The following is a 72089-nucleotide window of genomic DNA, read 5'->3' on the forward strand; positions in this document are numbered from 1 at the left end:
TATATCAGCTAAGAATTATCGCAACTACGATGTGTAAGTTGTCATTAAGTATCGCCAAGCTTTTCCCTTCAAATCACGTAAGCACACTTAAGTGCCCCGACAGAATTTTGTATGTGAAAGCGGCCCGCGCCATCGCCTGTAACACCGACCCGCAATAACTTTGAATGTGGCGCGTTTCCATCTGGCGCTTTCGTTTTTGGCCTTCGGCCTTAGTCACATAATTGCATTGTCTGCCATCGAGGGCAGAAATTACCAGGAACTGCGTCTTAGAATGGGTAATTTCAAACGAAAAGCTCACCAAAATACTTAAAAAGATGAAACTTGTGGTGAAATACTGATTAATAAATGGAAAGTGCTATAAAGTGACATGGATGGATTTGCTTACCCCAGTAGCCACCAGCGCAGCAGTGGAGCGAGAGAACGCAGTGAACATTTGGCTCCAATCCACGCTGTGAAGGTGGTTGGAAAGCAAAGCTGTGAACAACCACCACAACAATCCCACATGCGACGTCGCCTCAATTCACACACGTTGCTCTAGAAAGAGTGACACCACAGATTCTTCCAGCCGTTACCTGGGATTCGCTGGTGCGCCGTCCGAAAGCAGCATGGTCGGCTACGGTAGAACTCGATCGGCAGGCGTCGCCGCTGCAGCCCGGCCATGCATGGGTAGAAAATAGAGACGCGCGTGTTTGAAAGGCTGAGACAGCCGAACCTAGCCATCCTGATGTGATAGCTAGGGGCTACACCACCGCACGACACAAGCGCACACACCGAAACAATCCGGCATGTGAGCTTAGTGATTCCCATTTATACAGATTTAAACAAAATAGTTGCGTAAGTTTCCGAATTGGGAGAAACCTGACGGACCTTTTATAATCGCTATTTATCAGAACCAGTTGCTCCATTCGTCTCTTGTAATACCTGTTAAAACAACTGAATTGGTATTCGCAGTCCCATGCGTGATAAGCAGTGCGCCAAAGGTGGCGTTTTCTAGCGGCCAGATTTATGTATGTGGTCTCTACATTTTTTTCCCGCCCTGGAAACCAATGCATAACGTATCTATACCGCACGACCATTTAATTCCGTCGAGTCCGGGTTACGCAGGAGTTTCTGTCGAACACGTTAATCAAGCCGTGCGAAATAAGCGCGCAATGCACGCGAAGCTGCATCGAAACAGGCCCAAGCCACTAAACCAGATGACAAAGCCGGTGTAAAGGTCCCTCTGAGGCGCCTGCAGAGGTGGGCATGGGGAACGCTGGGTAATGTCGCCCTATCGCTGCGCCATTTACACTGTGCTGTGTGAGTGAAAAGCGCCCTGCGCCTCCCTAGCCGAGATGGGTTTCTTGTCCGGCACGCCACGAAAAAACCGTTGCCTGGTAGAGGAAGAAAGCTTTGCTTTACAAATGCTCGACGCCCTACTCGCGCCTTCTTTGAAGGCGCTGGCCTGGACCGGCTTCGTCAGCCCATTAATAAGCAAGTAGCATGAATTGCGTTTCTAAAGCACTTGAACTCCGCCTCGAATTATCATTACGTTGCGTGGGCGTCGCTAGAGCTCGTGTTTCCCTAGTTGCCCTTAATCTCGGGACTTCTGTAATAGCACCCGTGATTAGCAGTAAAGAGTAAGAGAGAAATACCAGGGCTCACTTAATGGGCTTGTTTCAAGCGGGAATGCGCGTATATATTACTGCCTCGCCGAAAACGCGGGTATGTTATCACGATGGAACGTTTGGTGTATGGGCGTGTCCATTCTGTTATAGTTGTGCAAGCAGTTTGTACGAACCTTCATAACTACAGCAGTGAGGAAGCTTTAGATCACTTGGCAGGTCGATGAGCCGGCGTCTTGATCGCACAGACACCGCAGACAATGGACGACTTTAAAAGCGATGTACGGGTCAAAAACTGCTCAGATTCGCGCCTAGCCTCACACGGAAGCTTTTTAGAGAAAGGCAAACTAACCCAGTTGATGATGTGGTTGAGTAAACTTGTACCTCGGTAGAATTAGAATAACAAGACAACGAAAAGTTAGACAAACATGCATCCGTGATAACACCATAGATCGCGATTATGGCTCCCTGATGGTGAATCTACTGCATACGTTACAGCCATCGCCCCAGAATCGTGTTGCATGGACATGTAGTGTATCGTAATTAAATATTAAGGCAATAAAATCACAGAAACAGCAATTGTTAGAGTGTCAAAGTGAGTTTTGCACTGATCTTTGTTCAGTGATGCGAATGGGGTACTTGCCAAGTCATAGTAAAAAGAGAGGAAAAAGACGCACAAAGAAAATGGCGATGATGATTGATATCTGAAATACTCGACCTTCTCTCAAGCAACTAATCCGGCATACCCTCACCGTCTACTAGGGCATGCCCTGGAACGGACATTCGAAGAGAACATCTGATTATAGTGTCATGTATCAAGGGCACCCCCTAAGAACGATGCATCAAACCCCCCCGAAAAGAACAAAGGAACGGGAATTTTGAAGTGCGCTCAAGGAGCGCGCCAATCAACAAGTGCCAGCGCCGACGCACCAATGAATCCTGGGAAAAGGTGGCAGTACACTGTTCGGCCAATCAGGGGAGGCCACGCAGGGGACAAGTGGCGAGATGGCCATGTAAGGACACAGCAGAGGCGAGAAGCCAATGAGAGTGCGCAACGGGAGAGCCCGGAGGATATAAAAGCGGGGCGCACGAAGACAGCGGGAGAGGCAAGAAACAGAAGACAACCAGGAGGCGGCCGGAGCACGTGCGCTTCAACGAGCGAGCCAGGGGGACGCGGCCAGGCCATCGACCACGCCATCTGAGCCTGGGCGGGAGCGGGCCGACTGCGCATCGGCAACGTCATCCTCGGTGCACCACGAACCTGTGTCTTCGTGGCCCCAGCGGCATCGATCGGGCACCAGCGGCCAGCGTCCACGCTCCGTCGACGTTCGTCTCGACGGCCCCGAAAGGCGACGTTCGTGCCAAGCCTACCTGAGACCTCCAGCGGCAGCGGCTACCAGGGGGTAGTCATCGAGGAAGCACGCCGCCGAAGGGACGCCGTGAGCGTCGAACGCCGGCATCAAGGATCTCCAGCGAGAGCGGCTACCAGGGGGTAGCCACAGAGGAAAGAAGAGAGGACGCGCGGAGCCCACGCCGTCCAGCGAGTGACCGCGCGCATCGAATGCCGGTACCGACGAAGCAAGAAGAGGACGGCTACCACCGAGCCGCGGCCACGCAAGGGTGCGACACGCCAGCGACGACGACCGGGGTAGGCCAGTTCAGTAGGGACGCAATTGTAAAGGACACAACTAGGGAGTTGTGGTTCGAGAGAAATTAACTAGAACTTGGTTAAGGAGTGTATTTAGAGGGTGCTTGGTGTAGGACGTTATTGTAGACACTTCTGAGGTTTGATTTGAATTGTATATTGAGCTGTTGAGTTAGGGGGTTGCATGTGAGTTGTATTTTGGGATTGTAGAGGTTTGAGTGATTATCGTTTGTGTGTAGTTTAAATACTGAGTGCTTTGCATGAGGGATTTTTTTTTTGTGTGTGCATTGAATGAGTGTTGTCAAACACGTCAACGGCTTCCCCGTGTCCATTGCTCCAAGCTGGTTAAGACCACCCCACCATCCGTTCCCGTGACATATAGCAGGCATATTCTTGCTGCACTCCAATGATTAACATCGATGGGTGCATAGTCCTGCCTACCAGTCCTTGCTAGACTTTATCCGCGGTGATAAACTAGATTCCTGAATACATCTGAAACTCGCTTCATATCCACTAAGCCTCCAGGGAATGAAATAAAGAAACCAAAGCAGCAGCATCCAAAATAAAACAATGCCTTAGCTGTAGGCATGCAGTCATGTACAGTTCAAAATACGAACCGCGGAACGCACGTTTGAAGATGCCGATGCCGTCTCCTGGCAGCGGCCGTGGAAGAGACACGGACATGCGCAGTGGAGATGTTGAGAGCGAGGTTGCGTGTCCCGCTGCAATCTGCTGCCTTCTGCTCGCTCACATGCTTGCCTTGGCGCCATGCTGCAAGAGCGCTGCGAGAGGCGCAAGTACTACCGCCAGCGCAGCTGACAGTCGTGGTCGTGCTGAGAGCAATGCAGCGCGTAACTGCTTGCAGCTTCGGACAGTGCTTATGCTGGAATGCGTGAATGCCTTCCCATGGCATACTGCTGAGTTCATCGTACCTCCTTGAAAAAAAGAAGCGCACATAAATAGAGACCAAAAGTTGTAGCGGACCTCTACGTTTGGGCTTCAGATGTAAGACGCCATAGCATTACCCCGTCGTCTAAGGGGAGCTTTGAACGACGCTGCGGCATTTGCCATTCAACCCGTCCGAGCGCTGATGTTTAACCTAACGAAACTAAGAATAATGGCTTTTGTGGAAGAAGGACCTTAACTGCGCAGGAGCGGCGATTGACGAAACCAGGTATCCCTTCTGTCGTTTGCGGAGCAGTGTCATTGTCGGGAAGCTTGCGGGCCCGCCTTCTCAACTCAACATTTGGTTTTAAGCAACTGCTGCCTATTACAGCTTAAGGCACGGGCTATTTTTGGGGTTCGCAGACGTACTTCGCGGATGACGAGGAGACTGTCTTCCATGATCGCTTCAAGAGTACGGCTGATACCAGACCATCAGCAATCGCTGAATGATCACAAAAACGGTGTCACATCAACAGTGGCTCATCAGCGCATGCACCAACGGTAGGAAAACGTACTGTGCAAACGCGAGGCTTCATGAACGACGCATCGTTTCTCTGTCATAACATCCACCGTAGCATCGGTGCCCTGCTTCCCACCCGCCAGTTAACCTTTGCATGTTGCTGCCTAAGCGGAAGTTTCCGCTTGCCAGTGGTGACGTATTTCCGTGGACGCCTGATCAGCACGGCTGATAGCGGATGGCTTGCGGGCAAGGCAAACACGGGAAATGAGACTAATAACGCTATCGCGTTAAAAAGCACGCTGCCTAACTGCTGACGAAACAAATTTTTTAGCGGTCATAATGCAGTTGCTCCAGAAATGAACAGTGAGCTGGCCGCCAAATACATGACTTTGCTTGATACAGTGATAGCTGTGTCACTTTGCGGATTGGGTATTTGTTGCAAACAAGAAATATAGCCCCCCAATTCAGCTCCAATGACATATGTTAACTGCAAGCATAGTGTAGGCTGCGGTACTTGTTGGCGGGATTATAATATTCACGAATTCCCGAAGTTTAAAAAGTTAGGTAGCTGAAAATGTTCGATAGGCCAGTTGAACTTTGCACAGTAATGTTGGCGTCCCGATTTTCTTGGGGTTTTTTTTCGCAGGCACCTTAGTGCTCATAAAATTCTAGTGGGCAACACTAACCATGGTTTTGAGCGTCCCCAGGGTGCCCATGGTTGCTCGTTACTGCATCATACATCAAAGCTATGTCAGCGGAGTGACGCCAGCGCAGACGGGGCTTGCATGGTTAGCTTGCACAGCAGTCGTGTGCACCGAGCACGCACTGGCCGCTGTTATGATCTCGCGCCGCATCGGTAGCAATTGTTTTAAGCGCTTTTCCGGCATGGCGATAAGGCAAGCATGCGAGCAAAGAGAAGGCAGCACATCGCAGTGGGACACGCGCCCTCGCTCTCGACATCTCACCTGCGTGTCTTTTCCACGGCCACTGCCAGTTGACGGCACCGGTATCTTCCGCTATGCGTTCCGGTGTTCGTATATCAATTGTCCATGCTTGTACAGTCGTCAGAAGGGTTAACACATAGTATTTCTTGTAATATATACTAGAGGGAAATCTGGCGCCATTGTCTAGGGGAGCCGCGCTTCGGCGAGCGTTCCATCATGTATCGGGCAGACACGTTCCACTTGTCATTGGCATGGCTCATGAACAGGCCGAAAAGTTGGCTCTGGCTGCAAGAAACGCAATAATTTTACTAGAAGCGGTTAGTGAAATTTGTTTTGTTATTATAAAATTGAACTTCTAAAGATATTAATTTGTCCGTGATTACGTAGAAGCTTCATGCAAAATGAACAAGGAAGGAATGTTTCCCTTTTTTTGTTAATTTTGGCTTCCAGACAAAAAAGAAGCCATATGGCTAGCTAAGCTAAGTAGGCGAGGAACGTCGTTAGCGGCAATGGTGCAGCCCACAGCGGCCCGCGACTGGAGCGACACATTTTCCTCTAGTATATATTAGTATAAAACAATATGAGTTAACATCACCAAAGAACCGGGCGCCAGCGTACTCACGCAACGACCGCTTTCCATAGCCGCGGACTCACATTCACTGTCTCCTATTCGGCGCTCAAAGGGGTTGAGCTTCCGCACCTCACTGCTCCAAGACATGCGGATAGCCCTTGCCTAGCCCATGACATCATCGTAAGCTGCCGCTTTGCTCACAAGCCGGCTCGTCGCGATTTGCTAATACTTTAAACGCAGAACATTGTAGGAATGGCTTGGGTGTCCTCGTAATTGTTACAATATTTTGGGAAACAAAATTCGATTTTTGTTATTAGCAGCACATTGCCAATTAAAAATATTAACTGGCTCCAACCGACGGGTATAACAAGAAATACCGGCGTAATGATCACTCTGGCGAGGGCCAGAAAGGAAAGAACGTGTCTCCAAATGGTGACCACTGCGTGCCGGGTTCAGCTACATCGGGTAGCCACCAGTGGGGGTGCGGAAAGACACGTCCACAAGACCGCCAATACGCAGCTTTTTGTCACAGCCTCAAGCAGATTGGTTTGATGGTCGGGGTCACGTGGGCCACTGCAGAGCGCCTAGTCGCCTATTTCTGTGTAACCACTACTTTGTCCCTAGCTTTTACATAATTCTACAAGCATGTTTAAAACACATAATAAAACTCTTAATTTTTTACAAGCAAACAAATTATACTTCGCTTTACAAAATAAGACTAATGCCATTTTAACACTTTTGTTTTACAAATTTAAATTGTCTTCATAAAAATTTTGTTTTAAGTTCATTTTATTATATGTAGGATGCTATGTCTTTGAAATGCAAAAAAAACTTCTTGAATACTGTTTTCATTGTTCACCGCTTACGCATCTCGTAGAATTATTCAAGTGTGGTGTGTGTAAAAATAACCCTGCTATCCTTAAGATGCGTGTATTACGACGGCTAATGGGAAATACAGTCAAACCCGTTTGTAGCGAACTGCAATATGCACTTCGATTAGTTCGATATATCCAATAGTTCGATATAGCCGAACCCGCCTATAACGAGCTGATGGTTACGAGTTCGCAATCAGCGGGAGCCCTACCCGCTACCCAACTCCACCTTCCCCCCATGCAGAAACGAACACAGTAAAGTAGCCATTACCACACCCAAAATAATCCATCTGTTGCAAGTAATAAAGCTACGTTCTGCCCCAATTGCCTACTTTCCAAAAAAAAACTGTGATTTTTGTTTTCACTTTCCTTTTGGCGGCTTCAACTAGCATAGCATTCTCTACACGAAACATTGTTTGCACTAGTTCGAGTCCGCGTCCTCCAAAATCCAAGAAGCATTGGCGGAACACATTGACTGCCGAAAGCGCTTCATTACAAGCGTCGGACGGCTTTCACTTGCGACATCATCGTGAACATTGGCGAGCACTTCCCACAGTTCACCAATGCTGCTGGTTTGGTCCGGACTCGCTGACGGCGCGGGTTCCATCGCGAGTCCCGCGCGTCGGAAACAGTTACGGAAAGTGTCTGGCGTCACGTCGCTCCGTGCGAGGCGCAATGTCTAGTCGCGGCTCTTGCTCCATGGTCTCGCGGCCAATCCACATCTCAATCGCCGCTTCGAGACCATGCATTTTGGCGGCTATTCTAGGCGCACAGAGTTCGATAGCTCCGATGTGAACTTCGTTATAAAGAATATGTTTCCCATGTGTTTCCGTAACTGAAATATTTTTGTTCGATATATAGCATAATTCGCTCTATCCGGTTCGTTATAGCCGGGTTTGACTGTAATTGTAGTATATTTTAAATCTATTACATGCTTCTCTAATTCTAGTTGGTTTGGGCCAACAGTAAAAATTGCAAGGACACCAAAAGATTTCATGTGATGCATTTATTAAGAAAACAGCCATTAAGAACTGAACATCCCAGGCGGCACAGAAAGTGTGCCCGAAGACCGGCCCGTCTATGGCCGCTTTCTGGCATGTCCAGGCAGCATCCAGGTTCTGGCAGCCACTGATCATGCGTTGAACGGCACACATTCGGCAGCCAGCGCTTCGGTATTTTTCTGTCCGCCCGTGTCCGGACGCACAACGGCAGCTAACCGGCTGCCAGATATTCAGTTCTCTTACGGCTGCCGATGTTGAGAAAGAGAACGGCCGAAGTACGGCCTTAGGGCATCCGTTTTTTCTTCGGGAAGCGGTAATCGGCTGAAGCACGGCAAGCGACCGGCCACAGAATATGCGTATTCTTGCGGCAGTTAATGTTCGAAAGGAGACCGGCCGGAGCGCGGCTGCCGTGCATTCGTTGCTTCAACGGTGAACCGCGCGTCCGGCGGTAGAATATGCGGCAACCAGTGTTATGAAGGATACCGGCCGACGTACGGCCCCAGAATATACGTTTTTCTTTCGGTTAGCTGTCCTCGGCCGAATTACGGCAAGCGAATGGCCACAGAATATTTGGCAACCGGTGTTTAAGAGGAGACCGGCCTACGTAAGGTATCTGGTTATACGCCATTTTTTCGCAAACGCCATACAGCCGAACAGCGGCACGCGCCTGGGCGCCGAGAATTCATGCACAGACAAAGGAGACCCACCGGTTTTTTCCTGGGGGGAGAAAAAGCCGTTAGTGAGCCGAACGACGGGGACGCGTTTTTCATCCGCTCCATGTTTCTACGTTTTAAATGAACGAAAATTGTTTTTCAAACAGTAATGATTGTTCTCGGTGAACGGGCAAGGTGCAAGGACTCACTGGACGTTAGTAGGGAACCTTTTAGGCCACCGAATTGTCATTTATTGCCACAAGAAGACTGTGCCACACCGACGGGTGAGCTAAGCCTCGCCAGTCATCGCCGCTACCACGCCTCTGCCGCCGGCTTCGTCGACGCATCAGCTCGAGGCTATTTGCCCCCTCAAGAAATGGAGAGCATTGGAGACATGGACCCGGCTGAGATGTCCGATCCTAGATGGAGATGGTTCACCAAAATAACTGGCCTTCAAGGGCGTCGAGCAAGCGGCCACCACGCAGGAGGTAAACCGCCACCATGTCAAGGACTCGCGCAAGGCGTCACCTTTACAGGAAAGTTAATAATTTGCTTTAAGCTAGCGGTCCCACTTTGCGATATGTAGAATGGCGCTTGGACATACTTATCCCCTTCTACTCCAGTTTTTGAATGATAGATATTACGAAAAAAGTTCAACCTGTGGTTTCGTCTGTGATCTTCCACGTCCTGCCATTTCAGTTTACTTTTACTTTCTCTCATGCTAAGTTGAGCATGCCAATTACCTAATACGAATCGCACTGACATATTCTGTATGTTTTCGGGCGTATCAACCAGCTCTTTGGTGTAGGGATCCACGAAAACACATGCGTACTCCAAGACTGAGCGCACATGAGTGAAATACGGTTGTTCTTTTCAGTTAGATAGAGGTTCACTGAAATTTCGTTTCAGAAAGCCAAAAACATATGCAGCCGTAAATTTTATGGTGTGAACCTGCCTATTTAACCTCAACTAATCCCTAAATAAACTCCTAGGTATTTATATTCCTCGGCCGTTGTCAGAGCAGCATAATTTACGATATACTTATTCAATTGGAATGAAGGTTTTCTTGTAAAGGTGCCGTTAACACACTGTTTAACACCCAAAAACTTTTCTGAATCAGCACACCAGGATATTATTAAATTCGAATAAAGCTGCAGGTATACAGAATCACGTTCATTCGCTATAGTCCGGTAAACAACACAGTACTTTTGAACAAAACTTTAGGGCCAATAGTAATAACAATGCAAAAACCGATTCATTCAGTTCATAGGATGAAACGTACTACGCAGAAGGTGATATGGAACACCATCTGTCACCCGGTTCCTTAAATTAGGGTGCACTGTCGGAAGATATGTGGAGTCGACTCCAGAGAGCCAACAAACCCCACCGAATCCACAGGGCACAGGTGACAAAGGGGGTGGCCGTCTGATGTGCGGCTTTCGCCGACCAGAGCGGCAAGAATGAGCAAGAGCCCTGAACTAAAAACAGCACAAAGACTTATATTTAGACAGGCAAGTTACAAACACAAGCCCGAGGTAACGGATCGATAATGACAGACAACTTAGATATAATGACAGACAACTTAGATGGAATTCAAATACAAGAAACAGTCCAATTAGACAAAATGATACAAACAGGAGCGCTAACAAATGAATGTTACGAAGCGTAACAGTTAACAAAAAAAGAAAACGAACAGTTCGATGCTTATGAGAGACAGAGTCCCAGCATATTCACCGACCGGGCCGGACGATGCACCGCTGTCGGAGGCGATTCGGCTACCTGGGAAGCGCGGCTTCGTTGTAGGCCAGGCCGTCCGGGACGATCACGTTGATTCGAGGCCCGGGAGTATATTGGAGTCCTCCAGGGTGCGGGTCGCCGATGGTGTGATGCACAAACTGACAGGTGCCGTTGTCAACCACGACGTCCAAACGTAGCTGGTTTGCTTAGGCACGGCTACTCTTTTTATAACCGTGCCGGCGCGGAGAGGGAGAGCACAACACACAACGCGCCCGCAGCCGTCAGCGAATAACTTCACTCTTCTCCTTTCTAGAATCATCGACGCTCTTTAGCACTGGCAAGGCCACCCGTGCCTCCTCGAGAGTGCTCGAAGCTTCGGTGTAAGTAGAGCGGCGGAGCTTTTTATTTTGGTATTTTCTTGCCGGTGAGCCGGCAAGTGATTGTGTTACCACCCCTTCGTTCGCGAAAGTTCGAGCCTTGTCTCGGGCGAATACAACCGAACTGAATGAATCGGACGACTGTAAGAAGAATTAGGCGCTGTACAATAAAAATGAAAAATTTATAAAGTACTTTTAGACGTCGTACGCTCGAGTTTGTGACACTGGCGATTATGTTTAAACAAATGAGTCATATCCCAAGAGTAGCTAAGCTCGCCTTCAAACATCGGAACTAAATTAACATCTAGGCTTCGTCAGTGACAAGGCTCTGTTGCTATCGCAAATTTAAAATAATTTTTTTTTCTAAATAGGCAGTCGTAAAATCCCATGAAGTAACATAGTGCATGGCATGAAGTTGATTCTACCAATGCACGAGCGAGTCTCTTCTACGTTTATCACCAACAACATAGTGCAACATTCCCAGGCAGCACAGGACTGTTCGGCCTAAAACAGGCCGGTGTACTTTGGCCGGTGATTTTCTGTCCGGCCGTTTTCCGGCAGCCATGTTCGGCCCATGTCCAAATGTGGGCCTTTTGGCCGTATACGGCCGTACTCCCATGGCTGTCACACGGCCAGTGTCCGTCGGGCAGTCGACCGGCTTACGGCCATACGGCCAGATTCCAGCCGTAGGGATCCGGCCATTCCAAAGCCACCCGTGTACGGCCGAAGTACGGCCGCCGGAGGACAGCCGAGATACGGTCGTCGGACTCCAGCCGGACTTAAGCTGCCGGAAATACGGCCGTGCTACGGGCATTGGAGTTCAGCCACAGTACGTTAACTGTACTGAGGCCGGTCACTGCATGTCGCGCAAGCAGATGACTCATTCGCGCAGTGCAGAAGCAGCACAAAGCCAGCATTTTGGGTCCAATGCAGCCACATCAAAGTGAGCTCGCGCGCAACCAGCAGCCGTTAAGCTTTCAGCGCAGTCTTGCTTAATTAGCAGCTTCAGTTGACAGCAAAATTCGTTTATTAAGCAGTGCTCACAAATTGTCGTTCCTTTAATTGCTGTGCCTCTTTTACTGCCGGCCACAGAAAATATTCAGTTCTTTGTAGAGCGTGAATAGATGTATTGTCCAGTTCCTGATATCCTCAGTGGGGCGGCTTACCTGTAATAAACGGGGAAAGAGGAGGTGGAGGGGGGGGGGTGGAGGGCGCATACTTTAGTGGGTTGAATTTCAGAGAGATAAATTGCGCCGCTTTTAGCCAATTTCTTTTAGGGCAATATTCCGGAACACTTTCATGCTATGAATACATTAACTATTTTATAACAGTTGCTTGACCAATTTTGATGTATATAAAATCGGTGTGAATGCCTTTACGAAGCGTTTTGGTTCTCAACAAAACACTCAGGAGCATTCAATATAACTCCTTCACAAAAAAGTATGTCCATTTTTTGCCCATTTTTTTTGCAAAGACATTTTCTACTCGATCAACTTTTCTGATGATCTTGCGCAGGGCTGATCCTAAGAAGGAGCGAACAGGTCCTTTCATTTTCAATCTATTTTAATGTTGTTTTCATGAGTTACGTCCAGACCACTTAATAGTACAAAATAACTTAATTTTCTTCTAATATCATACTACGTTCCAAAAATTCTAGACGCGTTGCGAATGACGCCCTGCTTTAGGCGGCTGCAGTTGTATCCCTCTGTGTTCACTCAAGGAAAGGCGTAAAATTAGAGTTACGTAACTTGTTTCAAACCAATAACATAACAATGGTAGCATTCATATAGGTAACCTTGCATACTGTAACAAATAGGGCAATAAATATTTTATTGGTCAAGGTTGAATGCGTAGGGTTCTCAACCTATCGGAGGCGGACTTGCGCCTCTGAAAGTTTATTTATTTATTTTTTTATTTTTATTTATTTATTGGTTAAGTCTCCTGCCACGCGCGTGGCACGAGCTGCGCCCCCTTGGCCACAGCTGCTGCCACGCAGAAGTGACGTCAAGCTAAAGTAATCACGTGACTTCCTGTGACGTCACAAAACAAACGTCATATACACGTCATTTGACCATGCAACTTTTTTGTGTTGACGACGACGGCAGCCGGGTGTTCGCGTCTTGTGTCCCGATGTTCTCCGCCCGTGGTTCGAATGGCAGGCCTGACGCATCGTTACGTCCTTATCTCCCTGTACAGCGGCTGCCTCGCGGTGCTTTTTTCTTGTTGGGATGTGTGCTTGTAATTGTTTAGATGGGGTATTTTTTGTGAACTTGCTGTTGCACGTCTTGGTAAGCCTAACGCATTGTTTTCTGCACGCTGCTTCGCACCGCTTTTTACATGCTTCTAGAACTGTACTGTTGTCGTTTAATATTTTGTAAGCTTCACGTTGTTTTGCAGTTCGCGTGCTATCGGCTTTACGCGCCTGCATTTGTTGTCTACTCGTGCCTCGCTTCTTCCATGCCAAGCCTTGTGTTCTGATTCTGGAGTGGTGGCTCAATTATAAAACGTAGGGATCAGTATTTTCCATCGCGTCGCGCCGTGGCGAGCGACGTAGTGTCAGCGTGTGCACAAATCGACTGTCGTCAGGTAGCGCACGGCATCATCGAACGCAATCCGATCTCGCATGTAGCTTCTGCGATTTTTCCCCCGGCGCAGTAGTACTGTCGCCGAGAAATGTATCCTGACTATTCCGCAGAAACGATCTGTGCAAGTGGCGTTGCAGTATCCGTCCAGGGAGCGCAGTTTCACTTCCGTGGGTGGAGCCCAACTGCCCGTCCAAAGATATATCTACTCAAGATACCACTGAAACCATTCGCTGATTGGCTGGCTTCTTGTGCAAGGAGGCTCAAGCTCCAACTGTGCAAGCATGGGAGAAGTGCAGCCGATAAGATCGCCGTGAGAGCCAAGTTTGGAACTTCTGCTACTAGTCCTTTAAAAGTCTGGTGTGCATAAGGTTAACAAGTGACAATTCAGTTATTGTTCATCTATGCTCAGATTTGTTGCTTAGAGTACCATTGTGCTTTCAACTTAGGAAATCTTAATGAAATGATAGGCAAGGCTTAAAATTATTGCTTGGCTTTTATTTCCCATAATCCCTTTCCTTCGCTCCAGTACCTTTCGCCTCCTCTAACCTGGTTAGGCAACAGAACTTCCTCCTGCATCTTCTTTGAGTATGTATTTTGATAGCCTCGTTCCTTCTTTACTCTTGTGTTTGGCTTGGTTGGAATTGAACATAACCAGCCACAATACTTTCATTCACTCTCAGCAGGATGGGCTAATGATGATGAGAGCTTATCTCGGAGGCTTGCAGTCTATGCACAAATTCCAAGTGGCTGTAACATCTATATGCCCATCCCAAGGAGTTCAACTTGACACTAATGCTTGTATTCGCAACGGGTGAAGCGTGCTTAAGCGTCTACTGTCAAAGCCTTTGGGGTAGTGAACAGGAAGAGTTTCCAATTGTGAGGGGACGTTTCACATTCTATTGCTTTTTAACTCCGCACTGTGTGAACTGTTTTGGAAAATTGCTCAAGTGAATTTACTTAGTGGTAAGGGGCATCATAAAATGTCCCACATTTCGTTCACAATGATGCAAGTCTCGTCAGAAGCCAGCTGCTAGAAAACACATTCACGGGTTGTGTGTTGTGTGCCCATTAGCTCTTTCTTTTTCTTCCACAAAACGGGCACTTATACAATCCTTTAAGCCAAGAGGCTTAAAAAATAGTTCATCCAGTACAACTTCGGGGTAATAGTTGGTGTCGAGCGTGGCATTGCCCACTCCCGAGAGTACTTCTTAATACCTTGTGCAAGAACTGGAGCCAAGGCCACGTGCGTGGATGTGAATGCCTGTTGGTGGTTGTGAAAGTTGCAGTACAGCTGGAAGGTGTATGGATCATGGGTGGCTTTAACAATAAAATGACTGCTGAACGTACTTTTGCTCTGGTATCAATGAGCAGCATGTGAGCATTGATAAGTGCTTCACTGTTGACATTTTTGTTACACAAAAGCAGGCCATGTTAAGGCCCCCTGGCTAATATTCATGAAAAACACTGGACCAAAAACTGCCAACACATGGAAACCATGTTGATCACGGCACCTTTCCTAGTACTTCAGTACCGTTAATCAGCGCTGCGTTTTTCCCCCCCAACTAGTAAACTATCCCAGCGTTGCACCTTAAGCCAGAAATCAAACACTTGCTTGTCAATGACAAGTGATCTGCCAAACTTCCGTGTCTATGCAAAAAGTGAGTAGCTCTACTTTCTGTGTACTGTTTGTGGTGTGAAGCTCCGTTTCTAAACAAAATGCCAGGGTTCTTCTGGAAGATGCACAGCATTAAAACCTCAACAAAAAAGGAATAAGCAAGCGATACTCTCTTGCACTACACTAGAGTCCTGCGGGAAAGCCAAACCAGCAAGTGATCTTTTTCTACGAAGCGCTGCAGACGAACCAAGAAAAAGATTCCTTTTTGCGGACACCAAAGCTACGCTGGAAAGCCAAAATGTGTGGTATCTGTTACTGAAGATTAGCTGCAAGACAAGCATGTTCACGCAAAGATTTATGAACCAGGCTGGTGGGGTAACAAAATGATTGAATGAGGTTACAACAAAATGTGTTATGAAAAATAATATAATACTGTTTGTTATAAATAGCAAATAAAGGTATAAAATGGTTTTGACACTAGTTAAGTGGCTTGTTGGAAATCATTGGCAAAACCTAAAGAACAACATTTCATACAGCTGCAAATGTGAAATAGCAAAGCGTGGTTGGGGCCTGAATTCAGCAGGCATGCTCCAGCTGAGAATGTATAATTGCAGAGCAAAATATTTATAAAGCCCTAGGGTAAAGGTGAGCTTAGTTGAGTTACCACCAAGGTATTTGGTAGAGAGAATAGTTACAAAAATAAAGAAGCAACATGGGAAGCTTTATTTTCCCTGATTTAAGTTTATCAGCACTGAGCTTCATGTTCTGCATGTCCCATTGAAGAATGTTACACCTGCATGCACTCGGCACATCACATTTCACAGTATAACACAGTTTACTTCGAACATAGGTCAATAAGAGAATATTGCATAAGCAGTTCATTTATACGTGAAATAGAAACAGCAGGGTTTTTAAAATGAAGCCCGTAAGTGTGCTGAATGAAACGGACCAATGATGAGTTTATGTTGTTACTAATAACAAATTTCAACGACCTTGTCTGAAACAAACCCTTTCTATGGAGGGACTGTGTGTAATCATAAGATTTTTTTAAAAAAAAGGTTGTAAATGCCCTGTAAATGTATGTAAAAAGGTATTTTAACGCCCTAGTCGTGGCCTGTGAGTCATCGGCGCTTTTTTCTGGTGTTTAGATGATCAAGGGCTGTTGTACGGGATCCACCTTCTCTTCTCACTTTGGTCACCATCTTTCTTAGTCACTGCATTCATGGGCTTGGTCAGGGAGCTATCAAGCGAGGACGACAGTCGGCACCAACTATCAGCCGAGTTCCTTCAAGCTGGGACAATTGCTGGAGAGGCTGAACAATGTTTTTCAAATCCCTAACTGAGAGCTTTCACTTTTTGTTTTGTTAAAGAACATTTAGGCAACCCTTCAAGAACTGTCCGAAATAACAAAAATGACTATTGTGCCCATGAAATAGTTAATCTACGCACAGTGAACGATGGCATAAAATCTATCAATGCGAACCTACCCTTTGAACCTGCTTAATATTTAGCAGAGACTCACTCCATTCATTAGCTGTTTTATGGCACTGTGGGTGGGCTACTGGTTTCCACCTATGGAGCGTGTGGGCCGCACTAGTTTCCAGTCGTCCTGTCAAATGTTTTTGGAGACTACCACTACCCTGCAGTGTACGAGACATGGATTCCTTGGGTTGGCCATGTGAAATTCTAGTGAATCATTACAAGCCACCAAAGAAAGTGAGCATTTGTTTATCGACCACTGTTTTGTGGCGACGAAAAGTTTCGTTCATTAATTAAAAAGACTAACAAATGACATCAATTTTATTGCAAACTTCAAACAAATAACTGGTATTCCATAAAATGTGTAAAGCAGCTTGAGCTCCATAGCCACTTTCCATCTATTTCTCCATGCCATCAGAGAATCTTGTTTGTGCGACTAACAGATACCGACCTATTCCACTGCAAAGACACATAACTGGGCGATTGTAGTGGGGTCTCTAGTTCCGTTTGATCATATCACTTGAGTGTTTACGTACAGTTAACATACTGATGACTGTGTTTATAGTGCATGCACATATAACATCAATGTAGTTTGAAATAGGGATCTTTTTCACCATTTCTTTTTGTTAAATTCGTCCCATGACAGCCTTGACGTTTGCCTATCAATTACATTTGCAGCATGCTCGCTGCTTATACCTGTTTACACAAACAATCCGTAGATGCTTTCACGTTCCAGTCACATCTTAAGATTCTCTTTGACGTTGCTTATTGAGCCTGTGCAGAACCCATAGGTTTTCATATGCTGGAGTGCATGTAGGTGTATTAGACATGATGGCCGGCCAAGCGTACACCCTTTCTGTTACCGTCTGTACAGCCTCTTCTCTGACCCTATTGTCTGGGTGTGTGTCCTGAATTAACTTCCTTTGCATGAGGGACTCAGTCAAGTCTGGCCAACATAGTGTACACCATGGTACACTGAGACGTGAAAGTTATACCAGTGAAGTGGCTATGAGATGAGGCGTCTAGCTAGTCTACCTTTTGAAGGTCGCAGGTCCTAAACTGTCGTAGAATCATGTATTCTACAACGAAATCTTTGGTTTCTACTAGGCAGTCTTTTTAAGCGCTGAGTATCACGCAATTATGATCCTCATGGCGCATGCTCACAAGACTTTTCTGCTCATAAAACGTATCGTGGGTGTAAAGCAAATTTTAAGCTACAATTTCGCCCACTAGAAAATAAGAACTTCCCGATTTTCGGAAGTTTTCCTTGCTAATTTTTCAGAAGAGGAGATGTACTGTAGTGGTACGTACGTGGTACATGTGTGGGGACACCAAAGATTACCTTTCCTATTCTTGGCGCAATTGTCTGTAATTGTAATGCGCACATGTGCCTAGTAAAAAACGGTTGCCGCCACTACCCTTCATCCTCGGCACTGTACATTCTGATTATCTTTTGGCGCTGCTAAGTTGTCTTCATTTCGAGAACACACACCGCGATTTCTGGTCGCCCATTTAAGCATTCTGGACTTGCCGTGGTGCAAACTGTTGATAGCAGATGCCGCCGCGCCGACATGCGTCGGAAGGTTAACAGAATACGCTCGGACGGTGTCTTTTCTTGCGTATAACGTAGCTTGTTCGAACGGGGCCAGTCGGCTGTGCAATGTCGTCTTACGTACGCTAAAACTGTACGCAGGTACCATCGGCGTACACCAAGCATAACCAAGCGGTCACAGGTCAACATTACTCGAGAGCGACTATTTTGCTGCGGTCTGGAAAGGCTGGCTGGGTCCCCACGCAATACATAATCACAAGCAACTTTCTCACGTTTTCAGATAGTGCTTCTAACAATATGAACTCCGGTTTATCTACGTTGTCGGCCCGAGAAAATCGGAGCTTCGTCACGCTTTCGGATACGTGACTCCATGTACGCGATACGGCAGCTGGCAGCAGCAGCAGCATCGCCGGCTGCTCCCGCAAGAACAAAAATTGTTTGTTTAGAAAAGTTTTAGCAGTTCAATGGTGCCTTATTTTGTACTGCAAATAAAAAAAAAATGTGTATTTAGGACTACACTACAAAAATAATGACAATTATTATAGTTATGACGACATTATGACGTCATGCGTGGCAGCAGCTGTTGCCAGGGGGGCGTGGCTGGTGCCACGCGCGTGGCAGGAGACGCTGCCTTATTTATTTATTTATTTATTTATTTACTTATTTTTATTCATTTATTTATTCATTGTTTTATTTATTTATTTATTTATTTATTTGATGCCTGCTTGCCTTTGCATGCATTATTTATTTATGTATTTATTCACTTATTTTTATTCATTTATTTATTCATTGTTTTATTTTTTATTTATTTATTTATTTGATGCCTGCTTGCCTTTGCATGCATTACAGAAGGGAGATACCTAACACTAAGCATTAAATATGAGACAAAATAACAAAATAATTCTACAAAGCGCGCTGAAAATCGTCAATATAAACAGTTAATGCAATCATACGTGGAAGATAATTACACTGCAGTATTGATGTAAAATAAAATGAATCGCGCAAGGCGTCACCTTTACAGGAAAGTTAATAATTTGCCTTAAGCTAGCGGTCCCACTTTGCGATATGTAGAATGGCGCTTGGACATACGCATCCCCTTCTACTCCAGTTTTCGAATGATCGATATTACGAAAAAAGTTCAACCTGTGGTTTCGTCTGTGATCTTCCACGTCCTGCCATTTCAGTTTACTTTTACTTTCTCTCATGCTAAGTTGAGCGTGCCAATTACCTAATACGAATCGCACTGACATATTCTGTATGTTTTCGAGCGTATCAACCAGCTCTTTGGTGTAGGGATCCACAAAAACACATGCGTACTCCAAGATTGAGCGCACATGAGTGAAATACAGTTGTTCTTTTCAGTTAGATGGAGGTTCACTGAAATTTCGTTTCAGAAAGCCAAAAACATATGCAGCCGTAACTTTTATGGTGTGAACCTGCCTCTTTAACCTCTAACCACTCCCTCAATAAACTCCTAGGTATTTATATTCCTCGGCTGTTGTCAGAGCAGCATAATTTACGATATACTTCTTCAATTGGAATGAAGGTTTTCTTGTAAAGGTGCCGCTAACACACTGTTTAACACCCAAAAACGTTTCTGAATCAGCACACCAGGATATTATTAAATTCAAATAAAGCTGCAGGTATACGGAATCACGTTCATTTGATATAGTCCGGTAAATTACACAGTACTTTTGAACAAAGCTATAAGGCCAATAGTAATAACAATGCAAAAACCGATTCATTCAGTTCATAGGATGAAATGTACTACGCAGAAGGTGATATGGAACACCATCTGTCACCCAGTTCCTTAAATTAGGGTGCACTGTCGGAAGATATGGGGAGTCGACTACAGAGAGCCAACAAACCCCACCGAATCCACAGGGCACAGGTGACAAAGGGGGTGGCCGTCTGATGTGCGGCTTTCGCCGACCAGAGCGGCAAGAATGAGCAAGAACCTGAACGAAAAACAGCACAAAGACTTATATTTAGACAGGCAAGTTACAAACACAAGCCCGAGGTAACGGATCGATAATGACAGACAAATTAGATATAATGACATACAACTTAGACGGAATTCAAATACAAGAAACAGTCCAATTAGACAAAATGATACAAACAGGAGCGCTAACAAATGAATATTACGAAGCGTAGCAGTTAACAAAAAAAAGAAAATGAAGAGTTCGATGCTTATGAGAGACAGAGTCCCAGCATATTCACCGACCGGGCCGGACGATGCACCGCTGTCGGAGGCGATTCGGCTACCTGGGAAGCGCGGCTTCGTTGTAGGCCAGGCCGTCCGGGACGATCACGTTGATTCGAGGCCCGGGAGTACGTTGGAGTCCTCCAGGGTGCGGGTCGCCGATGGTGTGATGCACAAACTTACAGGTGCCGTTGTCACATCACGACTGCCAAACGTAGCTGGTTTGCTTAGGCGTGGCTTCTCTTTTTATAACCGTGCCGGCGCGGAGATGGAGAGCACAACACACAACGCGCCCGCCGCCGTCAGCGAATAACTTCACTCTTCTCCCGTCTAGAATCATCGACGCTCTTTATCACTGGCAAGGCCACGCGCACCTCCTCGAAAGTACTGGAAGCTTCGACGAAACCGGAGCGGCGAAGGTTTTATTTTTGCTCGCCGGCGAGTGATCGTGTTACCGTCTCTTCGTTCGAGAAAGCTCCATATTGTCTCGGGGCGAATGGAACCGAACTGAATGAATCGAACGACTGCAAGAAGAATTAGGCGCTGTACAAATGAAATGAAAAATTTATAAGGTACTTTTAGACGTCGTACGCTCGAGTTTGTGACACCATCATTTGTTTTTTGCAGTCCAAGAATATACAGTCAACCACTTTAAGCTTATCTATTGCAAGAGCCAAATAGTGCGTGAACTCAACCACGGCCGCTCGATGAAACTAGTTTCCATCGAGCGGCCGTGACTCAACAATCTGCGTTGAACATGAAAATCCTGACAAAATCCATCTTTCCTAGGATGCTGGCGATTATGTTTAATCAAATCAGTCATATCCCAAGAGTAGCTGAGCTCACCTTCAAACATCGGAACTAAATTAACAGCTAGGCTTCGTCAGTGACAAGGCTCTGTTGTTATCGCAAATTTAAAGTAATTTTTTTTTCTAAATAGGCAGTCATAAAATCCCATCAAGTAACATAGTGCAGGGCATGAAGTTGATCCTACCAATGCACGAGCAAGTCTCTTCTACGTTTATCACGAACAACATAGTGCAATATTTCTTGTCGCAGTTTAATTGTAAGCAGAATAACTTGCGCTTTTGCTCGCACTTGCCTTTCTTTGGTGGGGAGTCCTTGACATGGTGGTGGTTTAGCTCCTGCGTGGTGGCCGCTTGCTCGGCGCCCTTGAAGGCCAGTTATTTTGGTGAACCATCTCCATCTCGGATCGGACATCTCTGCCGGGCCGATGTCTCCAATGCTCTCCATTTCTTGAGGGGGCGAATAGCCTCGAGCTGATGCGTCGACGAAGCCGGCGGCAGAGGCGTGGTAGCGGCGATGACTGGCGAGGCTTAGCTCACCCGTCGGTGTGGCACAGTCTTTTTGTGGCAATAAATGACATTTCGATGGCCTAAAAGGTTCCCTGCTAATGTCTAGTGAGCCCTTGCACCTTGCCCGTTCACCGAGAACACTCATTACTGTTTGACAAACGATTTTCGTTCATTTAAAACGTCGAAACACGGAGCGGATGAAAAACGCGTCCCCGTCGTTCGGCTGACTAATGGCTTTTTCTCCCCCCAGGAAAATACCGGTCGGTCTCCTTTGTCTGTGCATGAATTCTCGGCGCCCAGGCGCGTGCCGTTGTTCGGCTGTATGGCGTTTGCCGAAAATTAATGACGTATAACCAGATACCTTTCATGGGCCGGTCTCCTCTTGAACACCGGTTGCCAAATATTCTGTGGCCATTCGCTTGCCGTAATTCGGCCGAGGACAGCTAACCGAATGAAAAATGTATATTCTGGGGCCGCACGTCGGGTGGTATCCTTCATAACACTGGTTGCCGGATATTCTACCGCCGGACGCGCGGTTCACTGTTGAAACAACGAATGCAAGGCAGCCGCGCTCCGGCCGGTCTCCTTTCGAACACCAACTGCCGCAAGAATACGCATATTCTGTGGCCGGTCGCTTGCCGTGCTTCGGCCGATTACCGCTTCCCGAAGAAAAAACGGATGCCATAAGGCCGTACTTCGGCCGTTCTCTTTCTCAACATCGGCAGCCGTAAGAGAACTGAATATCTGGCAGCCGGTTAGCTGCCGTTGTGCGTCTGGACACGGGCGGACGGAAAAATACCGAAGCGCTGGTTGCCGAATGTTGGCCGTTCAACGCATGATCAGTGGCTGCCAGAACCTGGATGCTGGCCGGACATGCCAGAAAGCGGCCATAGACGGGCCGGTCTTCGGGCACACTCTCTGTGCCGCCTCGGATAGTGTCAAGCAAATGTCTTGCCTGTGACTAGTGGTACGTAGCCATTACTCTGTGCCTTTGAATGCGCCCATCTACGTCAAAAACAGCGTACGTTCAAGCTCGTGGCAAGGAAATGGTAATGGAGCTGAAAGTGAAACGCTGCTCGCAAACGCGACGCCGGACCACGCCGCCTTGTTTGCACAGCTCGGGCGCCATCGTTTAGGGACCTGTCATACAGCCAAAGTTTTGTAGCGTAAGCTACACTGGCCGAGGTTGAGCAGTTTCGCGTGTGCCGTGAAGGGCGGTTGTGCGAGAGCGCGAGGAACATTGAATTGGATTGGCTTGGCTTGGATTGGATTCGATTCTATGTGGATTGTATTGGATTAAAGTGGATTGTGTTGGATTGAGTTGCATCAAAGCCGCGGCAGACGCACTGGCGCCGGCGCGTGCCCAGGTGCGCGCCTCAATTGCGCAGTAGCCAAGTCCGACGCTGCACCGGAGCCAATTGATAGCTGTTTTGCGTGGCTCGTGAAGAACCATGCGGAGCATGCGTGAGGAGCAGTGAGTAGGCAGGACTAGATTAGACTAAATTGGACTGGACTAGACTGGACTGAACTGGATTGAACTGGATTGCTCAACATTAGCACACGCTACGTGTATCCTGGCATAGCAGAGCTAAGCCACTACTAACGTTTTCGTGGATGTCATGGGGTGGCAATACACACGTCAGGCTAAAACGTACTCAAATTCGCCCCGCCATGTAAAGGGGAGATTAAGCGTAGAATGTGAAAAGCTACTCGTCTAATTGGTACTTGTGCAGTTCCCTTGTTCTTACTTTTCATGCAATAAACCTCTTCCACGCTAACCTAATAAATATTTGAAAAATAAAATATTCCCATTACAATTTAAAATATTTACGTATTTCTTTCACCGGAACGTTTATGAGGCAACAGTAAAATTTACGAGGCAATCAATTTATTCCTTATGACACAGTGAATTGAAAACCAGTGCTTAGTGGTCAAACGTGTCTTTCGAATTTCACCACCGCCCCTTTTGCTTTGCTTGTTCTTTCTCTCCTCTTCGTTAGTGTTAATAAAATCCATGGACAATCAGTACTGTTAGGCCTATGTGTGCCTGCACATACACGGCTAAGAGTTACGTAGTCGTACATCTGTGCCTTACAATGCGCCCAGCCTGGTCAAACACATGTTCGTCAAGCTGCAGATCTCTTTCAGTGGCGTAGACTAATATTTTACGAGGTAGGAAGGAGGCGGTGGGGGTGGTGGGGTTCCTATAAGGGGCACCTGCACCAGTGAGGGCTTTGTGCGTTGTAACAGCTAACTGCGGGGTGTTCCCCAATGAGACGTCCCGCCAATACATGAAGCGCGAACTTCAGCGGTTTGACACAAAATGTAGGAATATTCAATAGGTGTTTTACTGTTGACATTTGTCATAAATATTGCATTACTGAACCACCAGCATACCAGTAGCGGCATATCAGTAGCGTTTGCATCGCCCAACTGTGGACATCCTCCCGCGCGGTCCCCACCACTGCTACTGCTGCTCGCAACAGCCGGGGTTGGCATCTTGCCCTCTAGCAGCGAATTGGGACTTGAAACCGTCCGCAGCTCACGAAAACAAAACAACACACACACACTCATACGCACTGACACCACTCACCTAATGCCGAACCGCTATGGCTCCCAGGGTAGCGCACGGAAAGCGAACACACGCGCGGGACGACGGAGCACTTAACAGCCAAGCATGGCGGTTTCAGCGTTTGCTTCATAGATGCCGCTACTGTCTGGTTCAAAACAGCCACTCCTGATCGCGTAAAGCATTCATGGTGCAAGCTGTGGTTCCGCAAAGTTAGGCTCCGCGCGACAGGGCGCATACGCTGCGTAGAGTTAGGCCAATTACGGGCACAACCTTCGACTAGTAGTTCGATTGGTAGTGCGGTCCTGTTCTTTTTCCGCCCTGTCAATTCACACTGGTCAGTAGCCGTAAGTCTAGTTCAGAAAGATCATATATTGTAGTGTTAACAGCGCAGTAATCGCCTCCTCCAAAGTTCATCGCGAGCGCGAGTCAGCGAGTCCCAGACGATGTGCATGCTCCACATTAGGCGTCCGCGCTTCCATAGACATGACTAATCAGTGAACATATTCAGCATGGGGGCATTGTAAATACGTATTTACTCCTGATATCGATTGTGATGTCAGTAGGCGGCATACTTGTAGCGTTTTCATCGCCTAACTGCAGAGTTCCACTCCGGCGACCACCACCACTGCTACTGCTGCTCGCAACATCTCCTGGGTTGGCATCTTCCACTATAGCAGCGAATTGGGACTTAAATCTGTCCGCAGGTGACTAAAACAAAATAACGCACAAACAAGGCAGACACACATAAGACACTCAACATAACATAGCACCGACAATGACACACACTGGAACCGCTGAGTTAACGCCAAACCACAGTGGTTCACAGCATAACGCCCGGACAGCGAACAGACGCGCGGGGAGGACGGATCACTTAAAGGGGCCCTGAAAGGCGTTTTGAGCACACTAAATAAACTAGCGCAATTGTTAGATTGGGTCGTCCACGCGCAGCGGAAAGCTCACACTTTTGTTAAAAAGTTTGTCGCTTGTTCTAACCCTTCTCTTCGTGTTTTTTGGACGCCGCCATCTTCACATGTCTACGTCATTGATTCCCAGATGTTCGTCATGAGCTGGACATCCTGCTATTGGGTGGCTTTTTCACGCACTTCCGGCAAAGAGATGAGTCGTCTGCTGAGCGTCGGCTCGCCGGCTGATCTGCCTGCAGAGTTCTTGGACATTTTGCGACAAACGAAACAAGTTTAAACAAACGCTTAACCGTTTGTATTGAATGCAACACGGCCATAACACGACATAGATATTCTCTTACCTGAGTACGTTCCATAAAGAAAGCGTTGAAGCCCCGTGGCACTTCTTTCGTGCAATCGCAGAGAACGCCCTGAGCCGAATGCCCGGGTTTAACGCATACATTTTATCCAACTTAAAAACAATCCAGAGATGCGTATCAAGCGAACACAACGTCACAACATGCGTTGCAAGTCTTAAACGCGATTGACATACGATCGGTTGCCTCCTCCTGCCCGTCGTAAATTCGGCACTATCCCCGCGCGCGGTTTGCGGGGACGAACAGCAAGTCATTTAACTCTGGCGCACAAGCCGCTATGGCTTTAGCCACTCACACTGCACATACCCCATGCGAGTTTGAGTCGTACGTCCCGCGAGAAAGATAATCCAGACCACGGGAAGCACTATCCACCCGCAGAAGGAAAACGTCACATTTCATCGCGAAACAAAGGTGTCCACAACACACACATCATCGCCTCCTGTAATGTCAAACGCATCTCGCATTTCCCAATGGGAGTGAGTGGTACGCCTGCAGTGCCCACATGTCGCGAGGTGTGGCCCCGAGCTGAACCGGGATCACGCAACCGTAACTGACTTCGAGAGCGGTTTATGCCTTGTTACCAAGGCAACCGATTTTTGAGACTGTCAAGGAAATGGTGCCTGCGCCAGCGCTAGAAAGCTCCGAGCCGCGGCGGAGCATCTTTTGCCAACGTTGCCCCTCTCCACCACGCGTCGCCCCAAGCTGAACTGGTCCCATGATTAAAGCGTTTTGTTTACGGGTTCTGTATAGGTTTAAAATGTATTTTTCACATGCCGCCGGCAGGAATTACCACCGCCGCAAAAAGAGACCTGGCACCAAAGGGTACGGCGCTGATACGGCGATTTTGGATAAACAGTGCGCGGTGCATCATAGGGAACGAGTGCACGATCCTGCCCGTGCGGCTGCGAGTTCGCCACCGATAGAAAGTGCAGCAACGTACACCGCGAAAAAGCAAGGCCAGGACACCACACACATGCAGCCAGATTTTTCGTTCGCTTTTCCAGCCTTGAGCGGAGTGAGCGATTCATGGTTTCAACAAAGCTTGCCCGTAGCAGACGGCAGTCTAAGGAGCGTAATAGCGGAAGTACGTCACCGCTGAGGAGCGCAGCTTCATGGGAGGGAGTGCTCGCGCGCCGTCAACAGCGAAGAGTAAGTACAAAAGAGGAGGAAACGCGGGGCGACGATAATGCGCTGTTTTGGATTTACAATTTCTCAGCTAATATTCATCGCTTTAACAAAATTTTTGCGGGAGGAGATTGCTAATACTTTGCTTTATCTGGTTACTTATACATCCATGCATCGGCGGAAGGTATTTCAGGACCCCTTTAACAGCCCAGCATAGCGGTTTAGGTGTTCGCTTCATAGACGGCGCTCTCAGAAAAGGCAAATGGCGGCGCCCACCTCTACAAAGGAAAATGGTGTATATACGCAGTGGGGAGAGTGCCGAGGGAACGATTTCGTTTTTGCACTGTTCTCTGAATGTGCCACAACTAAAGTAGCAGTATTTTGCTTTAGTTGGTGTCACTTTGAAGGATGGCCGTAGCCATGAAGTCTATTTTGTGTGTCGGATGTCTCACAGTGTTCGGCGACGGCAGTGCGCTCTTTGCTTTGTTTCCTGATGTCATTCATGTGCTGCCGGATTCGTTTCGGTATATTTTTAGTCTCGCCAACGTATGAGGAGGGGCACGGAATATTGTATGCGGGACCGAGTGTCCTGCTCTTTGTCGCACGGGCTTTAGGGAGGGTAAGGCGGTGGCGAAGCTAACACGAGGGTTTGTAGACTTGGAGGTTAACATTTGACCGATAGCGGCACGGGGTGCAAAAAAAGCTAGAAATTTGAGAATACTCATAACAAGGCACCTCCCAAATGCGTGCAGGTGCCGTACGTCCAAGGAACCGGCGAGGAGTTGGCCCGAGTATTCAAGAAACAAGGGGTACACGTCGTAGATATGCCTTCGTGCACTATAGGCCGCCTCCTTCCACGCCCTAAAGACCGGGCGACAAAGGACAAAACTCCCGGCGTAGTGTACAAAATTCCGTGCGCCGAGTGCCCGTCGTCATGCTTTGGCGATACTAAAAATGCACCGGAACAAATCATACAGTGTAAGAACGGCGTCCAGAAACAAAATCGTGAGCGCAGCACCGTCGCTGGCCACTGCGAGACACTCGACCACGAAACTGACGGCCATAAAACGGCCACCGTTGAAGCCGAAACCAATTAGAGAAAGAGCCTTCTTCTTCAGTCATGGCATATCCATCGACCGCCGCAAAACATTAACTGCTCCGTCGGAACTCTCCCTTCAGTGCACGATCATGAACTTCATTCCACAGCGAGAAGTGCCGGGTAAGACGACCGCTCAAAAGACTATAAGAGATTTATGCTGCGCGTCATCGGTAGCCAGTGAAGAAGAAACCGAGCTGCTTTCGCAACTTCATGTTTTTCATGGTTCTTTTGGTTGTTGCTGTTAGTTTATTTCCCAGACGAAGGCTTGTGCACGATATGCAACGCTTCATTTTTGTATATCCGGGCCACCGCCTCACTGGCTTCGGGAGCGCATGGAGCAGGTACGCGTTTCGTGGGACAGCTGCTGCGAGACTGCCTCCAGGCGCCATCGCCGGGGCGAAACACGCGGCAACAAAAGGCCTTGGTGAGTCTTCAAAAGCGCGAGGGGCTGCTTTCTGCTATTGACCCTCCCTCCCCCTCTTTGTACCTAGAGAGCCTACATAGCGAACACGAAGGGTCTTTATTGTGCCCCTTCGTGTAGTCAGGCGCCACCGTCCACTCCTAGAAAACATTCTATTAAAATGTACTAGAAAAGGGGAAGGGGGTTCCGCGGCCATGCGCTCCATGTGCAGGCGTGAAGTGCCGAGTGTACACTGGTTTCGGATGCATGCGGCTGCTCTGCGGTAGCTTGGGCTGTAGGCCCCGTAGGGTCGATCTTCTCGACTGCTTTGACTGCGTGCGGTGCGTCGGCTCGACATCACGGTTTGGAGCTGAGAAGTGTCTTTTTTAGGACAAATGCAATGGCGGTCGTCGACGTTAGCGTAATTGTTTTGCCCCCGGGTGCAAGACGGGATATAAGTGGAGGAAAGACGGGCAGCCATCGTTGTGTGCGTTGCGAAAAAATGCTGTAGCAGTGGGAAAAGAACTTGCCCAAAAAGGACAAAGTGTTAGACGAAAACCGTTGAGTATGCCAGTTATATTTTAATCCTCGCTTCCCGGATGTTGTAGCAGCTTTGTTTCCATTTTCACTTTGCTTCCACGTTCAGCAAACAAAGCCGTGCAGTAGCTGCTTGGTCGACGTTATGCTGCTAGCTAAATGGCAATTTTACTGCGGTGTTGGGAGTAGTCACCACTCTGATGAGCTAACAGCCCAAGATTCTGAAGTTTTAGGCTTTAACTAGGCTGCATTTATATGTCGAAAGCATGAATTAGTCTCAAGAACAACGCAGAAACAAAGCTCCTCATGCTAAAATAAGCCGGTGCTCCTAGTTTCTCCTGCGTCGTGTCTAGCCACTGTCTGGAAAATGATTTCGTAGAGTGGACTTGTAAATGAAAAGGTTGTGTTGTGTTTCATCATTAAGTGCACGTTGAACCCAGAATGCCTTGTTCGAAAAAAAAGCTTTCAGCGAAGCTTGCACTCACGCATAGGACTAAAAGGGACACCTAAGTGAGTTTGTCAAGCTCCTGTTTTTGCTTCCATTGTGTATACTGGCTCAAATTAACACACTTTTCATCGTTTACCGGTTGATAACTTGGTAAATATTTTATATATCCCAAAAGAAGAAAAACAACTATGCGCGGTCAGCGACGGCCGCGGCAACTAAAGGCTGCCACGTCGGGAGGAGGTGCACCATGATTGAACAATGGTCAAGAATAGCATTCAAACAAGTTTCAGTTTCGGTTCTGCAAAACAACATGCTTGACATCTGAAGTTGTCGTTGGATGGGAACTTTCGATATCTTAATAATCGCCATACCGCGCTTCTACCATGTTTTCGGCTATAAAATGCCTAAGATCGGCCTCCCAGTACGGCTTAGAATCGTACCAATCACTAGCCGAGGCCTACGCAGTGAATGAACGCACTCCAAGTCACCGCAGACGCTGAAATGCCATGCGCTTTTTCTGATATTTGGAGCTTGACTCACTCATGCCTGTATCGTAGAATGCGTGTTCGCACCAGGCAAAGGGTCGCCTGCTTTTGTCTCGTGTCCACTGCCCGCAAGCAGTCCATGCTTTTGCCAACACCAGGCCAACATGAACCCGCTAGCGCGTCAGTGTCAGTCTGCGCGCTTTCTGGAAACTCGCTTGTGGAGCACTGAACGTTACGGCACAAAAATGGTGAACTCAGTATAGAAAACATCTGCTGAAAACGAAAAAATCTACTTACAAAAAAGGAAAAGTATATCCCCGCGGGGATTCCAACTTGGGACTTGCTATATAACATACCCAGCGCTCCAGACCACTCGGCTATGGGGCTGTACTTTCGGCAGGGGAGATATGAGATATATAATGTATAACCAGTTTTAACTTTCATTTTGTATTCGCATCTTTAACCTGCGCATATTACTCGTACACACGGGCGTTTTTGCTTTCCACTCCACCAGAAAATTGGCCGCTGTGGCCGGGGAACCGAACCCTCTCTTGACCCACCTTGAAGCACTCTTTCCTAGAGAGCTTATAAGAACTCCGGCGAACTCAGTGTTTTTGTAGCGTCCACGCACGCTTCAGTTTCCTGAACTTCGTATTGCCACGGGCAACTGTTCACAAGGACACATTGGTTATTAAGAGGGACACGGCAACTCGTTTATGCCCCCGTCGGAACCAGTAAGTCCCACAATCTACTTCTTCGTATTCATATTCCTCTTCCCCAGGCCCTCTCTGTCTAACTAGTTCTCAGAACTAGGGCGATTGCACTTATCCTCAGGTTTCTGTATTCTTGATCCACAACACTTCCTCCTATTCCGGGGCGGGGTGAAAAAAAAAACCGAAGAGTAGACCTCTGGAATGGTGGGGCATATGGTCACAGCTCACAGCAAGGCTCACGGCAACTGCTTAGCACGTAGCGCAAAACATTTATGCGCTATGTCCCCATGCTCATTTCACCGTTCGCAGATGTCGGCTTGAGGGAATATTGCCAGCGGCCTCGAGAGGTTGATGTGCTTGATGTGGCCGCAAATGTAGCGCTTTCGGTCATTCCGGTCGCTGTTGGTGCCGTCCCGCTAGATGTGGCTCTGCTTGTGGCATATATAGCACGTCTTCTCTTGCTCCTTGCACTAGCGGGCGAAGGGCTCATCTTGCCGGAGCTGTAGCAGGACATCTCCTCCGGTCTTTCCTGGCACTCGTTGGAGATGTGGCCGGTCCTTAGCTTCCGTCCAGTTCCTTGCAAACTGGCCTATCTGGTTGTACTTGTAGCACTTCTCTCTGATGTGTCGCGTGTAGTAAATGTGGCCAGCACGGCCGCCCCTACCCTTTAACACGTCGCGTGAGCCCAGTGCTTCCTCTGCCGGTGCCACCTTGGAAACACTCGCGGGCAAAGTGTCCCAGCTTGTGGCACTGCTAGCACTCCATCGTCGTCGTGACCCACCGCCGCCTTTGCCTGCTGGTAACTCGCCTAAATGGGACTGAGAAAACCACTGGCTCAAAGAATCAGTGTTCAATCATGTTACCTTGTACTTCCGCTTCCACCCTAGTTCCTGCCATTGGCGGTAAACCTGTGCTAACGTCAGTGGCCGCTCCGATGTAATTTCGGTGCGTCCACGTTGCGGCAAACCTCAAGGAGACATGATCAAGAAGACCTTTCCACGTAACACCAATACACAGTAGTGGACGTGCAACGAAAGCAAGCATAAGTGCGAGCAGGATGGACGGACCAGCAGCTTTTGAATAAAGTAGGATTTCATCACGACGCATGAAGCTAGGCTTTGGCGAAAATGTTATTTCGACACCAGCTTGGTGACACCAGCCACATCCGACGATTACAAGCCGGGTCGGGCTTTCGGCTACCACAAACTCGACTCGGTGGAGTCTTCCTAGAACACTCACATACAGAAGCACGTATCCAATCGGTTGTATATCAGCTTCATTGAAGGCAAGCAACCGTGTGGCGTTTGCCGACTGGATTGAGTGAGGCACGTCAGCGATGACAGAACGGTCCAAAATGTTGACGGCGGCACCCGTGTCCACCAGAGCCTATAGTGATTTCCCCAGCCTGACCACGTGCACCCGCACGTAAGGAGCGTCGTGGGGAAACATCGTCCTGATTGTGGCGTTTGCCGGCACTCCCGCAGCCACAGTGGGCACTGAAAACACTACGGAGTTCACCTCGTGTGTAGCTGTTTCGCTGGCCTCAGACACTTCTGGTACATCCGATTCCGTACGCCCTGAAGTAACCTCTGGCGACAGGAGAGGGCCTGCGTAAGTTACGCGGGTTCCGGCCCTCGACGGCCCGCGCTCGCTTTTCCCAGTCGGCTAGACAGAAAGTCTGCTCGGCGGATACAATCACGCGCACAGTGACCAGGCGCACCCCGCAGGTAACCCCCCAGGCGAGGAGCACGCTGCCGAACCCTGCCATAAGGTAGCGGACAGTTGGAAGTCAAAGAGGTGGACTTAACTTGCTGTGCAGGTGGGGATTCTACAGCTGAAGCTCCGAGCGTCAATCCAACAGCCGCACGGACAGTCGTCGGGTGAGCGAGGTGCACAAAACGCCTTAACTTGGCATTTTCCAGGGCATCAACAATTGCTCCGGTGCCAATAATATCTTTTGTGACGTTCGGAGAACCCGCGAGTGCTTATGCTTTGGTCACTCTACACAATTCGCGAGGTGTTTTAAAGTCATACCTTGCTGTCGCACACGCTTCATTTCGGCAAAATGTAGCTGCTGGAAACAGACGTCACCAAAGGGGTCTTCCATGGCCGTAATTAAGCGGGGGTAGTCGAGTATCGTGTACGCCGGCAGGTATTGGCCGCGTGGGCCACCTCTGGAGAGGCCACCGCTACCATAGTTTTGACGTTAAGGCCCCTAAAAATACTAAGGTAGCGCCATTCTATGATCTCGCCGCCTTTCGCCCTCACCCGCGCTCCTTTCCTCCTCCGTGTTTTGCTATTTTATTTTTCTCCAGCCAGCGCCACCCGCCATTGGCTAACAGAAAAGTCGGGTGGTATTTTTCTTCTGCCTCCGCCGCCGGGTCGCCCGGCCGTTGCCTCACCGGCTGGGACATTGCGCAACGCCGCGGCTGCGGCCCCATTTCTGGCTGCCGAGCCACGCAGTATCAGTGCCGGCTTTATCGTAGGCGCCAGCTAATATTAGCTGCTCGTTCCGAACAAATGTCGCATCAGTGTACTTATGTTGCTTCTTTGTGCGGATGCGTTGTGCCTTAGGCAGCGCGAATATTGTCAGGGAGGGCAAAAGACTTCGTTATTCCGTCCGGGAAAGGCGGCGAAGAAGGAGAAAAGTTTGGTTGCATAGATTTCAACGGGCATACTTCAGGCCGACGCGGCCATCACTCCTTTGCGAGGTGAGTTTCTGAATGCTTAATCTTGCTCGGTTAAATTCTGCGCAAGCTTGAACGGTCACTTACGAAGGAATGTGTATTACCTCCGCGACTGTCGTCCACCCTTTGTTCTGAGTAGGCACTGCGCGCAGCCGCGAGTTCGTCCCGTCGTAAGCTCTGCTTTGGATAAGAGGCCGTGTATTTGTCCTGTACGCGCTTACCTCCCAGCATAATTATCAGCGGGCTGTTGGTTGAGTCGGTTGTCGTACGGTTTTCTTTCGTACGGTTTATGTTCAGTCGGTTGTCGTACGGTTTTCGTGACGCGAGAATTGTTCACCTGAATTCACACTTGTTTCGGCAGACGGCAGCTTGCGTCTGACCACGTAGCATGGGCATTCCGAGTGCGTGTAAGCGCTTTGTGACGTTAAGTCCTGTTTTGTGTGTTAGCGACCCGGAATATAATCCCGTTGTTATGACAATGGAGTGATTTGCTGCTTAATATGTGCTTGGTCGGTGCGGCACAAACTCGGTCTGTTACGAAAAAAAATGCTGGTAGGTAAAACAATTTAATACCAGCTAACCAAGTGACCGTGTAGTTGACGTACGTGTGATTCGCAGTTTCTGTTATCGCTTTGTTAAATTCGCGCACGTTTGAATGGGCACTTGAAATGCATATTTGCACTGCAACGGCTGTACGCCCTTTCTTCTGTCTATGCACAGAGGACCGTTAATTACATCTTACGTTTGCATTACACGTAATGCCGTGCATTTGCAAAGTGCACGCTTACTTCATCTTAGTAGTCAACGGCACAGCGTATCCAGTCACTGCGACTTGAACCAACACACTGGGCGACTAATTACTTTCAAGCTGACATATTTTTGTCCAGCAAAGCGCTTGTTAAACGGGTTTAGTGTAAGCGAGTTGAGCGTGGACGCGGCACTTACCAGATGCGAGAACACACATTTGACCATGCTAGGGTAGAATGGTCACTAACTCTATTCTGCAATGCATTATTGCCTATATTTGCGAAGTGTTTGTGGCGCATCTCAAACTCGGTGGTGACATTTTTTCCCTTCTCAATAGGATTATTTCACGGATCAATTTCAGCAACGGATATTCGAGAAGCTTGGCGTAAAAATCTAAACCCAAATACCATTCCAAGCATTTTTTCTCACAGGAAGCCACGTCAGCATAACAAGCCACCCGCACAACGTCATTACGGAAGTTTGTTCTAATAAAATATCTATTTGATGGCACCGATTCATGTTTGTGATATACCTAAATACGTTAATTCCCCCGGCAAGCCGGAGTGTGTGGGCCACTGCGGTCTAAAAACCTGACACGTGTCACTAGCACAACACGATGGGCCGTAACCCAGCCGGTGTTTGGCTGTTCGACGTGTTGTTTCCATGCCAGGGGGCCATAAATTAGGTACGCTGGGTGTAACGAAGGAAGGATGGAACGAGCTACTTAGTATAGATGGAATCCCAGTGGCCGGCCTCGTACAAACAAGTGTAGCGCCTGTCCACAACAACAACCGAATAACAAACCGCAAAGAAACCTTAAAAAAAAGAACATCATAAGATAAAAGTCAACTCAGGTGCCCCCCTCGGACTCGTCGTGTAAAACGTTGCATTGTGATTAAGCTCCCACGCTCGACACATTCCAACCACCAACTCATGTCTCTCGGGAGAAGACCTAGCTCCTTACCAGCCTGCATTGTCTCACGACAAAACATGGACCACGCTCCGATGGCCATCCCATAAAATGAGACGACAAGAGCAGGAAACAAAGTTTCTAACACCGAATACTCCTAGACCTTCTCGCCACATTTCTGCTTCAAAATGCCCTGGTTGCTGTCCCATGTTATGGCGACTTCAAGGATCACGACCCTTTCGTCATTCTCAAGAACTATGTCGGGCTTTAGTCGAACCCTAGAGGGGCTGGTGTACACCTTCTCTACGACCAACCCCCCAGAATTCTTTTCATGGCAAATACGCGCAACCTGCCGGGCCACAAAGTTGTGGCGTTCCTGACAAACCAGACCAAGGGATTCACGCTCTTGGTGAATGTGGAATGCCGTTTATGGTCGCTCGGCACATCGACGGCAAGCACGAGCTGCTGGATCGCTGGCATGACGTTTTTACAAAATACGTGTTGGAGCAAGGTTTGTACGAAGTCGCAGCACTTTGATTCTATCACCGTCACTAAGGAATTTACTCACGGGATAGAGCCAAGAGTTGGCATGTGGCTGTTGAACATGTGCAAAAAGGTCTTTGTTATTATAGTGGTTTTTCATGTCCTGGAACCGCTTCGCCGCACCTATTTTAAGGGCGGCGTCAACCTCCTTACTTTCAGATACCCCCTCAGAGACTTGGATAACCGAAGCGATCCTCTTATGGTTTTTAAGCAGAACTTCATCGAACAAGAAATTGACAGCAGGATCATTGAGACGCAGCAGCCGACAGAAAGATTTCAACTGGACTGCCTGAGCAGCCCTCGCGAGTTGCAACAAACCTAGACCACCGCTCTTGGAGTGTAACCACAAATGGTTATTCGGGAAGCTCATTGCTAAATGTAAGAGAATTTTCACACGAATACCTATGGACTTGCCAGGTCGGAAAGACTCATTCTCTACTTGGAGAATTGTTTTCACTTGATAATCATCGTGACATTGCTTCTCTTTCGAGTTACTTTCGGGTGCATTCCCGTGTTAGTGCAATGTACAAATATGCCAAACTACATCCCAGCCCAAAACGATTCTGTTAAGGCGCCTCCATTAATAACGGCTGTAAACGACCACGCCCGGTAAAAAAAAGTATTGCAGTATTAAATAACTGTAGTAATTAGTTACATGATTTGTACCTAGAGGGACTCGATTTCGGGTTCGTATGAGAAATAAGACGCCACGATTATGTAATTTTAGTTTATCCGATCGAGTGAACGCAGTCTTCTCTGCCGCCTATTCTCAGAATTACAAGCCTGCGTTTTCCACTCGGTTCGCACATGAACCTACGGTCGCAAGTGCAGTTTAGTGTATCTGGCGGCGAAGTCGGGGAAGCAGGGACTTTTCACGTCGCTGTACGTGCACACACGCACAACAGCATGCGTATGTACTTTTAACCTATTCACAGCAGCCTGTAACGACATGAAGGTGAAAGAAACCTTTCTACGAAAACGCGAAGCACTCTAAACTGCCAGGAATTAAGGTAGGATGTAGGTGGTTAGTAAAAGCGGGCGCAGAGTGAACGCCGCAAATGATTCACAACCATCGCAAGAAAGGCGAATGAAAGGACGCCAGCGCAGCGTTTGCACGACGGATTTCCGATTGAAGCGCTCTGTATACAGCCGCGAACCGTGCGCAAGCCCGCTGTGCAGTGATTGCACGATCGCAGTTACGCGAATGCAAGAATGGAAAAACCGTAACAGAGGAGTTTGCAATATCCACGCTCGATTTTTTCGCATTCACGAGCTATCCTGAGATGCCGCACACGTAAACAAAAACCGCGCTGTGCGTATACGCCACCGGCATACACACAAGGAGGTTGTATAAAACGTTTGGAGTGGGGGCCTCCCATAGCGGGTAACGCGGGGAGGTGACGCCGGGCGAACCGGTCGGCTGCCATATTGCCGAGGGCAGAAAAGGCGCTGAGCCGGCAGGTACGCTGATGTGCGGTCGTGTTTTTTTGGCTTTACAAGGGAGAAAACGATTGCTAACCTGGTTTATCGATTACAATATTTGAGGGCCGCCTGAAGTTTGCTTTACACGAAAGGTATTGATGTAACATATGGTTCAAGGATCGAGTTCGCGTGTGTATATCTTAACGGTGGTGAACAGAGTAGCGCTTGGCTAAAGACACAATACCTGCTTTTATTTCAATAATCATTTATTCTGTATATCTAACACTATAGGCCGCCCCCCATTAACAATAATATTACCTCATGTTGCACGCCATGGCGAGAGCTGCCGCGTTATAAGGTTACTATTGGCCGTGATTTCACGCTGAAAGTGCGAGACACGTGACAGCGCGAGTATTTGATGCCTGTTTCCTTTAGCGGCATTGCTGGGATTAATGAATGCTTTTTTATTAATAATTAATGAGTAATAACTGAGATCTCACACCCAAACAAGCTCTGTACACAGATTTAAGTGGTTCGAATGGTTTTTAGGTAGCACTCCAAGGAATCATATGCATCAGGATATCGCAATGTGAATATGTATTTCACATGCACGTTTTCTCGTTTAAACAACATGCACGCTTTTGCCCTTGCCGGGGAAGACCAAAATAATCACGAGCTTTTGATTGTTTGATTGATTGACCGACCGACCGACCGACCGACCGACCAACCGACCGACCGACCGACCGACCGACCGACCGACCGATTGATTGATTGATTGATTGATTGATTGATTGATTGATTGATTGATTGATTGATTGATTGATTTATTGATTGATTGTCTGGTTTAACGCGCCGACGCAACGAAACGATGAGGCACGCCGTAGTGGAGGCCTCCGGTTTTGTTTTGAGCACCTGGGGATCTTTTTTACACAGGCGTTTTCGCTTTTTGCCTTCATCAGAAAAGCGGCCGCTGCGGCAGAGAATCTAACTCGCGTTCTAGAGGTGAGCACCACTATGCCATAGCCACTAAGCCACCGCGGCATGTCTATTTCTAGCTGTTCAATCGTATTTTGCAAAATGGATTAGGCACACACTGAAGCTCATTTAAAGAAAGTTTTTTTTCCGCGTGAACTTTACAGAAAGCATGATCATCACACGTAAAGCCTCCCAAATTGTTAATAATATAGCGGTAGCGACGACCGATCGGCATGTCAGCGCCTTATCACGGTGTTCACCGGCAAAATAGGCGAGGGTACGCGCACGCGTATGGGACTATCTGTTGTGGCAGCGTCGCCTACTCCGCTGTTCTTCTCAGGGCAACACAACCCCTTTTTTTCATATCTTGGGAGGCCGTTTCGCTATCCCCATAGGTAGCTAAGCAACGTGGGGCACGAAGTCATTCCAATCCAGTGGCAGGGGGTGTGCCACTCTGAAGGAAACAGCCAAGCAGACGACACTCATACAGCAGAGGGCCTTATGCGCGTGCGCGTACTCTCACCTATTTCGCTGCTGAACACCGTGATAAGGCGCTGACACGCCACTCGGTTGATTGATTGATTGTCGGGTTTAACGCGCCGACACAACGCAGGCGATGAGGCGCGCCGTAGTGGAGGGCTCCGGTTTAATTTTGACCACCTGGGGATCTTTAACGTGCTCCGAAATCTCGAACACACGGGCGTTTTTGCTTTTCGCCTCCATCAGAAAAGCGGCCGCCGCGGCCGGGAATCGAACCCGCGACCTTGTGCTCAGCCACGCCAATCGGTCGTCGCTCCCTATATATTATTAACAATTTGGGATGCTGTACATGTCTCAGTCGCATTGACTTTATTTTTAAAATCCAGAGGGTTGCTTAATTGGATGCACCACTACATTAACCGCGCACGTTCGCACGATAGTAGCGTGCTATTGATAAGAAAACTACGCGCAGGAGGTCACGCAATCACATTCACAACTCCGTTGACCACGCACGTTCGAACGCGAGCACGTGCTATTGATAAGAAAATCACGCGGACGAAGAAGGTGGTAGAGCAGAGACGGATGCAAATGAAATATATTAAACAAGAGTGACTTGATTTTTGACGGTAACTGTCTCAGCAATACTCTGCATTTAAATTAGTGCTGGAAAAACAATTTGCGCCCCCCATATTTACAAACGTGATTTCGCTCAGTTAAGCGACTACAGGACCACCACGACTACGAGGGAAAACATCCGCATATCTGCGTAAACAAGCGCGTACGATATGCTCAGTAAGCGGACGGCAGGTGCTACGGCAAATTTTCCCTTTACATCACGCACAAACGGCAGGTAAGTGTGCACTTATAACGTTCTAATACTAGTAATACCATCGAGACCAAAAACAAAGACCTTACTACTTACAGATGAAAGGTGATCCTCGACACCTTCGTCGCGCAATTAGCGCAGGCGATCGCGACGCACGGGCAGACCATTTCTTCTTTTTACACCTTTGGAGCATCCATCCGCGAGCGACAATCGAACGAACACGACTTCTGCTCTTTGGCAAGAGAGAACTCCAAAAACGACACATAGGGCAGAAAAAAATGTCATTCTGTCTTCTGATAAATTTTAGTTGTTTGAGCCCAAGAATGCAAATAATTAGCAGATGTATGCGCCCAACGGCGCACGCACAAAAGACGTGCGAAGCGCTTAACTAGAAACACGAAGAGTGGAGCATAACCAAAACCACATGCGTCGAAATGAAAGCGCGCAAGAAACGCTTGGTGCGCTTGAAGCTAGCCGCATGAGAGAATCAACTTGCTAAACAAATCAAAACAAAATAGAACGGAAGCAAAAATATAACGTAACCCGCCGCAAAACCCAACAGCCAACAAAAACGGCGGCACCACCGCGGAGTTAAAGTGACCGCGGCGGCACGGGTGAGGGGATAGAAAAAAGAGGAGGGCAGCGGAGAAGCAGGGAGCAGTTGACGCTACTTTAGTAATTCTAGGGACCTTATTCGACGTCACTTGTAGGATCCCCGCTCCAGCGTGCTGCGTAGTTGGGCTTGCAGCGCGTGACACTTCGATTAGGACGCGCCTTCTGAGTGTATTTTCCTAATAATTTTCGGCGTTTGAAGCTCATTATCGGTGCGTCAAGCGTAGTTTGACGTCATGGGGACTTTATAATTGTGTCAACCGTGGTAGGTTGCCTGCACACGACTTTAGCGTGGTGGTTTATGCGGGCGTATACGACCGAACCCGGTTTAGGCGTAAGGTGCGGCTCCTTTCCCCGATAAACATTGTAGGCTACGACGATCGCCGAACTAAATTTCTGGATTTCGCTTGTGGTTCGCAAGAAATGGCTGAAGCACGAAATAATGAAGCGTTTACTGCTCGCAGAAACGCTCCGCATGCACGGCCACCGTGCCAGCCCGCCGGCGGCTCGAACCGACGCAGGTAGCGGCAGCAACACCTTGTTGAACCACACTGATCGCCGAAAAGGAGTTCCAGATTCGCGAAGGTGGATGTTAGTGTGGTGATAAATTGTGCTAGGTAGTGTCATGAGCTGTTACTTTCAAACCGATGCTCAAATATCTGCCGCAATCTACGCCGACCGGCCGCTGACGTCGGTCCCGGCCTCACCGGCCCGTTCACTCACGGTGCGGCGAGCGGCCGAAGGATGGCGATATGCGGCCGAAAATCGGCCGAGGCCGTGATGGGTATCTCGATCGATTAAATGGCAGTCACTGCGGATACAGACGTTCACTTGCGAGAAAGGTGATGATAGTGTGGTGAAAAGTGGTGTTAGGGACTGTCATTCGCGACTGTAATGATAGCGGCGAATAAATGTGGGCACGGCAGCACTGCGAAAGCAATGTCGCCTAATCTCCGGCTTCTGTTGCTCGAACAGGTTTTCTTCGTCTGCGCATCCCTACAAGCAGGTGCATCCAGCACATGCGTGGCCGTACCAGCTGCTGACGTCGCTGTTATCGACCACGGGCACATCGTCGACGCTACCCTCGAGCGCGGCCACCCTGGAACGTGCATCGAGCGGTTCTTCGTGGAACCTATCAACGTAGGCCCCCTGCCAGCAGCATTCAGTGGGCAGGGCAGCACTGCGAAAGCAATGTCGCCGACTCTCGGGCTTCTGTTGCTCGAACAGGTCACTTTCTTCTCAGAATACTGTTACAAAACTGACAACAGAGCTGTTTTGCTGCCGTGCCCAAGTGTACTGTTCTCTTGATTTTCCTCTTTGTGCCTGTTATTGTCTCGGGACGTTCAACTCAACCCAGGTCCTGATGTGAAAGCCCTCCTAAAAAACTGTCTGAAGGTCAGAAAGCAATTCAAGCAGATCTCAGCGGTCTAGGAGAAAGAATGACTAAAATGGAAGACGCCCTTCTAACAATCGAAGATCAGGGTAAAAAAATAGGCCAGCTAACGAACATTGTTACGAAAGCTAACGTGACACTATCAAGACAAGATGAACGGCTAATTAGCTTAGAGGACAGGAGACGGCGGAATAATCTTTTTGGCAGAAACCATAGGCAGAGGCAGGAGAGGCAGAAACCATAGAAGACCTGGAACAAGCGGTACTGCAGGATATTTTCGTTCAAAAACTTTGTATAGAAATAAAAACGGTTGAAAGGTTCAGCAGAATAGGCCAAACAGGGGGTAGTTCCCCACGTCCGGTCATTATTAAGTTGCACGACTCCTGAGAAACGTTAACAGTTTAAAAAATAACAAAAAGCTTTAAGGAAGCAGTATATCAGTGGGAGACGAATTTTGCAAGGAAATTCTAGCGAAGCGTAAGCTATTATTGGAATCCGGAAAAGAAGAAAGACAGGCAGGAAAACGCATGCATCTGATTAACGATACGTTGGTAATCGACAAAAATGTGTATCCCTGTGGCTACGACCAGGATTGTCTAGTTAAGCTTTAGCACACAAAGGAAAAACCGTGTCCCTCTGACGACGATGACTGATTCCATTCCCAGTCAAATGCATGCTGCCTTCGCTTAATTAATTTAAATACTCATAGCCTTCTCAATAAAATCAGTGATCTGGAACATATATTAGCAAGCTATAACGCACACACAAGTACCGTTACAGAGACCTGGCTGCGACCGGAAATAGCGGATAGCGAAAATGTACCACCCGGCTACCAAATATTTGGGAAAGACCGAGATTCACGAGGGGGCGGTTTGTCAATCTTACCTGCATAACATATTGAAGCTATTGTTATGGAAAGAATACCCCACATTGAAAGTGTATGGCTAGAAATAAAATTACCAAAAACTTCCCAAGTTTTGGGAGCCGTTTACCGGCCTCCAGGCGCCCGTAGTTGATATCTGGAGAGTTTGCAGCAATACCGTGACGGTATTGCTAACCGCAATCGCAGACTGGTTATTGCGGGAGATTTCAATCTTCGCGGAATTAATTGGACCACAATCTTATAAAATCGAAGGAAGCAATAGACTGCCAACTCCTTTTAGACATGGCATTCAGCCATGACACAACGCAGGTCGTCAATGACAGTACACGTGCAAGAGGGTATCCGCCTTCCATACTGGAGCTGGTTGCACATACAACGTTGCAATTGAATATGGGTTATCATACGACAAGAATTGATTGTGCCTTGCTTCGCAAAAACGAAAGCTGCAGACATGTGCGCAAGTTCAACAAGGCCGACGACACGAGTATAATTGATTACTTGTCGTTTTCTTTAGACTCGTTTATTGAGGAAAGTGACATCAAGAGGATGTGGATAACGTGTAAAGAAATTGTCACGCTAGGTATCAACAAATTTGTGTCCTTGCAAAAAAGACACAAAATAAACACAATCCTTGGATGAATGGGAAGATATTTTTTCTGAGGCGCGCCATTAACCGCCAGAGGCAAAAAGCAAACGAAGATCAATCCAAGAACGCAATTTATCAATGCTTCTGCTGGCTGAACTGAACGAAGCAAAAACGAAGTATTGCAAAGAAATATTGTCGACATTTATGAAATCTTCCCCCCATCGTTTTTGGCGTCACTTGTCTCAGAAGGAAGACCACTCAAAACGCATGCATTCTATCGTTCTCAGTGATGAATTGGTGACCGACTGCTCTTCTATATCTTGCCTACATAGCAGATTTTTCCAATCAGTTTTTACTGCTTGTCCCAATGAAAGTAATGCACCCACGCCGCTTCCTTCTCAGTTATTAGTTATGCCTGACATTCAGATTACTTATGAAGGCATCGTGTCTTTGTTACTGAAAATGAACGTAAAAAACGTCGATCAGACAAGATGGCATACCAAATGATTTTCTGCGAAGGAATGCGGAATGGGTTGCCCGCTATTTACACATGATATACAGGGTGAACAAACTTTGGTCGACATATTTTTAAAAAGTAGCCAGTTATACTTACGCCAAGACGACCTCTGCAGTGAGGTTATGCGGCCAGGGGACACATAATAATGAGGCAAATATTGACTTTGGAGGCTTAATTAACTGAAATTGAATAATTACCCTTTTAGTGGCTACAGTAACCAGGCTTGTTTGTATTGGAAAGTTAGACGCAATCATTATTCTACGCAGTTTCACTTGACAGAATATTCTAGCGCATCCGTAGTCCGAGATATCAAATTGCAAAGTTTAATTGCCATTTGAATGATTCCGCATGCAAGACACTCTGCACCAGCGCAAAGCTCCTCCCTTCTGTGACGTGAATGCTGTGTACGGTGTTTAGTTCTACAAAGGGGTGGAGGCACAGGGAAAAGTTATAAATGGCACCCATTCAATCTTGCCTGGCGTTGTCGCAATCTGCAGTACTAGGAACCGCTATCGAAACAAAGAACAAAAGGGAGGAGCTACGCGCCCGTCTTGACTTCTAGCATGCGTAATCAAGCGAACGGAAATTAAACTGCTCCGTTTGATATCTCGGACTACGGATGCGCCAGAATGATTCTGCCAATTGGAACTGCGTAGAAACACAAGTGCGTCTAACTTTCCAATAAAAACATGCCTGGTTACTGCGGCCTCTAAAAATTTCTTATTCAATTTTAGTTAATTAGGTCACCTACATCAATTATTACCTCCTAATAACGTGTCCCCTTAGATCCAAAACATCGCTGTAGAGGTGGTTTGCGCGTAAATTGAAGGGCCTATTTTAAAAAAAACGTGTCGACTTTACTTCGATCACCCTGTATAATGCCTCAATTGAACAAAAGCGTGTCCCAGACGACTGGCTTGTGGCGAACGTTGTACCAACGCATAAGTGTGGAGACCAAGAAAAGGTGGAAAATTACCATTTAATTTCCCTTACCTGTGTAAGCTGCAAGCTGTTTGAGTATATTATATCCAAAGCAATGTTTGCGTATCTTGAGGGCAAAGAAATATCTTTTTATAATCAGCAAGCTTTCGGCGAAATGTTTCCACTGTAATCCAATTATTTGAAACAGTCGACGACTTCACGCGTGCCTCCAATAATATTGTTCAGGTTGACGCAATATGCCTCGACTTCTCCAAACCCTTTTACAAGGTTCCTCACAGGTAGTTAATAAGTTAGCACACCTAGGCATAAATTATAACATAATACAGTGGATAGGTGCGTACCTGACAAAAATACCACAATATGTGGGAAAAACGGCTCCAAATCTGTGTCACTAAATGATACCTCAGGGGTAGCGCAACGTTCAGTTTTAGTGCCGATACTATTGGTAACTTACATCAATGACATTTCTTGCGCCAGAGATAGAAGTGCTACGTGCGTCTTTTTGCAGATGACTGCCAATTCTATAACAAAATACACACTGAATCTGCGCAAAAAACACATAATGACATTCCTGATGCTGCCAGTAATTGGTGCACCGAAGCTAAAATGGAAATAAATCAAACTAAAACAGTTGCTTTGCGCGTCACAGACAAAAGTAAGCGTGCCTTCCATTCCAATTATACCCAATGCTCTACCCGCCTGTCGACGATCAACGAAATATAATATTTATGTGTACAATATCCCGTAATCTAAATTGGAGGAGACAATTGGAAAACATTTCTACGTTCGCGGACCGGAAACTATGATACTTGCAAAGAAAATTAGGACTTGCTTCTACTGCCGTTAGGCTAGCTGCATATCTTACGTATATTTGGCCAACATTACAATATGCCAGCATTGTATAGGATTCCTCCGAAATCGGCCTCATGAATATGTTTAAAAGAGTACAAAGGCGAGCTACCAGGTTTATTCTCTCAAAGTATAGGTCGAAAGAGTCAGTAACAGAAATGTTACGCTCTCTTCAACTGCCCACTTTAGCCGAACGTCGGAAATTGGCAAGGATGAAGTTCTTATTTTTATTGTTAAAAAAATAGACTAAACATAAACACAACAAAACACTTAACGCCAAGCCGCGGAAGAAACCTGAGAGGTATAAACAATTACACACACGAAGTGCCGCAACCGCATGTCTGTGTATTTGCGAATTTGTTATTTTCCAAAAACAATTCGTCAGTGGAATGCTTTGCCATTACCACTGGTTCATTGTGATTCACTGGAAAAATTTGAGGAAGGGCTAAAAGATTTTTTTCTGTAAGCATGATCGACTATTTTGATTTAGTGTCATTTCTTTATATGCTTACTACGACTGCCTAGCTTTTTGTATAGCATCAATGTCGGTGTTTCCAATGTAAGATGCATGTAACATCCCCAGGTTGATGTGTTGGTGTTTAAATCGCTGTATGATTTAGATGTACTGATGTTTGACATTCTCAGTATGTCCCACCCCTGTAACAGCCGAAAGGCTAGCAGTACTGGGAAAATAAATAGATAAGATTAAAAAAATATCTGCCGCGAGGCTAAGCCTAAAGTTCCCAACATCGTACTCCGCTCAACCGAAACCGGCGGCCAGCCAGCTATTGGAATCACCCTCATCTAAAACTGGCCGCAAGCAAGCGTGTTGGTGTGGGTTTCCCTAACTTCTTGGGGCTCCGCAACGCTTGGTTCCTGTATAATAAAATTTCACATTATCCCACGACGTGCTTCGCCTCGTACACAGCCGCGCATTCTGTAATCAGTCGTGAGTTTTCGAACTTGATGCTAGAGAACGCCACAGGCTCATTGTAAACAGACAAAAGCCCGTGTTACAATGATAACTTTCCATGGCGAGGCCTCAGTTAAAAATAAAAATAGGCACGTCTAAACCCGCACAAAGACGTTGAAAACTCGAGTTAATACCATTCCTACGTTTCCGACAAGTTGTCACGAAAAGTAAGAATATCAGCAGTAGAGAGTACTAATTATCGTTAATCACATCACGATATAAATATAAAAAAAACATTGCATTGAAAATAGGCAGTGTTTACGCCAAGTTCTCACGTAGTCATTCATTTACCAGGCAATGCACGCAGTAGACTATAGAGAGATCACCACTGAACGGCACATTTCCGTCGCTCCTACAAGGTCTTTTTTTTTGCTCACACAGTCTCGTACACGTCACGTCAAAAATATTTCATAATGAATTAACAGCGTACTTTTCTCAGCACCCATTGGGTTGTCGTTGGCGTTAGCTGGCTCTGTACGAGCTATCGGTGGCAGTGGTAACAACTACCTTGCCGCGGGGGTTTCGCCAGAAACAAGCGAGCCGTTGATTGCATGCCCGGATTATCCGGTCTGTAGAAAAGTTTTTTCTGTACTTTGCAGAAAAGCCGCGAAGAAGGAGCACACGCCAGCTACAAGAAAGAACCTTCGGGCGCATAAGAGAAGGAAATGTGTTCTAGCGGACGATTACATAACCCGACGTCCTACCAGTGACGTCACTCGTTGGTGGCGACACGGTATGTCCTGGAGGCCAATCCCAATACATCAGCGGCAGAAGGGCGTAGCTGTGCCACCAGAACACTAGCCTGGTCAATCAAAGACCAATCACTGGCCACAGGAACCGACTCAAACTGAATACGGAGGCTGCCCACGAGGTAGAACCATGAAAAATGGCTGGACGAAGTTAAAAACACTGGTGCTGGGTGGCCAATGGCGGCACAACAAAAGTGCAACGTACAACGGGCGCAGTCAGGTCCGGGGCAACCGGCCGAAACGACGATTCCACAACCGCCATACGATTGGACAGGTCAGCTATTCGACCGTTGGCGTCCGCTAACCAGGCAGTCATCTTCTTAATAATTGAGCTCATCTTTTCATCCATTACGCAGTTATGGCGGTCCAGGCGGTCGACGAGACTGCCAAAGAGCGCTTCTAACTGGATGGAATACGCTTGATTTCTCGCAGCGGAATCAGAGACAACGTTGGGGCTCCCTGTTGGTTGAATATGAGGCTCCCGCAGGTCCAAACCTGTCGCGTGGGCCCCGTCGTAGACACGCTGAATGTATTGGGCGGCAACCAGAATTCTGTGTGGGAGACCACTTAAGGAAAGCGAAGCCCATGGGTCACTCGCCGATCCACCTCCTTGTGGCAAGAACACGCAGTTGTCTTGGTTTGTAGTCCCGCGGCTCTGTCTTTTAGGGGACTCCTCGATGCTGGATGCAGTCGGGGCAAGAAGGGACGGCATTATGGCGAGGGATCGAGCTTTACTTCGGGTCAGCACGTACATCCCACCACTGCCACCAAAAAAAAAAGGTTTTTCACACCCCGGACAGGGGGAGGGGGCGAAAGTGTTGTGAATCAAGAATAGAGAAACCTGAGGACAACGACAATCCCGCTAGGGCTGCGAGATTGTTAGACAAAGATGGCTGGGGAAGAGGATGATGAAGACGAAGAAGGAGGTGGCGGGACTGACTGGTTGGAACGAGTGAATAAACCTGTTACTGTGCTCGTGTTAACCGGTGCGTCCTTGTAAATAGTTGCAGTATTATGTTTATTGCAAGGCAGTTGACGTGATCACTGTTTCTTCCGCATTGTTTGACCATTTTGGTTGAGTGAAGTAAGGAAGCATCGTTCGTGGGAAGAAAGGGGGTGGCCCGGATCAATATGGTTCCGGTAAGATACGTCCGCAGGACAGCCGCTACACAACTCCTTTCGAGAATCATAACCAGATTGGTTTCACGCAGGGGGCCACGTGAGCCAGTACAGCAGCGCTGACTACTATTTACATTTAAGTTAAAGTCAATAGTTAGTGCAATCATTGTTTAGATATTTTTAGAACAAAAAATTTTTTAATTTTTTAAGCAATCATTTTAAACTTTATTTTAAAATAACAGAATGAGGCCGCTTTACTTGTAATTTTACCGTTTTAAATTATACAAAAAGTTTTTGCAGTAAAAACACATTTTAAATGTACAAGTTTCTAAGGCTTTGAATTAAGACAGTGCCTCCTATAAACTTAATATAATTTTTAATGCTGCACCCCCCAAAATTCCTCAATCTGTACGTCACCAGTTAGTGTTGTCTCTCGTGTTTTATGATATGGGTTGCGCTTGTTATCATTAAGAGGAGTGTATGTGTGTGGCCACGGTTGACATTTTACATGTAACTCCCATCCTACGTGCTGTTGAGTCAAGGCGTTGCGGGAACGGATAAATGAAGCTCTCCGTGGTGCAAACACAAGAAGAGGGTTTATTTGCGTGGCACGCAGGACGGCCGTTCCACGATAGATCGCGCGAGGGGTGAGCCTCGTTCTGCAAGAAGCCAGCTTTGAGTGCGAGCTACGCCCTCAACGTCTCCGACGTATCTAGCTGCATTCTTCGTCTTCTTCATGCATCGGAGAAGCAGGGCGATTCCACAGGGGTATGAGCCAAGAGTAAAAATTACGAGGACACCAAAGGATTCTTTGTGATGCAGTTAGTTAAAAAGTAGTAGTTAAGAACTGAACGTGTCTCTCATTCCTCCGATAGCGGGATTAAAAACCATTGACAATCAGCAATATTGCTAATCTTGTGTCTATTTTGTAACTAGCACTACGTTGCAATTACTCGCAGCCTTTCGATGCACACATCAGGGCCCAAGACAGCGTACGTTTAAGCTCCGGGCGCGGAGAATAGTGTTGGCTTTGAAAGTGAAATACTGGTGCTAACCCCAGGCTAACAGATGCCACCGCCTTTGCAAAGCCCGGGTGCCACCGTTTAAGGACCTGTCATACAACCTAAAATTTGAGCGGATGTCACATGATGGTGCTACTAACGTCAGGCTACCACATACCCGAATTTGCCCCGCAATGTAGAGGGAAGATCAGGCAGGGAATTTGAAATTATACTTGCCTCGTTGGTACTTATACAATTCGCCTGTTCTAAATGCTCACTCACGCGCTAAACTAATAAAATATTCGCAAAAAAAATATTCCCAATAGAATTGTAACATTTACAAATTTCTTTTTTCCGAATGAACATCAGGCAACAGTAAAAGGTTCGAGGACCTCAAGTCATTCCTTATGATGCCGTGCATTAAAAAGCAGTGCTTAGTGGTCGAACATGTCCTTCAAATTTCACCATTGTCATTTTCTCTTTGCTTAATGTCTCTCTCTTCTACGTTATTGTAGTGAAAGCCATTGACAACCGGCACTGTTATGCCTACGTCTGAGCTTATACATTGCTCAGAGTTACGTAGTCTTGTATCTGTGCCTTTCAATGCGGCCACCATAGTAAAGCAAATGCCCGTCAAGCTGCGGGAATTTGCTATGTTAGAGCAAAACACCCAACGCTGGACTCAACGCCAGTCTGTTACGTAATTCCGCGTTTACGCTGGTCGGGTGCAGAAATTGGAGACGTGCCATGCAATCGCAAGATATATGCGCCATGATTTCGCTTTTATCGCGAGGCTACAACACAGCCCACTTCGCATCAATATGTAAAAGCGAAAGTTACAGCAGGAGCTTGAAGTGCTTCTCGCCCGATTGGTGCTTATACGATTCACCTGTTCAACCGCTCATGCAATGCTGCTCTTGAACACGCCTTTCTAAGTCGGAAGCGTGTGCTCATTTGGAACGTCAACATTTAGGCAGGTAGAGTAACCGCACTCTGTTGATATAGAGGGGATGCATGCACAACTCGTATTCAGCTAACCCACAGATCGATCGGCGTTAGAGAAAACAGAGCAGACAAAAAGGCGACACAAGGTAAAACATCGCAGGGCGACGTTCTGCTGGCCATTCGAACTTAGTTCAGAAAACCGCAATGGGTACTTCAGATCACCTAGATAGCACAAACTGATTGACACATACAAAAATAACAAAGTACACAGGTATCATTATTAAATATCATAATGTAAACGTTACCTCGCATCGTGCCCGCACAATAAATTATAGAGCACAGTTTGTTTCCCACTACAATACACAATTGGAATCTACTCGCGTGGTCAACGCACACTCTTCCCTTTAATAGGTTCGCGTCCGAACTATCTTCCTTGTCTAACACTCTTTCAGAAGTGCTCTTGTTTTCTTTTTCGGAACAAACAGAATCTGATAAACTCCTGCTATAACCTGCTCGGGCTGCACTGTGTACAAGTAGCTAAATAAATGTATATATAATTAAAGAAAGCAAGAAAAAATAAACAAATAAAAAGGCGCATGATGATGCAGGAGTGCTCATTCAGCGCCTTGCAGATCCCTTCCGGCTGATTTTAGAAGCTTCTACAAAATCCCCCTGCGTCTTGCCCCCGTGCTGCAGATCCAGGTTGACCCGGCTATTTAACCTTTACAGAGGGCAACGGCATGGGTGTCGGGAAGTTTTGCCCATAAACGTAGCGTCGTTGATTGGCTTACTTTGGGGCTTTACGCGGCGAGGCTTCGCCTGAGCAATAAGGCGGGTCGTAGCGGAGGGTCCTGTAATAATTTTTGAGCACCTGTGGATCTTTCAAGCACGCCGAAGTGTCGACACCTTAGTGATTTCACTTTTCGCCTCAATCACCAAAGAAATATCGTGCACTCGTAAACGTGGGTTGAAGCACCGACCGGTGCGCGCTATCCTAGGATTGCGGGTACCAAGGGGTTCTTGGTTTGCCGGCCCACCCCCTTTCTTCCCAAGAACAAATGCTTCCTTGCTTCACTCAACCAAAATACAGGAGGACTGCGTGCGTGCACGCTCGGCAGTCTTGTAGAAAATAATTTTCACCAAGTGAGTGTGCGTAATTTCTGACCTGGGCCCGTCCAAATAAGCTAACCACACGATTCGCAGTATCAAGAAACTCACGACCAAATGCCGACACACTGGACCGCAGCAACAAATATTATTGGTCTCATTAATGAAGAGATTCAAGAGTAAAGGAACGAGCTAGTTGGTATGATTGCATAATTGGAACATCGCTAACACGAGGAAGACAAAGAAAGAAGCGCCTCATTTGAAAAACAGCGTCTGTATCGTCCTCCTCGCATTGTTCCCGTCGTGTGAGCGCTCCACGAATCAATATATTTGGGCAACAAGGAGGCCTACTGAATTACTCGCGAGAATTATTTTTATAACCCTCCGCACTACTGCGCCCATTTGTTCGCATTCAGATGCGGAGGCTGTCACGAACGCAAGAGGCTCGCAAAAACGATTCCGCTTTGACAAAAACGGTACGGAACGCCGAATTTTTCCAAAGGGCAGTAAGACCTTCACCCGTGGCCACCCCATCCCCGCGGTGAATCAGCACATTGGAGAGAGCAAAACTAAGGCTAAGGACATCAGAGGGGGCTTTGCCATTATATAAGGGCACTATAATGGTTTTAGGGGTGCACCTACACAGCACTCTAGTAAACATAGAATCGGGGTATTGTGCTCTCCGAGGCACTTCCTGCGGTATGGTTCAGTGCCCTGTGTCCACACATTCGGCTGCCTTTGGGTTCGCAGCCCCACCTCACAAAACACCAGTGCTCGACGCTTCGCTCGTCTTCATCCGAAAAGCAGTCATTAAGGACTGGTTTTAATTGCCCTTTTTCACAGTAATATTCACACTTGTTTCCACCCATGGCATTTGTGACCTTTGACCGAGGCGAAGTTCTATAGCAAGAAAGCATGTTTTTTGCTCAATAAACTCGTGTTCATTCCATTCCATCGTTTCCCAAATTAGATCTCCCATCAAAATAACACCAAACGATAATAAAATAGAAAACATTTTCGATCCAGAAGGAGGACCGAAAGATGCTCAGCGAGCAGCTGTTCTGCTGTATTTTTAAATCGCCAACACTTCCCATGGGATTTCATTACAAAACTCCAAGTGCTGCTGAAGTACGGACACCACCCCCGCTGTGATATCCCATGTACATAACGCGGCTGACTTTCACCTCCTATTTCGACGAACAGCTTTATTTGATCCGGCGTATAAAAAATGCACTCAAGCAGAGATTAGCATTGAGGAGAGCGGAGCTGTAGTCGGGTAGTATGAACCGCGGTTCTGTCTCAATAAGATAATCTCTCTGACTATTTTTCTTTCTGCCTCTCTGCGTTCATTCCAGTTGGGCTTAGCTGTTTCTCGCGCCTCCCTAAATATGCACGGCCGAGTCGAACTCCCATAAAAATGTACACAAACGTTGCAACGCTGAGACAAAACGCTGCAATCACACAGGGGTAACAGGCGTTACCGATACCTGCTTGGTTATCTGCACACAGAAAAAAACTACGCGAAGGTTCAGTCGCCACCAAGCTTCCGTGCGCCATGGGCCCACCGCCGGCATACAATGCATTTGTTTGCGCCTTCCCAGCCGTATACGATGCACACCACCCCAGGTTGCCAATTTATTAACCCTCACGGTAGCCCTATTTTAACAAAGGCAAAAAAGCGGAAAAGCTTGTCGCTGTTAAATTATAACAGCAGCATGGTTTCGAGGTGTTACTTACCTTAGAACTGGGGCTACAGAGTCAGTTTGTTGAAGTGGTTAATAGATTTCCATGTAACTAATATACACACGGTATTTTAGATATACCTTCCGTAATCCCGAATTTGAGCAAAGGCACATGACTGGCTGAAGTACTGACTAAAACGGGGTATCAGCCATGCAGAATAATTATGCATGTCCATGAATATGTGGGTTGGACAGCGCACTCGGAATAACCACTAGATAAAAAGATTTTCTCTCATTTTGCAGCAGCGGCCGAAATCGACACCAGTCTTCACGCGTGTCATTGAAAACCCAGGTCCCCCTCCGTTGCTGCCTGGTGTGTTTCGGCTGGTATCATCCGCTGTCACTTTGGTTTTGCATAGCACGTGCATCCCCCGGGCCTTGACGTGGCCTACATGGTGGTGACGTCTGCATTTCGTGGACTGCTCTCGCAACTCGCAAGGGGGAAGCCTGTTTGGGCCTGCACTCCGACGTCCATTGCCACGGAATCTCGGATTGGTGGAATGAACAGCGCGCCAAATTTAAAATTGCAGCTGCAACCTGCCGGAATCTCATCTGTCAGTAGCGGCTGCAATCGACGCCCATCTTCACACATGACATTTTGAACCCAGGTTGGTTTACACGCTCTTCCTTAGTGTACTGTGCGTTTGCTATTTGCCGCTGCAGCAAAAAGTGCCAAAGTGAGAGTGACAATGAAACAATACATCTCTTTATGTGATTTTCAGGTGACTTGGAAAAATTCTTGAAAGATGTTAGCAGGAGATTCGCGAGATGTGTAATGCACTCGAGAATAAACTGCGTAAAGAATACAAAAAAACTGAAGTCCTCAATCAGCTTCTTCAGTCCACAGTTTGATGCACTGGTGAAGCGTTATACCGAAATAGAAAAGGAAAACGCTTCCCTTTTGATTGAGTTTCAACTGTTGAGAGAGCCAGCAACCAGCTCTGAGCAATGCATAACTAATCTTGAAAAATATTCCCGCAATAAGAGCATAGAAATAAAACATATACCCTTCTCCGAAAATGAAAGCCTCCCACAGCTTCTCAAGCAGCTCGGCGATGTCATCACATTGAAATAACTGAACAGGACATTGATGCCGGTCACCGCGTGCCTAGGAGCGATAAGGGCGGTCTTAACGTTGTGGTGTAGTTTCGTTCCCCGCGAAACGCGACCTGGTTATCGCAAAACAAGAAAACAGCGTCTTAGCACCACAGATGTTGGGCACGTTATTCATTCCCCGGTGTTCGTTGTTCGAAAAGGGCAGTTTGGTAGTCGTTTTCACAATGAGCCCAGTATGTGAGCTCGCGTGCCTCTTGCATAGTGCGTCGTTCGCTTTCAGACAACTAGAAGCGGGCTTTCAGGAGACATTGTTAACTTACTGCGTTACGGTTCGCGATATCTGACCGAAGCGCTTGGTATTCTGCTTCCATAAACCTGTATATTCTCCTTGTGTGTCGGCACGGATGATATACTTTTATTTGATACTTCTGCTATTGGGATAGCCCAGAGGATGTCTCCAACTTTCAGTTATTTGTTCATGTATGTTGGAGGGTCATGTAGTCACAATGATTGTCAGAGTAGTCAACTACGACAATTGGGTCCTCATGCTTTCGTACATCCCGGAGTCAGTGTATACTGTGTCTCATGATATTGAAACTTTCCCCGAATTAACTTGAGCCTGCCATGCCGCCCTTTTTTTGTTACGATTGTATACATATTTTCGGTAAAGGAGAGTTTCGATGCGTGGTCGCTGGATCGGTGCCATATCTATCATGACGAGCAGTGGTTTTATTTAAAGGGGAGGGGGTGAATGTATTTTCTTTTCCGTTTGGGGTGCCTGTTCCTTTTCAAAGTGGGCATCATGGCCCTCCAAATTTGTTTTTACATCCGCTTCCTTTGTGCTAGGAGAGTGCATTGTTTTCCCGGTTTCTTTAAATGCGTTAGAAGGCATAGGTTGACGACCCATACATCGTCGTTATCACCAATTCCTCCATTTTGACGACTGCAGCTTGAATACCTCTCCTATCGACCTTCACCCGCTGTTGTCCTGTCTCTTCTTCAGCACATTCTTTGCTCTGAATACTGTTATTTCATCTCTCCATCGAGTGAATGGCCGTCCCCTACCTCTAGACCCGTCTATGATTTGTCATTTTGTTACCCTGGTTGTCCACCTTTTGTTAGTTCGTCTCAAGATCAAAATTGCGAGGTTGGGAACTGACTTATATGCAGTCCTAATGATGGAGGTTTCTTCACTTTTTTCGCTTCGGGCAAAATTGTCGTACGGCGGGCTCTGCAATGTTCTGGTCATGATTAGTTTGTTGTTCTTTTGTGTTTGGACGTTTTGCTTGTGGAAATATTCGAATAAAGATTTTCTGTTTTTGCCGATTGTGAATCGGGAACTACCCGCTTGTCTAGAACCCTACCGGCGATACTTACGTGGCTGTTGTATGGGAGGATATTTGTACGTATTTTAGGGTGATTTTTACCTTGGCGGCGTGGCGCCACTGTTTACCACACCAAGCTTCCAGCGGAGAGAAATCAGTGAAAACATTAGAAAAGTGTGTTGAAAACATGTGATTAGACCGTATATGGCGGCCTTTATTTTAGCTATTTTTCGCTGATAATCTACGCTTACCTTGATTTCTGAGAGACCGGCGTTAATCCTTTGTGCTTTGTTTTGTTAGGTCACCCCCTCTGGGTATCGGCACAAGTCCGCTTGAAAACGCAGCACGGTGGTTCAGTGGATTTAGTTAGCAGATTTCTCTTTCTTTGAGATACGAGTGACCCCTTTTTGTGGACAGTTTGCCAAGTGCGGCTGTCTCACGCGTTACCGGAATTTGTTGTATCAAGTGTGTAAATGCAGGGGAGGATTCTGGGCTTTTTTAAAGAGGTTGTAATGTAGGTATGCTTTCTATCAACTCGTTTTTCTATGCAGTAGTTGAGTGCAGTGTCGCCGAAAAAAATGTACAAGGATGTGTGTGATAGTCTGTTTTCTGTACCGCGCTGCAGAGGACTGTACAGTGAAGGGTCCCGATAGAACGAACTTAAGAGAGTGAAAAAGATGCCTGTGTCATCGGGGGTAAAGTCCTTTTCCTTAACCCTTCATTCATGGACACTAACAGTGACAACATGGTTAAAAGAAAAGGGAATGGAGACACCATGGGGTACAGACTGCCCATTTTTGCAAACAATCAGAGAACATACCACACGTTTTCATACACTGTTGGACGGCGGTACACTTTTGGGATGTGATGCAAAGAACACTACAAAAAGACTTTCCGCTTAATTCACATGGTATCTGGTATCTATGCACACACAATAAAGAAGGGGTCCCTTCCGCCTTAGTGATGCTTTTCGGCCTCCGTAGCATCTGGCGTGCGCGCATGGCCTGGCTCCATGGCGACGCGGACGCTCGCCCGCGCGGCAGTTACTGCGAGAAAGCCTTACACAATTTGTTGATGGTCAAAGAACGCTACAGCCAGTTCCTGCGTGGTTGCATTTTGTTGAAACACTGACTGATATTAAGTAAGGAACCAATGACAAAGCGAAGTCGGAGTCATGTCTGGTTACTTTTTGTGTGTGACGGGTTTGTTGAACGTGGTGTGTTGAATGACTTGTGTTATATTGAAGACCGGCAATAAAAAAAACGGTGGCTCAGTGGGTAAGGCGTTGCTGGGCCCAAGGCCGCTGGTTCAGTTCCCCGCCGCGGACGTCAGTTTTTCTAATGGAAGCAGAAAACAAAACGCCAGTGTGTGGAGATTTCGGCGCACAATAAAGATCTAAAAGTAATCAAAATTCTTCCGGTGGCTTCCACAATGACATGCTTCGTAGCAGTAGGCAGGTAGCCATGCCTCGTAACCCTTAGCGTAGAAGCATGAATAACGGGAAGTTTATATATTTGATCTTCTGGTGGAAACTCGCTTGGGTGAGAAGTTGCGGGCACGGCTGAAGAACGTGTCTGCCGGGCATGTTACCACCAACTGGGCATAGAACAAACTTCACCGCGCAGGCGCGGCCCATGTAAAAACGCGTCTTTTCTTTCTTATCCGACGTTTTTCAAACTTCATTGCCGTTGCGCTACATTACGGGTTTAGCGGATCCCTCTATTCTGGCTGCCTCAGCCGTAGCTTCCGGATGGAAGCTGTGGGGTATTTCTGAGGACGCCTGGCGAGCACGGCTGGTAGCGGACGGCTAGCAGCCACGGGGGAATCGAACAATGAGCCTAATAAAGCTATCGCGTAATAAGTACAAAGTAGTGCTAACTGGTTAACAGGCGCGCGGATCACTGCACGCGTTTGGGACTTGCACAACGTACTTCCGGGAAACGATTTAACTAGAATCACACCTGCGATGAGAGCGAACAGAGATGCGACTCAGTGTAGGCCAATAATATAACGTCATGCGCTCCCGGCTTGGAGCTGCCCAACCTGCGTGAGTTACGGCATTCGTTTACTTTAGCATCACGTACGTCGGCCTGCGTGCGGGGCGGCCCCGCAGATCCTAATTTAAGTGACTGCTTCAAGCGCGAAGTAAAAAAATGTTCTGAGCTAGATGAAATGAAGGCTTCATTTCAAGCATGTATGCTGACAATACTAGCACCTAACAGATATTTTTTAAAACCTTGTAGATGGATAAAATAGGCAGGTACATGTCCGATCAGAACACACGGGGGAGCGCGCCCACAGAAATTAGACCGCAAGCTTGCAATAAGATTCCATCACAATGAAAAGGCAAGTAGATGCTGAACTGGAAGGCCGTTTCGTTTCGAGTGACGTGCTTTGGGCAACCTAACTGGTAGGCGTCACTTTTTTTCAAATCCGGAGGTTCCAAGTCCATAGGGCCATGCGAGGCGCTTCTTCTGCTTCTAGCGGGAAGCTGTAAAAGTATGCAGTGCTGTACAGTTAAACGTGGATGTAACCAACCTGTGTGTAACGAATTCCTGGATTTAACCAATTTTTTTCAATTCCCAACTGCCAATCACATTGAAAACCATGTGTTTGCCACTTTATGTAATGAAGGCGTCGCAATGGTTAATCTGGCTGTAACGAATTCCCAACGCTCAAGAGCCATTGTTTTTTGCACATTTTGTGAAAAATCGGCTGGAGAAATGCATTAATTTCGCTAATTTCCCGCGAAATTAGCGCTAACGTCCCAGCGTTCCCACATATGATTGCGGTATAGGTTAGGTGCTAGGCCTGCTTGACCGCGTGTATTAGCGCGTCTCCACAGCTTTCAGTGGTGTCGGTCCGTCGGGGATCATATATTTTCAGAAAACGTAAATCTTTGTCTCTTCAAGACAAAACGTTAATTTTAACAATTCCAATTGAACCTAGATAAACAATTTTTAAATCCTCTCTCCGCGAGCGAGAAAGAAGAAGGTCACCGCCCGGTGCCGCATCCGAGCGAGCACCCTTTCACCAATTTTGAGTGCGAAAATGTGTCCTTTCAACACAAGTTTCGCCCTTGAACCGAGTTAGGTCATCGAAAAGTGTCAAAAGCAAAAGAGATAGTTGAGTTACGTTTGTGAATACGGGGCTATATAATGTTGCTTCTTGATATTGCCGTGTAGTGACTAAGCTTGCGGGAAAGCAGCAAGCTGAAATCACGCAGTTCTTTACTGTGAAATGAATCCTTGAAGGGTGAGTTCACCGTCACTGATGTCAAGCATTCTAGTTTTATTTCTACTTCATTCCCGCGAGCCTTAACTTGAGACCTGCATGTAACAAAAACCTGCATGCAACCAAAAACTGCAAATTTTTATAAACTTCGTTATATCCAGGTTTACCAGTACTTTAGTTACGCCATCAGAACGATGGGGACGCATTAGAGATACTTGCACGTCCGCTTTATCCTCTTTGGGTCTTCTTTCGGCGGTATGACGACAACCACGCAGTTACGACGGCAAACATACCTGCTGCGCCGTGGGGAAGTCCACAACTGGACCTGGTTAAGGTGATTCTCGCGACGACCGCAAGTTGGAGAGTGGAAACACGGAGTCGTTAACAGCCACAGACGCACATTCGCCAGCCTGATCGGCACACATCATCATCGCCGCTCACAAGGCTCACCTTATGCACCTCGATGCTCCAATGCATGCGCACAACCCTTTCTGCCAAACCCATTGGCTACATCGGAGGCTGCCGCTTTGCTAACAGGCTGGCACATCGCCATTTGTTAATACCTTAAACGCACCCTACGCGGTGGCGCCGTGGCTAAAGCGATGTGCTGCTGGGAACGAGAACGAGGGTTCGATTCCCGCCCACGGAGGTCGTTTTTGTGATGGAAGCGAAAAGCTAAAATTTTCGTGCGTACGAGATTTCATCTCACGTTAGAGATCCCCAGGTGGTCCAAATTATTCCGAAGACCTCCACTACGGCGCTCCTCATCGCCTGCGTTGCGTCGGCGCGTTAAAGCCTACAATCACTCAATATTGTAAAAGCCGTATGTTGTAGGAACGGTTTGTGTGTTTTCGTAATTGTTTTAGTAGTTCATTGCCCCCGCAAGAAATATTAACTGGTTTTCAGCTGACGGGTATACCGAAAAATTCCGCCAACTCATCACGGTGGCGAGGTCAGAAGGGACAGAATGTGTGCCTAAATGTTGACCACTGCGGGCAGTGGTCAGATGCATGGTGTAGTCATCAATACGTTTGCGGTAAGATGCGTCTGCAGGACAGTCACTACACAACTTATTGTGAGAACGTGAAGCAGATTGGTTTCATGCAGGGGCCACAGTGGCCACTGCAGCAGCGCCGACTCACAAATTTGCAGGTACAGATTTTGCAAACATTTTTAAAACACACAAAAAATTTACTATATAAGAAAAAAAAACAAATTAAACTTTATTATTATATAACAGATTAGTGCAACCTTTGTAACTCAGTATTGTGGGTTTTTCAAATGTGCGAAAAGTTTTTTGTAAAAAAAGCACTTAATTACATATAGAATGCTATGCCTTTGCATTAGAGCAAAAGTTTCCTCTAACTACATAATTCAATAGCTATACTGCACACATTTACATCCGTCCAATGCTAAACGAAGGTATACTGTATTACTCTCGCGTTTCCTGGAAACAAGTGCCTTTGATATCATTAAGTGGCGTTATGACCCTGCTTAAGATGAGAGAGAGAGAGAAAGACTTTATTTATGGCCAGCAGGGAGTGGGAGGTCGGGATGCGCAGAGCCTCCACATCCCACCCACGTTCACGACGTCTTCGGGACTAGGCCCCGCCGGCGTCGGCGTGAGCGGTGCGCGAAAGGTACTCGGGAGTTCGTCCCTTTCCCCCCGTCTGCGACTCGCTCCGCTTCTGCCTGGCGAGAGCAGCCTCGAGCTGCTGGACGGCTAGAGTTTGTGCGGCAAGGTCCGTCGAATATACGGCACTCGTTATGGTGTCCTGCAGCCGGCCGTAGAGGTCGGCAGCTTCCACGGGGTGGACTGCAAAGTCCCACAGGATGTGGGCCAGAGTTGCGCGATGTTGCCCGCACACACTACACACGTCACTGGCGTACACGTCCGGGCACACGTGACGCGCGAGCGCCGGCGTGATCACTGACTGTGTTTGTAGTTGGCGTAGTAGTAGCACTGCCTGCTGTCGTGTTAGTTCCGGGTGGGGCGCCAGAGCGGTGCGCCGGCCGAGCCGGTACCACTCCAGCACCTCCCCGTACGTGAGGAGGGGCTCCGGGTCCCACTCCACGTCGTCGTTGTCGTCTTCATCGTCGTCTTCGCGTTGGCCTCCCTCTGTCGCGGAGCTCGGCAGTGGGGAAGAGACCGCCGCCGCGCGGTTGGTCAGTCCTCGCGCGGATGCGTCCGCCGTCTCGTTGCGGTTGGGGAGACCGTCGCCCACGTTGCCTCTGATGTTGGTGTGCGCCGGGAACAACCGAAGGTGGGTGGCCGGCACCGCTCCACTGATCACCGCACGCACGGCACTTTCACATACGTTGTTCTTGGCGTAGTTCGCGATGGCCGACCGGGAGTCACTAAGCACTGTGGTGCTCTGGGGATCCGTCAGCGCCAGCGCGATCGCCGTCTCCTCCGCCTGGCTGGCGGACGGCACGCGGACGCTGCAGGCGCTGTATATTTCTCCCGTGGTAGCGCGGACCGCCACCGCTACGTAGGCGTCGGGTCGGTCGGTGTACCGGGCGGCGTCCACGTACAGGGCGCCCGTGTCGTTGGCGTGCGTTGCGGCGAGAGCGCGGGCCCTCGCCTCTCTGCGACCACGGTTGCGGTCGGGGTGGATGTTGCGGGGCAGCGGGAGGATCCGGAGTCACCCCATCACCTCCGGCTGGAGCTGCTGCCGCTGCTGTTGCTGCGCTGTCTCGTTCTGCTGCGACGACGTGCCCGCCAGACCGAGGCGTTCCAGGATACGCCTGCCCGAGCTCGTGGTGGCGAGGCGTTCGAGTTGCGCCGTTCGTTGGGCCTCGCTGATCTCCTCGAGGGTGTTGTGCACCCCGAGCCCGAGCAGCCGGGCCGTGCTGGTGCTATTTAGCAAGCCCAGGGCCGTCCTGTACGCCTTGCGGATGGCCGCGTTGATGCGATCCCTCTCCTGGCGCAGCCAGAAGTGGAACGCCCCGACGTAGGCGACGTGGCTCATCGCGAAGGACTGGAGCAGGCGGAGGAGGCTGGCCTCCTTCATTCCATTGTGCCGCGTCGACACCCTCCGGATGAGTCAGGCCGCCGTGCCGATCTTGGTGACGAGGCGGTCCACCGCGGTCTTGTTGCTTCTGCTGGCCTCGATGTGCATGCCGAGGACCCGGAGAGTGGCGACCCTGGGGATGACTGTGCCGTCCCTCGTTCGTATGTAGATGTTTGCCGATTCTTCTGCCTCTTTCTTGCGGTACCTGCCCGGCGGTGGGATGATCAACAGCTCCGACTTCTGCGGCGAGCACCGCAGTCCCGTGCCGATGAGCTGGTCTTCGATGGCGTTCACCGCTGTCTGCAACGCGTCCTCGATGTGGCCGTTGCTGCCCCCGGGGACCCACAGCGTGATGTCATCCGCGTAGATGGTGTGGCGGACCTGCGGGATATCCGAGAGCCTGCGCGCAACGCCTATCAGGACTAGGTTGAAGAGCAGCGGTGATATCACCGAGCCCTGGGGGGTTCCCGTGCTCCCTAGCTTCTTGGGCGGCAGCTGTAGGTCGCCCGCGTGTATTGTGATGGTTCGTTCTGAAAGAAAGTCCCGAACATATTCATAGGACCTTCTGCCCATGCCGAGGCTGCTGACCTGCGCGAGGATGGCGGAGTGCTTGACTTTGTCAAACGCACTGTGGAGGTCCAGCCCCAGCACGGCCCTGTTGTCGTGGGTGCGTACGGACGCGTCCAGAATGTCGTGTTGTAACTGAATCATTGCGTCTTGTGTGCTCAGTCTCTCCCGGAAGCCGAGCATGGTGTCCGGGAAGAGTCTCTCCGATTCTAGGTATCGTTGCCACCTGTCGTTCAGTATGTGTTCTAGGATCTTCCCCACGCATGACGTTAGGGAGATTGGGCGCAGGTTTTCTATGCTCGGCGGTTTGTCCGGCTTCGGAATGAGTACCGTCTTCGCCGTCTTCCACTGCTTAGGTAGTGTTCCCGAACGCCAACAGCGGTTGAAGTATGTCGTCAAGGACGCGATGGCTCCGTCTCCGAGGTTTCGTAGGGCCTTGTTCGTTATCCCGTCCGGTCCGGCCGCCGACTTGCAATTGATGCTCTGGAGCACAGCCCGGACCTCCCACTCCTCGATGTCGCGGTCGAGAGCCGGGTTGTCCACGCCCGCGTATTCGCCGTGTCGTTCAACGGGCGTGCTTGGGAGGTACTTGGTATCTATGCGGTTTTTCGTCTCTTCTTCTCCCAGCGCTTTGGTTGCCGCGTGTATGACCTGCGCGAGGCGGTGTTGCTGGTAGCCCTTGGTGCCGGTCTCGTCCAGGAGGTGGCGGAGTAACTTCCATGTTCTTAAGATAACATATTTGTGGTAAGTTTTATATTTTTGTACATGTGGCATTCCTCCTAAGGGGTCTGAGCCATGAGTAAAAACTACGAGGACATGAAATGATTCTTCGTGATGCGGTCAGTTAGAACGCAGTTCTTAACAACTGAGCGTGTCCCTCTGCCCTCCGTTAATGGGATTAAAGAGACAGACCACCAATTTTTATCGCGTACATGTTCTCTAGCTCACAAGAACGCCAGCGTTTTATATTGTCCGCTAACCATAAGAAAATTTTAAACAAGTTGGCAAAAATAATTTTAATGAGGCAGCAAACTTCCTGAAATCGGAAGGGTGGAGGTTCGTAGTGTCGAAACTTGACACTACAATAGGTGTCCCTGTCACGTGACCTGAAAATCTAGCAGCCACTGTAACTGCTGAAACGTTTATTTACGTATTGAAAACCTTTAAACACAAGTATTTGTACAAGGTCAAATTGTATATGTATTTCTAAACATTAATTTGAAATTTTCAAAGACATGCCGCCCGCCATCGCTTGGTGGCTCTCAGTGTGGCTAACTGAGACTCGATGCCCAGAATCAACGGCAGCGTTCAGAGAACAGACACAGCAAGGAAGGTTTGACGATTTTGCCTGCGTCAGGGGCGTTTGTTCTGCCAAAATATTTGATTTCAGTTTCTAAATACGCCAACGGCAGCTTAAAAAAAAAGAAAAACGTCGCGCTTGCGGAGAATCGAATTTCCCACCTCATAAACGTGAAGCCAGATTTTACCTATCGTCTATGACAACAGATCGCGCATTCGTGCAAAATAGACCGTTGCATTAAAAACACACATAAAGGAGCAGGAAAGACTGTGATTCAAACTTTTTTAGCTGGGGACAAATTTTTAAATATCGTTCTTTCATTTCGCATACAGACAAAAGTATGTTGCCGAGCTACCCTATGTCATTGTGGCCATCATTATTTTTGGGCGGGACACATACGGCTCGTAGATCTAAAAATTTCGATATATAACGTTCTATGGTTTATTCAGCAAAATCGTTTCTCGTCAAGGTGCTTTAAGTGATGCCCTTACATTTGGGATAGAGAATATAAACTCGACAAAAATCGGTTGTCTGTCCTTTATAAACCATAATAATCGGCAATATTGATAAGCGTATGTCTTGTCTGTGACTAGCGCTGCGCAGCCACTACTCTGCGCTTTTCAATGCGCCCATCTACGTCCAACACAGCGTAGGTTCAAGATCCGGGCACGGCAAATGGTGTTGGAAATGAAAGCGGAGCGCTGGTGTAAACGCGAGGCCGACGATACCGCCGCCTTTGCAAAGCTAGGGCGCCATCATTTTGGGACCTGTCATAGAACCAAAGTTTTTAGCGGATGTCGCATGATGGCGAACTACCGTCAGGCTACCACCAAGCCGAATTCGCCCCGCTATGTAGAGGGGAGATCAGGGCGAGAATGTGCAATGCTACTTGCCTAACTGGTACTTATTCAGTTCACCTGTTCTGCGTGTTGATGCATTACACATGTCACGCGCTAAACTAATAAAATATTCGCAAACTAAAATATTACCAGTATAATTTTAAATATTTAACATATTTCTTCCATCGAAACGAGCATGAGGAATCAGTAAAATTTACGAGGTCATCAAATCATTCCTTAAGACGGAGTGCAATAAAAAGCCGTGCTTAGTGGTCGAAGATGTCCTTCAAATTTCACCATCGTCATTTTCTCTTTGCTTGTTGTTTCTCTCTTCTTCGCTAGTAGTTTTGAAAGCCATGGACAAGCGGCACTGTTGGGCCTATGTCTGAGCATACACATTGCTCAGAGTTACGTAGTCGTGCATCGGTGCTTTTTATTGCGCCCAGCCCTGTAAGACACATCCCCGTCCAGCTGCGGGTCTCTATCTTATAGCCGAACCCCCAACTCTGGACTCAACGCCAGTCCAAGACGTCCAGTCCAAGATTGCAGTCCAAGTCCAACGCCAGTCCAAGATTGCCCTCCTCGGGTGCAGTCATTTTGAGGTTTGCCATACAACACAAGTTTTATGCCCTATGACTGCACTTCCAACACGAGGCTACAACACACCGCACTTCGGATGTAAAAGGTAGTGAAAGCCGGAGCTTCAAGTACTAACCGCTCATGCAATGCACCTCTCGAACACGCGTTTCTAAGTCGAAAGCGTTAGGTCATATGGAACGTCAACATTTAGGCAGCTACAGTAACCGCGTTCTCTTGGTATTGGGGGATGGATGTACAACGCTTATTCAGCTTACCCACAGTTCCATCGGCATCAGAGAAAACAGTGCGGACAAAAAGGCGATAAATTGTAAAAAATCGCAGAATGACGCTTTTCTAGGAATTCGAACCTAATGAAGTAAGCCGCAATGTGTATTTCAGATCACCTTGACAGCACAACCTGATGGACACAGACAAAAATAACAAAGCATACAGGTATCAATATTAAGTATCATCACGTACACGATACCACGCATTGTCCCCGCGCAATATATTTTAAAGCACAGTTTGTATCCCAATACATTACACAAAGGGAATGCACTCCCCTGGTCAACGCACAGTCTCCCCTTTAATAAGTTTGCTTCCGAACTGTCTTCCCTGTCTAACACTCTTTGGGAAGTGCTCTTGTTTATTTTTCAGAACAAAATGAATCTGACCTACACTTGCAATTGTATACTCAAGTTGCCGTCTCTACAACTAAATAAATAAATAAATAAATACATAAATCAACAAATAGATCAATAAATAAAAAAATAAATAAAAGTTAAAAAAAAAGTATGCACATGTTGTTGCAGGAGGGCTCCGTCTGCATCCTGTAGATTGAACGATGTGTGACTGATGCACGTCAATCCCTTCCTTGGGATTTTTCAAGCTTCTACTCAATCCCCCCCGTGTCTTGCTCTCGTGCAGCACATCCCGGGTTTTCCGAGTATTTACACCTTAGCCAGGGCAACGACATTGTTGCGGGAAAGATTTGCCCATAACCTAAGCGTCGTTAATTGACTGACTGTGGGACTTTACGCTGTGAGGCTACGACTGAGCGATAAGGGGGGCCGTAGCGGAGGGCTCCGGAGAAATTTTGAGCATCTGTGGTTCTTTAAAGCGCGGCGAAATCTCGACACTTTTGCGTTTCCGCTTTCCGCCACAATCACCAACGAAATATCTTGCACAAGTAAACGTCTGTTGAAGCTCACATCGGTGCGCCCTATTCCAGGAATGCGGGTACCACGGGGTTCTTGGTTTTCCCGGCCAACCCCTTTATTCCCACAAACAATGGTTCCTTGCTTGACTCAACCAAAATGCAGGACTGCGGGCGAGCACGCTCGGCAGTGTTATTAAAAAATATTTTCCACCAATTGAGGGTGAGTAATTTCCGCCCTGGGCCCATACAAAACAACTAACCACACTGTCCGCAGAATCAATGAACTCATAACCTAATGTCGACAGAGTGGACTGCAGCAACAAATATATTCGGCCTCATTTATGAAGAGATTTAAAAGTAAAGGAAGTCGAGAAAGTTGGTATGGTTGCATAGTTGGAACAGCACTAACACAAAGAAGACACAGAAAGAAACCCCTGATTCGTAAGGACTGTGCCTGTACCGTCCCCCTTGCATTGTTCCCGACGTGTGAGCGCTGTACGAATCAATATATTTAGACAACAAGGAGACCTACCGAATCACCCGTGAGAACACCTTTCATACTTCCTCCCAATATTGTGCCTATTTGTTGTCATTGAAACACGGAGATCTGCACGAATGCAGAAAACGCTTCCGCTTTGGCAAAAAACCGTACGCAGGGCGTAATTTTTTCAAACAAGGTCCGTAAGACCTTGACCCGTTGACACCCCCTCCCCGCTGTGAAGCAGCAGATCGGCGAGATTAAGACTAAGTCTAAGGACATCAGAGTGGGCGTTGCCATTTTCCAAGGGCACTATATTATTTTTAGAGAGTGCGGGGGGGGGGGGGGGTGCACCCAAACTGCACTCCAGAAAAATAGTACCGGAGTATTGTGCTCTGCGAGGCACATCCTGTGGTAGGATTCAGTGCTCTGTGTTCACACAAAATGTTGGCTTTAAATTTGGAGCCTCACCTCTCAAAACACCAGTGCTCGACGCTTTGCTCTTCTTTATCGGAGAAGGAGGAATTCAGGACATCTTTTAATTGTCCTTTTTTACAGTAACATTCCACACCTGTTTCCTTCCGTGGCATTTCGAACTTGGCCGAGGCGAAGTGTGATGGCAAGAAAGCATGTTATTTGCCCAATAAACGCGTGTTCATTCCATTCCTTCGTCTGACAAAAGTTGATCTCCCATCAAAACATCCCCGAACGGGATTTAAGAAGGGTTGTATGGCCACTTTGTTCAGACCCGCATACAAAAAACATGTTCAGACCCGCATACAAAAAAGAAGGAACGAAAGATCCTCAGCGTGCAGATGTTGTGCTGGATTTTTCCAGAGTCAACACTTCCCATGGGATTTCGTTACAAATCTCCAAGCGCCCCTGACGTAGGGACACCAGCGCCGCTGTGATATTCCATGTACACAACCCGGCTGACGTTCGCCTCCTAATTGGACGAGCAGCTTTCTTTAGTCCGGTGTATAAAAAATGCTCTAAAGCAGAAATTAGCATTAAAGAGAGCGGAGCTGTAGTCGGGTAGTATGAACCGATGTTCCTTCTCAACAAAATAATGTCTCTGATTCTCTTTGTGTGTACCTCGCATTGTTTGTTCCAGTAGGGCTTAGCTGTTTACCGGGCTTCCTTATATTCAAACGGTGAAGTCGAACTTACATAAAAATGCACACAAACGCGGCAACGTTTTAAGAACACGAAGTAATCACATAGGGGTAAGAGCCTATACCGATAGCTGCAGGGTTTTTTGCACACAGAAAAAACTACGGGAAGGCTAAGTCACCACCAAATGTCTGCACCCCATAGCCCACCGCCGGCTTGTAATGCATTTGTTCCTGCCTTCAGAGCCGTATACGATACACAACACCCCAGGATTCATTACCCCTCAGGGGGGCCCTTGTGGCGCTGGAATTAGCACGGAAGCATTGTTTCGAGGTGTCGAAAGCGTAGCACTTGGGCAACAGAATCAGTGTGTTGAAGTAGTTAATAGATTTCCCTGTAGCTAATATAACACACGGTATTTAGGATATAACTTCCGTAGCACCGAATTTCGCTATTTGAGTATATGACTTTTATTTCTTTGCAAAACCAAGGGGAGGCTGAGAATAAAGGCGGAAGTGTCCTGACAGGGGCCTTAGCCACCCAATTTAAAGCGTACAGAATAACACGGCTGTTCACAAATTTACGCATAATAGGGCAATCGTAATAGAGAAATAGCACAAATTTAAGCAAAGGCATATGAATTGCTCATGTGCTTACGAAAACGTCGTATCAGCCTTTCACAATACTTATGCATACCAGTGAATACGTGGGTTGGAGAGCACACTCACCATAACATGTGGATAAAATATTCTGTCTCATTTGGCAGCAGCGGCTGAAATCGGCGCCCGTCTTCAAGTATGTTATTTTAAACCTAGGTGCCTATACGTTGCCGCGTGTTGTGTTTAGGCTGGTATCGCGCGTGCATTGCCCGTGCCTTGGCGAGTCCTACGTGGTGGTAACGTCGGCAGGTCGTAAAATGCCCTCGGAACTCGCGAGGTTGCAGGCTGTTTGGAGCTGCACTGGGACGTCAATCGCCACGGAACCCCAGATTGGTGGAATAACCAGCGCGCCGGCTTGAAAAGTTCGGCTGCAACCTGCCGGAATCTCATTTGGCAGCAGCTGCTGAGATCTACGACCGTCTTCACACACGACATTTTAAACCCAGGTTGGTTCACACGCTCTTCTTTATAGTACTGCGCATTTGCTGTTTGCCGCTGCTGCCAAAAGTGCTAAAAGTGCCAAAAGTGACAGTGAAAACGAAGCAATACATCTCTTTCCGTGATTTCTCTGTGTACATGGAAACGTTCTTGGAAAATTTTAGGCAGAAAATGCGCTATGTGGGTACTGCACTCAAGAAAAAAACTACGTAAAGAATACATAAAAACTGAAGTCCCCAGTAAGCTTCTTCAGACAATAGTTTCATGCACCAGCTAAGCGTATTACTATACTAGAAAAAAATGCTGCGCTCAAAACAGAAAACGCTTCCGTTCTCCCCAAGTGTCAATCGCTGAGAGAGCTGAGAGAGAGAGCAACCAACTGAGAGAGCGACAATCGGGGAGAGGGCAACCAACTCTAAGCAACGCATAGCTGATATTGACCAATATTCCCGCAAAAGAAACATAGAAATAAAAGGTATACCCTTCTCCGAAAATGAAAGCCTCCCACAGCTTCTCAAGCAGCTCGGTGATGTGATCACAGAGGTAATAACTGAACAGGACATTAACGCTTGTCACCGCGTGCCTAAAAGCCATAAGGACTCCCCTAACGTTGTGTTGCAGTGTCGTTCCCGCGCGAAACACGACCTGGTTATCAAAAAACATCAAAAAGCGTCTTAGCTCTGGGCACGTAAATTATTCCCCGGTGTTCGGGGATGTCCATCTCTGCCCCACACCCAAAATGTTGCTTGGCCAGGTTGTTGCACAGCAAAATGAAAAAGGATAGAAGTACGCATGAAGACGGGATGGCTAAACTGTTTGGCCGCAAAAGTTACTCGTCGCGCGTGCTCCCCGTAACCCGTTCACAAGACCTAGAAAAGATTCAATAAGTGCCTTCATACCTACTCAGCTATGCCCTTATGGCACACGACAAATATGCCGAATGCTGTGTTTTCCACTTCTGATGTATCACGTCTTTATCAAACTAAGAAACGCCATGCATCTTGTTTTCATCTAAATGCGCAGTCCGCCAGCAATAAGGATCATAGTAAAATGCACAGTTCTCCTGTTTTAATTTTTATTTTGACGTTTTTTGTTGACGGAAACGTGTTATCAAGACGAGAGTAAGTCCTTAAAATGACTGACTACAATGAGCATTGCTTCGATCGTATGAACAAAAGCGGAGGAGACATATTGCTGCTAACGGGCGGTACACTGAACTGTGATGCCATTGAGGAGTTCTGTAGTTCTGTCAAACCCAAAGAAGTAAAAAAATTAACCTCCTTGGTGAAACTACATGTGACAATGAAATTTTAAGTTTCTTGCAATCGCTATGTTTATTCTGTGGTGTATCAGCCTCCAAGTGGGAATGAACCTGTATTTCTTGCCTTTCAAGGTAAATATTTGGGCTGGGTAATGATAACTAGTTGGACGTGGTCTTGGGCGGTGATACAAATATAAACATGTTACTTCCTTCGTCAGAAAATGCCGTCTGATGACGCTTCTGGATTCAAATGCCTGTACAAACATTATTAATACGTCCAGTCGCGTTCATAATGACTCGTCTACGCTAATTGATTTCTTCATCACAAATATTCACCTTGAAACAACAGTGTCGGGCGTTTTTGGTGTCACCACCAGAGATCACCGGCCAATATTTTTAGTAGGCGAAAGGAATACCGCGACCAAGCCTTTAGAGTGCACCCAAACAAGATTTTTTCGAAGCGTAAACCATTTCCACTGTAGCAATTTCATGAGGGCATATAAGAAGCAAACCGGGATGATGTTCATCGGCAGAGAAACACTGACACTGCGTACGACACTTTTCTGTCCCTATTCACAGCTAGTTTCAAAAAGGTCTTCGTTCATACGCCCTTATCGAATAAAAAAGCCGGAAACCTTGCAGTTGAAAGCATTCACTGCAATTAATTAAACGGAAGGATGCCCTTTATCGGCACTTTTCACGAAGAAGAGACCCTGCTGACCTGCGCTCGTTTAGAGCTTTCTGTAATAAAGTAAGAAGTTACTTGAGGGAAGTCAAACAAAATTCCCTACACAATCTATTTAACCCTAAAATATTAAGAAGTAGACATTTACTCTGGAAGAATCTTAACACTTTGCTTGGTCGTGAGCAAGGTAACAATGCGAGCACTGCAGTAATTCAAAATGGGATACGCATGTCCGGTTAGCAACTGGTCAACGCTTTAAATAACTTATTTGCATCTTTTGGTTAGAGTGATTAACAGACACGTTGTATCTAATATATGGAACCAGGAACTGTAAAAGTGCCTTCTTAGGGCTTACAAACTAGTACGAGATCCTTTCTGCGTTTTCTTTATTCCGAAAGAGCAAGGCACTTGATTTAAATAACATACAGGTTGGTACTGCCAAATACACAATCGATATAATTTGCGCTCTCCGTGCACACATTTGCAATCGTGTCTTTCAACATGGAATCATTTTAGCTTGCATGCAGCTTGCAAAATTCGTTATTGTATTTAAAGCTGGTGACAAGAACTTCTCGAATTACCTCCCTATATCTGTCCTGCCTGGTTTTTTGGGAGGTTTGGAAAAGTGAATAATTAAGCGAACGGCTTTTTTTATAACAAACATTCTATTACAACAAACTCCCAATTCGGTTCCCAAAAAAATCTATCGACCGAGTCTGCTCTTCAGACGCAAAAAGAATTTTTGTCAATGCCATTAAAGCTAATTTATTACCACTGGGTGTATTTGTTGACTTTCTTAAGACATTCTATAGGAGAAATCGCGCAATTCAACGTGATCAATATGGCGTTAGGGGAGTTTCCTTTAATTTTATTTATTTTATGTTCGGTTCCGCTGCAAAACCGCTGCAATAAACACACATTTACCCAAAATTAAGCCTATAACAGCCGGGGTGCCGCAAGGTAGCATCTTTCTGCCATTAATTTTCATTCTACACCTAAATAATTTAGTGAACATTGTCCCATCAATCAAGTTCGTCATCTAGGCTGAAGACACTACATTGCTTCTAATCTGTAAAGATAGTACAAAGATATTGGTAGAAGCAAATCGTACAGTAGGTACACTGCATTGTTGGAGCGTATGTAATTCGTTAAACATAAATACGTCTAAAACGAAGCCTGTACTTTTTAGAGCAAAAAACAGAAAAATAAATGTTAATAGACATCTTACGCTTTGTATGTTCAAAATATAAATAGTAGGTCAGGCAAAAAGTCTGGAGTGATATTTGAGGAACATATGCTGTGGAATAGGCACATCGTACCGATCTCAACCAACTTGGCCAGTATTACAAGTGTTCTTGCATGGCTTCGTATCTATCTTTTAACAAGTGGTAGGCTAATAATTTATATATCACTTTTTTTATCCAAACAAAATTACTGCCAGTTGGTATGGGTAAATACAACAATGTAAAACATAACAAAACTTTATATCCTACAAAAGAATGCTTTGAGAGCTATCTCAAACTTACTACATGATGCTCATGCTCAATGATCATCAGCGTCATCAACACCACCAGCCATTTTTAAAGAACTTTGTATCCGCGGTGTTCCACATCTTTATAATGTCAAGCGTACTACACAGGAATGACACGAAACAACACTATCATCGATCAATTATCAATTATGAAACGAAACTGTCCTGTTCATGCTTCTCGCCATGCTGTAACATGGGTGATTCCCCATACACGCAAAATTATGGTCGCCAGTTGCTCTCCTTTACATTGCCGTCATTACTGAAGTCGCTGGGTGCGTAGATATCTTTTGTCTGAAACTGCTATTGTAGAGGCGTACTCATTTTTCGGTCTTCAGTGTGTCTTTGCACATGTGCTGATCAAGAATACTTGCTGTATTAAGTTTCGACGGTGTATATAAGTTTGTTCCCGTTCCGAATTTATATTTTTTAACATTGCTACAAAAGGGGCACAGACCACATCAAGCCTTCTCTTTCTGACTTTTTGTCTGTGGTATCTGTGTTGTATCTGTGGTGTAACTGGTGTGTTGTATCTGGTATCTCTATTGTTGTTCATGATACCACATAAAGATTGATTGATTGATTAATTGATTGATTGATTGATTGATTGATTCATTGATTGATTCATT

At 47.2% G+C, this 72089-nt stretch overlaps 1 pseudogene; it reads left to right on the forward strand.

The window, feature by feature from the left end:
* Positions 1 to 40358: 40358 nt before the first annotated feature.
* LOC144165858 (uncharacterized) lies at positions 40359 to 41293 on the forward strand (annotated as a pseudogene).
* Positions 41294 to 72089: the final 30796 nt, after the last annotated feature.

This window comes from Haemaphysalis longicornis, unplaced genomic scaffold (genome assembly GCF_048455015.1).
Source record: "Haemaphysalis longicornis isolate Haplotype H1 unplaced genomic scaffold, Haemaphysalis longicornis Haplotype H1 scaffold_15, whole genome shotgun sequence".
NCBI classification, from domain to species: domain Eukaryota; kingdom Metazoa; phylum Arthropoda; class Arachnida; order Ixodida; family Ixodidae; genus Haemaphysalis; species Haemaphysalis longicornis.